The sequence below is a fragment of the Pelodiscus sinensis genome, chromosome 12 (genome assembly GCF_049634645.1).
Source record: "Pelodiscus sinensis isolate JC-2024 chromosome 12, ASM4963464v1, whole genome shotgun sequence".
Lineage (NCBI taxonomy): Eukaryota > Metazoa > Chordata > Testudines > Trionychidae > Pelodiscus > Pelodiscus sinensis.
Window position 1 is genome coordinate 36,834,335 of NC_134722.1, and position 52,088 is coordinate 36,886,422.

Genomic DNA, 52,088 nt, shown 5'->3' on the forward strand with positions numbered 1-52,088 from the left:
CTTGATTTGTAACGCTGAGACTGGCAATACTGCAGTTAGAGCTGGGTGAAATATTTTAGTGGAATGGTTTTAAAGTGCCTATTTTTAGGAACATTTCTTGAACATTAAATTCCTCTTTTTACAAGTTTAAGATTTTTTGCAAAATGTAATGCAAATTCTATTTTCTCTGAGTCTATTGTGGCAAGAATGGCCTGGTTCCCCACTGGATAGTTCAGTTAAGCATGACCAGCTCAGGTTGCATCAAAACACAATCGTCCCCAAAGCCTCACTTCAAGCAATGATCCCAACCCTGACCAGCTTATGGAACTAGGAGAGCTTGAAACTGCAGGATGCAATACAGATCCTTATACTACTGCTGGGAGTGGATCCTGAGTTGACATATCCCTGGCATTTCCATGCCTATCTTATCTAGGACAGTCGGTCTGTGGAATCCAACTTTCCTGGTCCTCTCATGACTGCAGGATACAGTGGTGATGAATAAGGCACATTTTTGGTTACTTATTTAAACAAGAAATAACTTCCAAAGTAATCAAGTATTGATGCTGAACCCTTCATGTCTTTCATATTAATCCCTGTGTAATGCCGAATAGGCGGAACCAAGCCTGGGACTGCTGTAGTTTAGTGCATGAACCTATACCACTTGAGCTAAAAGCCAGTTAGCTCTCAGCCAAGGTTGTAGAGCTATCTTATTCTTTCTCTCTGTAAATGGTCTAAGTTCCACTAAATGGGACAGTGAACCACACTCAAGAGGTGTGCGGGTTACACCTGCACCTGACTCCTGTCTGTCACGCTACAGCAGGGGTGTCCAAACTTTTTTCAAAGAGGGCCAGATTTGATGAAGTGAACATGCGTGAGGGCCGACCATTTTGCCTGACATTCTTTGAACCATTAAAATTAAATGCAAATTAACTATTTTATGCAAAGTTTATTGCAAACGGCATACTTTTATTTCGTCACATGGATGACAAATCTAAACAGGTGTTAAATCGCTCTGCCTTTCATATCTGAAGGCCAGATGAAAAAAAATCCAGGAAGCTGAAATATGTGTCAGGAACATTGTAAAGTACATTACATATTATTGGTAATAAAGGTTGTCTGTCAACTTTTAAGTTCAAAAAATATGAACAGGAACATAACACCAAGTATACATGTTGTGTCCAAATATATTTATAACTGATTTAGACCAACTGACATTAACTGAGATTTTACAATGTATTCATCTCAATACATATGGATTCGTTGGGGGCCATAAAAGATAGATATTGCCAAATTACCTGGGGGGCCGTATTAAACCAGAACACAGGCCGCAATTGGCCCGCGGGCCGGACTTTGGACATGCCTGCGCTACAGCTACACTACAGCCAGACTGATGCTCTGAGATCAATGCACTGATAGTCAATTTAGAGCAGGGCTGGGCAAAACACGGCTCGGGGCTGGATCCAGCCCACCAAGCCGCTGGATCCGGCCCTCGGATCACCCTACCTGAGACCCTCCTGCATGCAGCTGCCGCAGTGAAAATGCAGTGCATGCAGCTCTCTGCTCTGTAGGCAGGGAGAGGCTTTGTGTGATCTCCCCACCTCCAGCCCAATCCTCAGCTCCTATTGGGTGGAAGCAACCAGCCAATAGGAGCTGAGAGATTGGCCTGGGGGTTGGGGCAACGTGAGCCTCTTCCCCCTCCCAGAGCTGAGAGCCATGTGAAGGGAACAGCCTGCAATTTTAAGTGGTCTGGAGCTGCAGTAGGCAGGAGCCCAGCCCGCCTTCGGGGGGGCTGCAGGCCAGGAGACACGTAAGTAAGTGCCTCCCAGCCAAAGCCTATCTCTGGCACCCCTGACCCTCCTGCAGCCCAACTCCCTCCCCCAGGTCACCATCCAAACTCTCTGCATCCCCCTGTCCCAGGTCACAGCTCCCTCCCAGACTCTGAAACCCTCCCCTCCCCCACTCCTCCACCAGGCCAGAATCCTCTCCTGCACCCATACTCCCTCCCTGACCCTACACCACAATCCCTGACCCAGATCACAACCCCCCCCTCCACCCAAACTCCCTCTCAGACCTCACACTGTCTTCTGTGCCCCAGTCCCTTATCTCATGCACCCTTCTGCACCCAATCTCCATCGTAGACCCTGCATCTCCTCCACAGAAAAGTGTGGTCCTTGACCACTTTCCAAAATCTTGGAGTGGCCCCCCACCAAAAATTATAGCCCACCCTGATTTAGAGGGTCTAGTGAAGACCCACCATCTTGACCATGGATCCCTCACTAGTTGACCCCAGTACTTTACCATTGACGAGTAAGGTAAGCCAATTTTCTCCTGTCAACTATCCATGGTGTAGACCCCACAGTAACTCAACTTAAGGTATGTTAAGGTATGTTAACCCCAGCTACGTTATTTAGCTAGCTGGATTTGCACACCTTAGGTCAATTTACTGCAGTAGTGTAGACCTACTTCCAGTATCAACAAGAGGCGCAACACTGTAGTGTCTGGTAGGGTGAGGCAATTTCAGACTTCCTGCAGAAGTGTAATCCTTTTAGCACAACCACAAGCCAAAATAGCTGATGATGCAGCCAGGATGTTAACTATGTGCTAGAAGTGGGTCTTGAAAATTGAACTGCATACAAATTTAACAAGAAAATAACACTGACAATTGAAAACCACATGAAATTAATTGGCAAAAATATCAGACGCAATTTTCACAAGAAGTTTTTCAGCCAACCCTAATAATCATCTCCTCCAAGAATGCTCTATATTTTCCAGCTGTCCTCCATAGCATGGGGAAGTTCAAAACAACATCTGACAGCTTTATTATTAGTAACTAAGATTATGTTTCAGTCATGGGTATTTTTAGTAAAAATCATGGACAAGACATGGGCAGTAAACAAAAATTTGTGGCCCATGATCTGTCCATGATTTGTACTGTGTACTCCTGATTAAACCTTGGGAGAAAGTGGGCCAGAGGTTGCATGGATGCTCTAGAGGAAACAGCCCAAGTCCCTGACTGGTGCTGAGGGCATGGACAGAAGAATGTGGCCCAGATGGTACTGGGGATGGAGTATTAGCAGGCTCCCTGACTGGCTCTGTGCAGCCCCCTGGAAATGGTGACATCCCTCTGCTCCTAGGCAGAGGCACAGCCAGGGAGATCCACATATTGCCTTCATACCGAGCATTGGCTTCGCAGCTGGAAACAGCAGCCAATGAGAGTTGCAGGGCAGCATTTGTGGATGGAGGCAATGTGTGGAGGCCCCCTGGCTGTGGATACACCTAGGAGTTGAGGGTGATATGTCACTGCTTCTGGGGTGCTCCCAAGGTAAGCAATGCCCAGAGCCACAGACACGCCCCCCCCCCCCCCATAGCTTAGGTCCTGAGTACCCTCCCACACCCAAATGCCTGCTGCTGGGGGAGGAATCCCAGTGGCCCAAGACTATCCTAGGAGAGTCACAGAGATCCTGGAAAGTCATGGAACCCGTTTTTTCCATGAGCTCCATGACAAACTTGCAGCCTTACTAATAACTCATAAGACGTTCATTTACTAGCATCTGCAAAAACAAAAACCGGAACTGGGCAAAGAAACAGGGCTACGGAAAGGGAAACACCGGCATAATTCTGTGAAGTTCTTATAATGGAAGGCAGACTCTTGATTCTGACATATTTAGAAGAGATCTAAATTTCAATAAACAATTCAGATATTCAGCCCTTGTTGCCCTGAGGATGTCAAATTGATTCCTTCATGAACATGGAACAACTCCCACTGAAGTCAAAGAAGTTATGTCAGCTCACTCCAGGCTGAATTTGACCCATAGAGCTGGTGGGTAGAAACGCCCTGTCTTCTGACGATCTACTTTTTCTCAGGGCATCTAGATGTCATGCAACAATAGATGTCATGATCATAAATAATGGTCACCTGGGGTACTAGAGGAAGAAAGGACCCAATGGGACCCACAACAGATCATATAGGCTGTGTCAGGGTGGCCAACCCATTACAGATGAAGAGCCAAAATAGCGGTGGATATAGCGAAAAGAGCCAAGGGAAAAAAGTTGTTGAGAAAAAAAAAAAAGCCCTGGCCATGGTGTTTGGAAAGGGCCTGCCGCAGCCCTTTTAAGAACAGAGCAGACATTGCCCTTTTAAGGCCGGCCATTTTGAAGTCTGCACCGGCATCCTGTGCAGAAACACGCTGCTCTTTGAGAGCCCCGAGCTGCAGGTGCGGGTGCCACAATTTTTTCTTTGAAGAGCCGCATGTTGGTCACCCCTGGGATATGTCTACACTGCAGAGTTTTTGCGCAAAAGAGCGTCCACACTGCAAGCACGTTTTTGCACAAGAAAAAGTACAGTAGATCGTCAGAAGACAGGGCGTTTTGTGCAAGAATTAATCCTCTTTCTACAAGGAATAAGCCTTTTTGCGCAAAAGCTCTTGTGCAAAAAGGCATGTGTGGATGGGGAACAGGAGTTTCTTGCAAGAAACCCCTATGCGAAAAAAAGCTTTCTTGTCCAAGAATGTCAATGGCTATGCGGACACTCTCTTGAGCAAAAGCACATGGCAGTGTGGACGCGCTCTTGCACGAGAACTTTTTGCGGAAGATCTCTTCTGCAAAAAGTTGTTGTGCAAGAAGCCTGCAGTGTAGACGTAGCCACCTGTTATTTAGCATCCTCCAGCTCAAAGCAACAAACTGGAGATTCAAAATAAGATATTGCAGCATTTATAAACCATTCTGTCCATGGTGAACAGCATTCAAACACTTCATTCTGTCCATGGTGAACAGCATTCAAACACTTGTGGCAGATCCAGCCGCACCTAAAATCTTTTCCTCACCCAGAGACATAAGTGAAGGCAGTTACTGAAATGAGATTAAATAAAGGACAGAATGTAGCTTATCAAATAGCCTCCTGGTTATTTCATAGAATCCTTTAATTTCTGGCAAAAAAATAATCAAAAGAGGCCACATTCCCCTTCAAACAGTCCAAGTATTTTTCCTTCTCAGACTGATGTCACAATGTCACAAACTTAGCTGGCAGTTAATTCACACTTAAATTTAAAAAAAATCCATTTGGTTAGTACTTCTGGTACTTCCCAAGTTTTCCAAAAAGATATTATTCAGTTTTTACTGATTTTTCACTCAAATTTTGGACATCTCAAATATATAAAAATACTGATTACATTAAGCAAATCTACTAACATTCCATTAGGTGATATGTTTATATTAATAATAAGTTTGCATTTACACTTAGGTTAGGCTATTTGTTAAAGTAAGGCAAAGGTAGGGGAAGATACATGCATACATGTGCATGTGTGTAGAAATAAATCACAACACAAGCTGCTTTTACTTGAAATATTCCTATTTTGCTGTTTGTTCCTTTTTCTTACTAACCCAGAATACCATGACATTATTTTTCTGCACTCAATTTCATCCATTTTTAAAATTTTTATAATAAACCAGTGGTCACCAACCAGTAGATTCGGATCTACCAGTAGATCTTGGAGCCTCTGACAGGTGATCCTGACTAGTTTGGCTGGGAAGCTATCAAGTGCTGGCACTTCAGTTGCCCCTCCACCCACTGTCATGCTGTTCTTGCCTCTGCCTTTGAGCTGCCTCCTGGAAGCCTCCTTCTTACTGTGCAGGGTGTGGGAGGGAGAAGTGGGGGGCTGATGTCAGGGTGTCCCTCCTCCCCCCACTTGTGTACCTCATCTCCACACAAAAAGAAGGGGATGGAGGGAGCTTGGCAATGCTAATTTTTGTCACTCTCACAAAGTGTGTGTGCCTCTGTCATTCTCACAAACACACACTGTCCTTCACTCTTATCTCCTGACCCAACACGCACATGGGAGATTGTTACTACTGTCACTGCTTGCAAAGTGGGTTATTTTTGAGTTTTGACTGGTCTGTGCATTTCATAACTTTCATTTCTCTCTTATGCTTAAATGTAATTCTTTGAGTAGTGAGTTCTAAAATTCCTAACCTGTCATCTCTGGAGTAATTATTGCTGCGGCAGTTGTGCTCCTGGAAGTGGCCAGCATGTCCCTGCAGCCCCTGAGAAAGGCAGAGCAAGGGATCTCCACATGGTGTCCTTGCCTACAGCACCACTCCTGCAGCTCCCATTGATCAATAATGGAGAAGTGCCATTAGAACCTGTGGGGTTGGTGCCTGTAGATGAGGGCAGCACATGGAGCCACTTGCTGTACATGCCAGCTGCTTTCAGGAGTGGTACAGGGCCAGACTAGCTTACCTTAACTCTACTGCTCCATCTGTGGCACAGCTAGCTGTCTTCCTGCTCCCAGGGTGGGTGGGACTTGAGCATACAACCTTGCTGCTCTCCTCCTCAGGCAAATACCCTAGCCCCATGGATACTCCAGAGCCTACCTCAGAAGGGCCCTTACTCTGCTTTCCTAATGCGGAAGCCAGGTGCATCCCTGGGGCAGCCTGTATTGGCTGCCCAGCCACTGCCTGAGTGTGCGGAGGGGGGCGGGATGAAGCCCACAATCCTGTGCTCCAAAGGCTGATGCCCTATCCCTCAGTTCACTGGAGATCCCACCCCACCTCCAGCGGGTCCCTACTCCTTCCCAAATGCAGGAGCCAGCTCCAACACTGGGGCAGCCTGTCTTTGCTGTCCTGCTGCTCCCAGCATGGGTGGAACAGGGGCAGGACTCAAGCCCCCAACACTGCGCTCCCCCGGCAAATGCTGTATCCCCTAGTCCACTCCAGAACCCACCCCCACCTCCCTACCTTCAGGGCATTCCCGCCCCACTCCAAACCCCTTGGCCCAAGACCAGAGCCTGCACCCCAACCTCCTACCCCAGCCTGGTGAAAAGTGAGTGAGATTCAAGGAAGAAGGGGGATGGAGTGAGTAGGATGAAGCCTCGGAGAAGGGGTGGAGCGGGGGAAGAAGGAAGCTGGGCAAGGATCTTTGGGTTTGAGGTAGATCTTACATTGCACTTAAATTGAAAAAGCGATCTTGTGATTAAAAAGGTTAAAGACCACTGTAATAAACACTAAACTTTCCAGGGAATTTTAAACAAAATAAAAACTGTAAACCACGGGCCTTGCACATGGCATAGAATCCGACCTGAGGTACTGGGCATTACCAGCTTCCTTCAACATCAGTGGATCCAAGAGTATTCAGCACTAAGCAGAATCATGCCCTTAGAATGTCATACATTGCTATCTAAGCACTTAAGAAAAAGTAATCTTTACCATATGTAGGAGGTTCTTAGAAATTATGGCTAAAGGTTTAATATTATTAACACATCTTTGAGGTACAACTTTGTAGCTAAGCAGAAGACTTATCCACTTGCATTGCAGTTCACTCTACATGTAATGTTGTTTGGGTATGTGTATTCAATAACCCTTTTGAACCATCAGGTTTCAATGCATTGGAAATGCAATATTATTACAGTAATGAACATTAGACCGAATAGCTGTACCACAGAAGGAGATCCACAGGAAGTTGCAATAGGAGGTTTTCTGAGGTCTAAACGACAGGAATTTTGCACCTCTTCTTGTGGGATTTCATTCTCATTCTCACTCTCATTCATGATATTCCTCACCTGGAAAAATTCAAATAGTATTGCCCTAGAAATCAGACTTGTAACACATTTATTGAGAGTCTTATAACATAACTGTTAATTCAAGCAGGCCATTCTAGAACTGTATTGCAAAATATATTCAGGAAAGCAACTTAGGGTATGTCTACACTACCCTCCTATTTCGAAGTAGGAGGGTAATGTAGGCATACCGCACTTGCAAATGAAGCCCGGGATTTGAATTTCCCGGGCTTCATTTGCATAAACTGGGAGCCGCCATTTTTAAATCCTGGCTAGTTCGAACCCCGTGCCGCGCGGCTACACGCGGCACGGAGTAGCTAGTTCGGATTAGGCTTCCTAATCCGAACTAGCTGTACTCCTCATTCCATGAGGAGTACATTCCATGAGGAGTACAACTAGTTCAGATTAGGAAGCCTAATCCGAACTAGCTACTCCGTGCCGCGTGTAGCCGCGCGGCACGGGGTTCGAACTAGCCGGGATTTAAAAATGGCGGCTCCCGGTTTATGCAAATTAAGCCCGGGAAATTCAAATCCCAGGCTTCATTTGCAAGTGTGGTATGCCTACATTACCCTCCTACTTCGAAACAGGAGGGTAGTGTAGACATATCCTTAGTTATCTTAATCTAATCTACTGCACTCTCATGAGTTTCTTAAACAAAAGATTTCTCAGAGCCTGCTGTGCACACATCCGGGTAAAGTAATAGCATGTAAATCTTTTGGTAAATGTCTGTTGTGGATATCTACTGGAGACCTCCAACTAAACTGAATCAGTATCTCCACTTTAGTCAGTTAACAGTCTTTATTCAAAGACAAACTTCTCTAGCAATTTTTAACCCTTCCGAATTATTTAAGTCAGTGAAAGGTGGATTAGGTATCATGAAGACTTCCTGACATTGTGCCTGGCAACAGCCAGCTGCACACGTAAAATTCAGAATCAGACATGGACATCTTTAGAACTCAAGGGATAGTCCCAATGGTGGTACATTTGTAGCTAGCAAACTGAGAAGTAATTTAATTTAGAATTAAACAACCACTGCAGTTACTGGAGTCTTCTTTAAAAAGAAACTGGTTCTGTGTTTTCCCATCCGTGCTCTTCCCCTTGCCTCTTTTCTAACTTTTGCTTTCCAAGAGCCATTTTGAATCTTCACATTAACTCCCTGTCCTGTTTTTCATGTTCTTTCTTCACAACAAACAAACAAACAAAAGGGGAGGGGAGATTTTGGGCACACAGTCTCTTTTTCCCTGTGGCAACAACCAGAAATTCAGTGCTGGTCAAAATAATTTTGCAACTGCTTGTAATCTTACGTTTTCCACCTCCTTGAAAACACGGATTAAGTTTTCCCTTAAAACCCCTTTCAGTTCTTCTTCAGTCCAACCTCTTCTCAGAAGTTCCTCAATCAATCCAGGGTATTTTGAAACGTCTTCCAGTCCTTCTGGGAATCTGTAGGAACAACAACAGAATGATGAACCAAATAACCCATCCTTCTGGACGAATAATGTAGAGATGGGTTTTTTAATGATTATGGCAAGGGTTCAGTTACACTGACGAATAAGTCACCAGAGGACTCAATTCTCCTTCCATTATGTCAAAATAAAAAATCCAGCTGACTTCCTTGGGAAAAGTGTTGAGTCTCAGAGCCATCCAAACAAAATTCTTTCTGCATGAATTATCTTTTAGTGGGACTAAACTATGCAGTCTATATTCTGTTCAGACACCAAAGCAGCATGGACAGTATTAAAAACTTCCACTCCTTAATTAATAACTCATCATCCTCTATATACCATTTCTGATGGCCAGGAAAACGTCCATGCAACAGAAGGCTATAGTGCACAATACCTATGACATTTTATACTGTTAAAAAGAGTCTGTATGCATAAGATACAGGAACAATTGACCGTTTTTGTACTATAGTATTCACTTTAAGTCATTTATCAGAATGATATGAGGACAACATCCTAAGAGAAATACCAGTTTTGAGCTCAATGGGAGTTGGGGCAAAGAAAACTCCATTCAACCCTCCAATTTGAAGGGAATACAATAAACAATTTGATGTCTGTTGTGTAATTCCTGTCACCCAAAGGGAGCTAGAAGTAAGCAGATAAGCCTATGCATAACTGGTATTCATCAGTTCTCTCTGTGTATAAGACAATAATCTCCAAGGCTGTGTGTACACTGCACCCATAGCTCGAAATAAGCTATGCAATTTGAGCTACACACATTGCATAGCTTATTTTGAGTCCATTTCAAAATAGCTTATTTTGCAATTTGGCACTGTCTACACAGTACCAAATTTCAAAATAACCCTCTATTCCAAAACATCCCTTACTCCTCGTTGAATGAGATTTACAGGGATGTCGGAATAGCGAGCCCATTATATTTCAAAATAATGGACTTGCTGTTAAGACGTGGGAGAGCTATTTTGGGAGGATATCCTGAAGTAGCGCTGCAGTGTTAACTGTAGCCCAATTGTTAACTGTAGGAGATTCCACTGATAGTTACAGAAAGTCCCTGTGGGCGCAGGCTTTTTTGTGCTCTACACCATCTGAAGGTGCCCAAGTTTCTCTGAAACAAGCAAGGAAGATGGGCAAGATCAAGAGCGAACAGAAGAGGAAAGGAGAAAAACTTAACTGTAAGCAGGAAAGTGCCAAGCAGCCTAGACTGATGCTACAGCGCACGTATTATGATGGGCCACATAATACCCCAACTTCAGGCGTGAGCAGGGGGAGCCATGGTGCAGAGATCAGGTTGTTTGCTTTGAAGAGAAGAGAGGCCTGTTACACAACAGAGTGTTGCCCTCTAAGCCCCTACCTCTCAGGAACCAATGGAAGCCTTAGCCATGCTTCACGTGGTCCTTCCTTGCTTGCTTAGGCAAGGGGAAGAACCATTGTTCAGTACAAATGGGCTCACAAAAGAGCTCACAGTTTGAGGCGGCTTAGCTTTCCTGCCATTAATTGCTGGCACTTGCAAATCCATGACTTCAAAGAGGGCACCTGTCAGGTTAGGAAGACAGTAGGAGGATTGCTGTACGGGCAAGCTCATTTCCACCCCACACCAAATTAAACGTATCTGCCCACTGATCTAGAAGGGAACGATCAAGCCCTTGCTTTTCAAAGTGTGTTTCAAGACAATTTGCTCCAATTGCTGTAGTCTGCCTTTTTCAAAAGAATGGAAAGAAAACCCTCATGCTCGGAAGAGCACTTCAGTTTTGAATGTATAGATTGCTTTACTAACTGATCCACTCCATCGTAGTCACCACCAATTCCAATTGATTTTGAGCCTGCAACTTTCTTTATGTGGTCAAAATGATCTACAAGAAAATACCACAGAAAACAATGTCAAAGCACATGGCAAGAGGAAACTATTTCAGACCCATATTGTATTTCACACAATATTTAGACTTAGCACTAAGCTCACCTAAATATGTGACATCAGAAGATACATTTATAAGACTGGCTAAAAAACTGTGTTGCAAGTGACGGGCCATTGACACTTACTGGTGCTTAACTTGATATTTTGTATTCAGTGCAGTAGCTAGTCATCTTGAAACTAAAATAACTAGACTGATGAAAAGTGATTTGAGGAATATGATTGCCTCACATGCAGGACATTCACTCTCTAGAAACACCTTTATATAGTAATGAAAATTGCATGGCCCATAATATTCCAACATGTCTGGCTTTTTTCTACTCAGGACAGATATGTATTAGACCCAGAAGGATGGCTTAAGGTACATGACTCCAGCTATGTAAATAACGTAACTGGAGTCGACATGCTCCCATTGACTTCCCTTACCCCTCACAAGGAATTGGAGTACTGGAGCTGACTGGGGTGCCCTCGGCATTCGACTCAGTAGGTTCTTCCTAGACCCACTAAATCAAACACCAGAAGATTGATCTCCAGTGCGGCAAGTGGAGCCGTGGACTAGACTATTTACTGTCAGGATTTTTCCTAGAGTAACACCCAGTTAGGGGTTAGTTAACAAACCACTTATTAATGGCTTGTGACTCTCATTAATAGCCTGTGCTCAGTAAATGTAAACTCTAAAAACAATCAGATTTACATCTGCAGTCTAAAGAGATGTGTGGTACCAGTCAATACATGGCTGTTACGTACACAATGGGGGGTTGAGCAAAGGTTTACATTACAACAACAAAGAGTCATCCTTGAAATGTAGCTCAGACATGGAGAAATTTAAAGAAGGAATTATTATTCAGAACTGCAATGTATTAGATTCAAACCTGCAACAGTTGAAATATTCACAATCTCTCTTCCACAGGCCACCACCTTTGAATAGAAAGTCACCATCACAATTCCATTTTTTATTTTCTGAAAGACAGAGGGACATTTTGTGAGCAGGTATTCATGGGCTCTGTGTAATGGTCACTCTCAAGGGATGATCACAACTCCATCTAGAGTCCATCAATACATTTTACATGTGAAGGGCAGTTGAGAAAATAAGCTGCTGCCTTCCTACCCCTTATCCACTCCTAATTTGGTGTAAATCAGCATAACTCCATTTACTATAGTGATCATTTTAAATCAATTCAACGTCCTCTCATCTCAAGAATTTATTTTCAACGTACCAGCAATCATTGCAACTTTGCACTCGTACTGAATATAACCCAAAACCACAGCCTCGAGGAGCAAATGCTTAACTTATTGCTTAGAATCTGGAAAATCTTTAAAAAACAACAAATAGTCTAGCAGCACCTTAAAGACTAATAAAACACATAGATGGTATCATGAGCTTCTGTGTGCACAATCCACTGCATGTTTTGTTAGTCTTTAAGGTGCTGCTACACTATTCATTGTTTTTCAAGTTATTCCAGCTTACCCCCCTGATGCCTAGAATCTGCTTACGACTATTAGTGAATTGACTTCAGAGATGACTGGAAGAGAAGTACATATTGAATCCTCTATGCATGGGATTGTCTTGGGCCAGCCAGAGGAGTGAAATTTTTTCAAGTCACTCACCAAAGTCTGAAGAATATCATCAGGAACATTTCTTGAATGGTTACAAACAGAGAAGGATGAAGAATGACTAAAAATGACTGGTGCTCTGGAGATATTAAGAACCATTTTTGCTGTGGAGTCTGATGTATGGGATAAATCTATCATCATCCCCAATCGATTCATTTCCATCACCACTTCCTAACACAGATTTACAGACAGCAGTATTAGTATTGCATTCTTTTAGAAGAGAGGAGTTAAACAGCTATATGTGACTAAATACACTGTACATACATTCTGCAGCTGTCATAAAAGTGAGTATGAGTCTCTACTTGAGTATTTTTTGTGGCTAGCACAGGCTTCCTAATAGTTTCTCTAATGGGGATACATTCACACATCATGGAGTCTCCTTCTCAATGTTAACAGCAGCTATGAAGTTTTTAAAAGCTCAGACATATATAATATACACATCTTGAAAATTCACTATATATTGTGTACTTCACACTGCAAAAGCGCATCGGAAAAGCAATTTTTGTGCAAGAGAGTGTCCAGACTGTATGGACGCTCTCTCACAAGAAAGCTCTGATTGCCATTAAAAGAATGGCCACCAGGGCACCTGTGCTTCTGTTTTTGCACAAAAAATCCATTTCCCATCCACACTCATCTTTTTGCCCAGCTTTGCTAGGAAGCTGCTGCCTTGCACCAGGCAGTGTGTGGCTGGAAGAGGAGAGGTGCTGGCCTTGCCCTTTTCTCTTTCCACCAAGGCCAGGAGGAGCACTTGACCCTTTGTGCTCCTCCCACCTGTCTTGCAAGCTATAATCTCAGGTCCTGAGGAATCCTGCCCTCTGACCTTCTACATAGCCCATTCTGAGAAAGTGATACAGAAATCCTTTCTGTAGGATGGGGAAAAGTCTACAGAATTGTATAGTAAGAACACAGTTTTTATTACATGCAACAGGACTAGACAGAGTCACATTCTCTTCATATATTTTACTCTCTCACTACTATTAAGTTCTGAATCCCCTCTTCCAAGCCCATCTACAATTTATAGTAATTAAATCTCTTAAGACAAATTGCCTTTAAAAAAAATCAGAATCTCTGAGGTCGTTAATGATAGAAAAGTTTGCTTAGATTGCCATGGAGGAGCGATTCTTACTTTGCCAAATGAACTCAGCCCAGTCACATAAGGATAAAAGTTATGTACGCCCTTTGATGAAGATTCTGCCCTTCAAAAAGAAAAGATGTAGACACCGTTGCATTATTCTAGTGGACTAGATCCAAACAATCACATTTCACATGAACACAGTAAAAAGCCCTCTCCCTGAAGTCATATGAGAGCATGACGTCACTGTCATTCGTGCAATGACATTCTTGTGTCATGAATCTCACTTTTAGGCATTACTCGGCCCAGTCAGAACAGTTCCCATGGGCGAGGCAGTTGGAGGCAGTGCATGCTGTCTAATGCTGCATCACTTCTAGGGCTCACTAGCAGAAGTCAGGGCTATCAATTGGGTATCTTTCACTAAAACTAGGCTCGCTCTTAAAATTGCACTCACACCATCTGACAGGGCAATTTGGGTGAAAAGGAAAAGGAATTACAGCAAGGAATAGTGGGGTGATTCTTAGGTCTGGGTGAGGCATGGGAACAGGTTACTTTTTAAATGACTTATTTCTGGTGGTATTGCAGCAGAAAGCGGGTCTTTAGAATGAATCAGAGCGTAGTGGTCTTCCAGAGCAATTCAAGAAAGACAATCCATGGACCTGGAGACAGTGCAGAAAGATATGACAGTGGCTCTGTAAGAAGTGGACATGAGAAACTGGAGCGCAAGACTAGACAAGTAGTCAGGAACAGTTATGCAGGGCCATTTCCTACTGTTAGCTCTTCACCCCTGTGTGGGACTCAGCGATTAGCAGTATGATTTGCAGGCTTTGGGAGTAAGGTCATCAGTTTGAACCCAGCATAGAATGTTATTGCTCAAAAGCGGCTGGTGGAAAGAACTGGTACAGTGCAAGTCCCAGAGCTGGATGTCTACATCACAAATACCTCAGTTAAGAGTCCCTCTAAGACTAGATGGCTGTGTCTACATTGGCCCCTATTCCGTAATAGGGATGCAAATGTAGCACTTTGGAATAGGCAAATCCGCGGGGGATTTAAATATCCCCCGCGGCATTTTCATTTTCATGGCTGCCGCTTTTTTCCGGCTTGTAGATAAGCTGGAGAAAAGCGCCAGTCTGGGCGCAATCCTCTGGAAAATAAGCTCTTTTCCGGAGGATCTCTTATTCCTACTTTGAAGAGCTTATTTTCCGGAGGATCGCGTCCAGACTGGCGCTTTTCTCCGGCTTATCTACAAGCTGGAAAAAAGCGGCAGCCATGCAAATGCAAATGCCGCGGGGGATATTTAAATCCCCCGCGGATTTGCCTATTCCAAAGTGCTACATTTGCATCCCTATTACGGAATAGGGGCCAATGTAGACACAGCCGATGTGTGTGAACCCCTCTCACACCAAGACAAGTGCAGCAATCGGAAGGAGACTTGCAATGACATTTTCCCTGCTGCACAATTCTGTGGAGAGAGGCTGACCCTATAAAAATCTGCAGAAAGAGGAAGCAGGGTGTCATTTCAGATTTTGGTGGGGTGGGGGGGTGACTTGTGCATGCCACAATAGTAGGGAGCAAGTCAGGGCATCAAGAGATATGCAGGGGAAGATTGAGCAAAGAAGCTTCAGCAGTGGAATACTGAGTATGCTCAGTACAAGCCAAGCAGAACATTGGGATCAGGGGGCTGATCCTGTCCACCTTCCCAAACATCACATCTTTCCAGGACCTGCTAGGAAGTTTTAAGGCACTTGAAAACTCTAGGTTTTGGAAGATAATGTAGCCATTAGCTGGCAGGAGCACTGTATCTAATTCCTATGTAAAAGAAACAAAAATGAATAAATATTAGCTCCACTCAGTTCTAACATTAACATGTTTCGATACGTTGTGGCAGGTCACTTAAGGGACACAATTTAAGCTTAAAATGTTCATGTACATTCTTATTTTGTTACTAACTCCGCAGAGAGAGAGAGACTGTCAGGACTCCTGGGCTCTATCTCAGCTGTGGAAGTGGAGTGGGGTCTGGTGGGTTACAGCAGGGCACAGATACATCTGGATTCTAGATAAGAACATCAGGACGGCCATACTGAGTAAGACCAATGGTCCATTTAGCTCAGTATCCTGTCTTTCTATAGTAGCCAATGCCAGGTGCTTCAGAAGGAATACACAGAAGAGGCAATCATCAAGTGACCCATTCCTCTTTGCTCATTTCTAGCTTCTGGAGTTTCTGGCAAACAGAAGCAAGGGACACCATCCCTGCCCATCCTGAGCCACTGATGGACCTAGCCTCCCTGAACTTATTTCATTCTTATTGGGACCCTGTTATGGTTTGGGCCTTTCCACCATCTCCTGGCAAAGAGTTCTACAGGTTGACTGAGGAAATAACATCTGTTGTTTGTTTTAAATCTGCTGCCTATACATTTAATTGGGTCAGCATCTTGTGCTATATTAAAGGAGTAGATAACATTTTCTGATTCAATTTTTTCACTCCATTCATGATTTTCTAGAAGTCTACCGTATCTCCCCACCCAGGAGTCATTTCTTTTCCAAGGCATTGTAATTTCTCCTCACATGGAAGTTGTGCCTTACCCCTAATCATTTCTGTTGCCCTTCTCTGTATCTTTTCCAAATCTGTATCAGGGATCTCAAGCTCCTAGCCTATAGGCTCTCCCCAGTCAGAGCAGTGGCACAATCAGGCATGGGAATACCAGCAGGCTGTGAGGAGGGGGAGTCTATCTGTTCCTATCACTCCAGCCCCATCCTTATCCACCATTGCCCTGCCCTCTTCCCCCCACAGCACCCCAGCCTCTGAGGGACGTGGCCTAAGAGTTAACAGGGGAGGGCAGTGCTACGTGGCCTCCCGCACGAGCATGGGGAAGTGGAGTGGAGTGAAGTGGGGAGTGGGGGGAGGGGTGACCACTGCTGCCACACTGCACCAGGCCCCCCTGGTAATCCCAAAGGCCACATCCTTGGGGGACAGGGTGCTATGCGCGGAGAAGGTAGGGCAATGGTGGGAATGAGAGGCCTGTGCCATGGAATAGACAGGCCTTCCCCTCGTGGCCTGCCAGTACTTCTAGGCCAGTCTGCACAACTGTTTTGGCTGGGGATGGCCTGTAGGCTGGCAGACCCCCAGCTTTTATAGAGGGGATATAATATTTTCAGTCATATTATCTATTCCTTTGCTAATGATTCCCAGTGTTCTGTTAGCTTTTTAGATTGCTACTGCACTCATCATAATGCACTTTCACTGGGCAGATGTTTTCAGGTCACTATCCACAATGACTCCAAGAGCTCTTTCTTGAGTGGTAACAGCTACTTTAAACCCACTGTTTTGTATGTACAGTTGGGATTATAATTTTCCATGTGCATTACTTTGCATTTATTAACACTGAATTCCATCTGACATAGTTTTGACCAATCACACAGTTTTGTGAGATCCCTTTACAATTCTTTGCTGTCAGCTTTGGACTTTTGAATAATTTTGAATCATCTGCTAATTTTCCACTTCACTCTTTACCCCTTTTTCAATATTATTTATTAATAAGATGAACAATGCTGGTCTCAGTACAGACCCCGGGAGCACACCACTATTTATTCCTGCCTGGAAATGTTTATTTCTATTTATTCCTACATGGCAACGTTTTCATGATTATGTAATGATCCTTCAATTACTTAAATGACAAGCCTTTGGTTATCTTAATCACCTGCCTCTCTCTGCTTAAAAACAAACTAAGCCCTTGGTGGAGAAAGAACAGGGTAAGAACTATTTAGAAAAGCTAGACATACACAAATCCATGGGTCCAGATTTAATGCATCTGAGGGTACTGAGGGAGTTGGCAAATGTCTTTACAGAGCCTTTGGCCATTATCTTTGAAAATTCGTGGAGATTGGGACAGATCCCAGATGATTAGAAAAAGGCAAATGTAGTGGAAAAAGGACGATCCAGGGAACTACAGACCATTTAGTCTTAAATCAGTCCCCAGAAAAATAATGGAGGGGATTCTCAAGGAATCCAATTTGAAGCACTTGGAAGAGGGGAAAGTGATCAGGAATAGTCAACATGGATTCACCAAGGGCAAGTCATGCCTGACCAATCTGACCAGCTTCTATGATGAGGTAACTGTCTCTTTGGATATGGGAAAGTCAGTGGATGTGATATACCTTGACCTTAGCAAAGCTTTTGATACCGTCTCCCACAATATTCTTGCCAGCAAGTTAAGGGAATATGGATTGGATAAATGGATTGTAAGATGGATAAAAATCTGGCTAGACTGTCGGGGCCAACTGGTGGTGATTAACGGCTCGATGTTAGGTTGGTGGTCAGTTTCTAGAGGAGTGTCCCAAAGATCAGCTCTGGAGCCAGTTTTGTTCAACATCTTTATTAATTACCTGGATGAGGGGATGGATTGCACCCTCAGCAAATTTGCAGATGACATTAAGCTTGGGAGAGAGGTAGATATGCTGGAGGACAGGGATAGGGTCCAAAGTGACCTAGACAGATTAGAGGATTGGGCCAAAGGAAATCTGATGAGGTTCAACGAGGACAAGTGTAGAGACCTGCACTTGGGATGGAAGAATCCCAAACATTGTTACAGGCTGGGGACCAAATGGCTAAGTACAAGTTCAGCAGAAAAGGACCTGGGGATTACAGTGGATGAGAACCTGGATAGGAGTCAACAATTGCCCTTGTAGCCAAGAAGGCGAATGGATTATTAGGTTGCATTAGGAGGAGCATTGCCAGCAGATCTAGAGAAGTTATTATTCCCCTTTATTTGGCTTTGGTGAGGCCACATCTGGAGTATTGCATTAAGAGTTGTGTCTGTGGCTAGGGAATGTGCTTTAAGCAGACCTCAAGTATGAAATTCAGGGGGTCAAATTTCAGGGGGGAATACAGCCTCTCTAGCCCCCCATAATGGGCACCCCTGTGAGGAAGGGCTCTCTGAAAGACTTAAAGGCTGATGTATAACTAACTGTAATTTAGATAATGGCATAGCGAGGATGCTTATAAAGTTTGAGGATGAATCCAGCCCGGAGGGGTTACAAGTAATTTGAATGATAGGGTCATAATTCAAAATGATCTGCACAAACTGGAGAAATTGTCTAAGGTAAACAGGATGAAATTCAATAAGGACAAGTGCAAAGTATCACATTTAGGGAGGAATAATCAGTTTAACACATACAATATGGGAAGCTACTGTCTAGGAAGGAGTACTGCAGAAAGGGATCATAGTGAACCACAAGCTAAATATGAGTCAACAGTGTGACGCTGTTGCAAAAAAAAGTAGATATGATTCTGGGATGCATTAGCAGGAGTGTTGTGAGCAAGACATGAGAAGTTGCTCTTCCACTCTACTCTGTACCTATTAGGCCTCAGTTGGAGTATTTTGTCCAGTTCTGGACACCACAGTTCAAGAAAGAGGTGGAGAAACTGGAGAAGGTCCAGAGAAGAGCAATAAAAATGATTAAAGGTCTAGAAAACATGACCTATGAGGGAAGACTTGGGTTTGTATAGTTTGGAAAAGAGAAGACTGAGCTAGATAAATTCATGGAGATTAGGTCCATCAGTGGCTATTAGCCAGGTTGGGTAGGGGTAGGGGTGTTTGTCAGAGGCTGGAAATGGGTGACAACAGAGGGATCACTTGATAATTTCCTGTTCTGTTCACACCCTCTGGAGCATCTGGCATTGGCCAATGTTGGAAGACACGATACTGGACTCAATGGACCTTTAGTCTGACCCAATATGACCCTTCTTATGACTGAGAGGGGACATAATATTAGCTTTCAAGTACCTAAAAAGTTGTTATAAGGAGGAGGGAGAAAAATTATTCTCTTTAAGTTTTGATGATAGGACATGAAGCAATGGACTTAAATTGTAGCAAAGAAAGTTTAGGTTGGACATCAGGAAAATCTTCCTGTCAGGATAATTAAACATTGGAGTAAATTGCCCATGGAGGTTGCGGAATCTTTATTATTGGAGATGTTCAAGAGCAGGTTAGATAGACATCTGTCAGGGATGATCTAGATGGTGCTTAGTCCTGCCGTGAGGGCCGGGGACCAGACTTAATGACCTTTCCAGGTCCCTTCCAGTTCTAGTATTCTATGAGTCTATGGGATGAAAAAGCATTGCTCATCACCACTAGTGTGGCAGAGGGAAGCATGACAGCAAAGTCTTCAAGGAGGTGGATCAATCAGTGTCTTACAGGGAGTTTGGGATCCTTCCTTTGCTGGGTATGTAGAGGAGGGTGTGGTTGGTCAGCAGGGAGAGGCCATAGGTGTGTCACTGAGATGTCAAGTAGCAGAGAGATTCTCCTTCATTAATCCCCCATGTAACAAGCTGACCTGTCTAAAGGACCCAGCCACTCCTCCACCACTAGTCACACATAGCAGTATCCCCACATTTTTTCAAACCAACTTTGACCCATTTAAAGCTGTCATCCCTTTGCTCTGGAAAAGAGTTACGTAAACAAGTACACATCAGTTACCATGGAGTATTGCAGGTGTGTGTTAAAGACATGTACCGAACACCCAGGTCATAATAGATCCTTAGTGTTGCGAGACTGCTGTCAATGGAATGGCCACCTTCTATTCCAATCAAGCAGGCTATCTTTTTACTATCAGCAATACCTGGAGTGTAAAAGGAAGATAAATGCCACAGTAAATTGAAGCCAAAGACTTTGAGCTATCTGCATTGAGCAGCAATCATTCCACAACCATAAATGCCAATGCTCACATTTTTAATTATTTTGAATGTGTGATATGTCAAGTACTTCATCTCACATATATTCTCTCCTTCAATCTTATTAAAGAAACATTTTCATAATAAAAAGTTTCACCTTGAGAAGTAGTAACAAATTCAAATTCTTGATATCTTTGACACATCCTCTTGACAACATCGATCTGCTCTAGGGTCAGACGCACAGCATCCTTGTTCTGAGCATTACACAGAACATACACTGACCAAAACTGGAAAAGAGACATTGATAGATAGGCCAAACAACAAGTTCATGAACATCATTATCAGCAAAAAGATGAGAACCCTAAAAAAATCACTTCTTCCTTGTCAATTTGTTGGGAATTTTTCATCACTAGGATATCTCAAAGGAACATCTAATCTGACTAGGAACACACTGATAAAAGGCACCCTCAGTCACTGACACAATCTTTCAAGGACAGGAGGAGAAGACAACTTTTTAATTCAGTTGCTGTAAAAAAAATACATAACACTTTGGATGAGTGGAGCTGAATTCTACAAAGACATCTGAAGTGTAGTGAATCAAATTATATTAAAGTTTCTGTAGCTATGCAGTTTTCCCTTCTTTTTATTATGGGCTGAATCAAAATCCCAGATCTGAACCATCTCTTCTAAACTATGGCTTACCCAAAACCTGGACATGGATCTGGATTTTGCTCCACTCCATTTGTAGAACAAGAAGTATAAATACTCTCTCTAAGGGCATGCCTACACTAGGGAATTATTTTGAAACAGCTCCACTTATTTTGAAATAACAAGGTGAGCCTTCACACTACCAAGCCTTATTTTAAAATAATAACTCCCGCTTGTGAAGAGGAATAAGCTTATTTTGAAATAGTTATTTCAGGAGTTATTATGAAATAACCTGGTAGCGCAGACATAGCCTCAGAGATCCAGGTCATAGCACCAACACTACGTACCTGAGCTCCAACGTGGCCATTCTGAAGTTTCTGGATGTTTGTGACTGTGGTGTTGAGGGTTTTTAAGTTGATTTTACTTAGTCTGTTTTTGTACAATATCCTCAGTCGTAAGGGAAGGTCATTGTGCCTAAAAAATAAATAGCATTAATGATACAAAATTTGACCTTTCCTTTACAAAATGTTTATTCAGCTATTTTTACGTTCCCCTTGAACGTTAACTGTCAACATCCTTGCCACAGTTTTCTAGGGGGCAGAGAGGTTGCAAACCCAGCAAAAAAATTAATCAAGTTGGCTGGCTGAGAGATACACTTTAAGCACCCACTTTTCTCAAACCACTATAAGCGTGGCCTCACAGTGAGGTTTGCTTCAGAGCCTCACTCTCTGTAAAAATTTCATTCCTCACAGATCTTTTGTTCTGCTGTCCTGACGGATTTCCCCCTTTTACTCCTTGATGCTGAAGTCTCTCTCCTAAACTCCTCTTTTTACCCAATTCTTCTAGCTCTATTCTCATCTCTACTCTTTCTGTTCACATGTTGGAACTGCAAATAGCAGCCATACTAGCTTGGTCTTAGATTTTTTATTTTGATTAAGTTTGATTTTAGAATTTTACTTGAGTTACTGAGCAATAGTATTTGAGTGACCCCTTTCCTTTATGTTACATCATTCCTTGAGCTGCCTGAGCATCCTGTCATGTCATGCTGCCTGCTTACCAAACATAGGCAAAAGGAAGTGAAGTTACAGCTGAAGAAGGGTACTTTTAAAAGGAGACGGTAGAATTGCATAATGTGAAAGTAGATAAACACCGGACTGCCCCCTCAAGGCTAATACAACTTGGTCCAAAGAAGTTTATAATTAGCCTCTGAATTCATATTGAAAATGTCTTCAGGCTGACACGAGACAGAAATGCTATGCCACAGGTGTTGCTTATAGCTCTGGTCTTCAACATGTGTTTCTGCCTTCTCCTCAATTTCTAAGATCCACTGACATGTAAGAGTGGCCAGGCCTCTGCCTTCAGAGCCCAGTTTGAAATCAGAACTGGTTGGCCCTTGGTATGGTATATGGGAGGGGTGTGTGATGGGCTGGGTCACAGAAATCCTCTTGGGTTTGTGCCTGGTGTGCGGATCAAAACACCGATGCCCACCTTCCCACTCTCTGGGGCTCCCCACCACCCTGTCCTGCTGGACCAGAAGCTCTGGTCTCCCCCAGCCCAGGCACAGAGTTGGGGATACTGCCCCATAGCAGAGCAACACAGACATGGAACCAGCTTAGCTCTGAAAGGGCTCAACTATAAGGGCTCAGCACCCAGGAACACAGACTCCAAAGAGTACCAAAATCTCCAATAAATCTGTCTTACAAGACAAACCAAACTATTCACAAGTTGTTGGTTTGAGTACTGAGTTGTAAGTTCCTAAAGTATCACTAATGGCCCTCATTTGCATATTTAGAATTGAAACCAGATTCACATTTCATATATCTAATTTCACACACACATAGTAGACTTGTGGCACCTTGGAGCAGGGGTTGGCACTCACTTCAGAGCTCTCTTTGGCTCACTTAGGAGCTAAATATGGTTCATGGCTTGAGCTCAGTCTCCCCTCACTCCCCTTCTCCGGAACAAGGAGCCCATGCTTGGCGCTACAGCCTAATGCCCTTCTCAAGATTGGAGCCAGCGCTTGCTTGCTGCAGGGCTGGTGGGTGGAGAAATCCCTGAGCCTCATTGCGCGACTGGGGAAAAGCCAGAACTACAAACGGCCCTGTGCATGCGCGCTTCCCTTCCCCCTTTCCCGGCTGGAGGAACAAAGCAGCCACAGGCATACTGCCTGCAGGCTTTTCCCCCTGCTCCATTGCCCAGAATCTGACCAATAGAGTAGCGGGAAGCCATGCCTGGGACAGGAAGCCTGAGAGCGCAAAACCAGACCCAGCAGCCATCGTGGCCGTGAAGGACTTCCTCCTGCCATGGCCATGCTCCCGCTGCTCTGCGCACTGCTCCGCTCCTGCCTCAGGCCGCCTGCATGTGCCATGCTCTCACACCCAGCAGAGAACCCCATGGGGCCACTGGAGTCTGTTATTGGCCTGGGCACCTTCTTCCTGGTACCTGCAGGCTGGATCCTAGCCATCCTGCCCAGATCTACCCAGCTGGACTCCCTGCGCTTCTGGAAAGGCACGCCCTCCATTCCACACTCGGCCCGTGGCTGCTAACTTATTCCGTGACCTGCACGGAGCAGCAGCTGGTTGCCACGTGGGAGTGACTGTTACAATGAATAAGCACTGTTACAGACATCAGGGAAAAAAAGTAAGTGCTGCCCAGACGCTGCACCACAACCCTCTCCTACCCTGGCCAGACACCTGCCCACAGCCTGCTCCTGCACCTTCCCCCCTGGCCAGACACCTGCCCACAGCCTGCTCCTGCACCTTCCCCCCTGGCCAGACACCTGCACACAGCCTGCTCCTGCACCTTCCCCCCTGGCCAGACACCTGCCCACAGCCTGCTCCTGCACCTTACTTCTCACCCAGATCCAGCACCCCCATCCCTAGTCCACTCACTGGCTGCTATGTCCTGCACACTGGATGCCTCATTTTTAGCCCCATTCCGGAGCCTAGGGAGGCTCCACAAAATCCACTAACCCTTGAACCCCACAAGAGTTAATCTGGCCTGAGACCTTGAACCTTAGTCTTCCCTGCCCCTCCCCCTCCCATGGGGCTGGAGCACCAGGGGAGTGAGGTGTCTCAGTTGGGAGCGAGGGTTGGGGGTATTTGGAGTTGTTTTTTGGCTTCTCACTTGTGTGGTCCCTGACTGATTTTTCTGTGGGTCAATGGCCTGTGACCCAAAAAAGGTTCCCCACTCCACCATACATAAAGACAACGGCGAAACCTTTTGTGTTGGGCATAATATTTTACTTTATTTTAAAATGAAGCCTGGCCAACAAGCCCCCAATTGGGGCTCAGCCCCCATATGGTCACAGTGTCATAATACTCCCACACGGCAGCCCTGAGCCCATCGTACACCTAAACCCCCTGCCATGAGCCCCTCATACCTTCACATCCCCATATCCCCAGACTCCTGCACTCCCACTTCTCCAGCCAGCTGCCACAAAACTGACAGAAGACAGCCTGAAAGTGTGCATGAACCTCGATTTGACCAGTTAGGATGTAAACGTCAAAGAAATGTGCAAAAAGATGCAGCAGCAGAAGTCCCATTAAATAAAGTCTGTGAGTACAATGTTTCATTTATGCTATTACTAGTTGCTGTTACCTGCGTTGCTCGGGAAACTGGAAGAACAAAATGTAGAAAAACAGTAGTCCATTCTCTTTTTTGGAATGGGAGAAAAGTTGCACTGATTTCTATAGGGATTAAAATATAGGTCCGCGTCATCCCCGGGGGGGAGGGAGGTTACACACACAGGAGGGGCGCCCCAGCTTACTCCTGGGGCTGCAGGTGCAGCAGGGGTGCCTGAACTGTTGTGCACGTGGGGGTCAGGGCACTGCATGCTGGCATGGGGAGGGGAGAGGGAAAGAGGGTCGCTTATGTAACCTCGCAGGCGGGAGAGGGTGAGTCCCGGACAGCGCTGGGGGCTACAGGCGGCGGGCACGGGACCTAAGGTGGGTGGGAATGCCCATGCAGCACAGTGGGTTACTTTTTAATTTTTACAGCTTGAGCTTGGGCCCGATCGGGTCCAAAAGTACCTTAAAACCTTCTCCTGGATGAAAGGTTATCCTATGCAAAGTTTGGTTGCAGTAGCTCTTATAGTGTCCAAGTTATTAGTGCACAAACTTACAAACATTCTCCTTTGTATATTAGATGAATCATTATGTCAATTATCAATATATTAATTTGTATATTTTTAGACATTCTTATACAGCTTTTTCTTGACCACTTGTTCTGAATTTTAATGTAGTCTGGCACCTTGGTTTGAAAAGGTTGCTGACCAACAGCATCTCACCTGTAAATGTGGGTTTTGCCTACAAAAGCTTTTACCATCATATATGTGTGTGTGTGTATATATATATATATATATATATATATATATATATATATATAGTGGTAGGTCAGTCCTACTCCTGGGTCCCTGACCTGTTCTGTCCACTATCCCAGGGTATGTCTACACTACCCCGCTAGTTCGAACTAGCGGGGTAATGTATGCATACCGCACTTGCTAATGAAGCCCGGGATTTGAATTTGGCCTACCTCCCCGTGTAGCCTTTAGCAGGGCTGGTGGTTCCTCCTGATCCACTCCTCTTCATCTCCTTATCACCTGGTTGCTTGTTACTCTCCACACTCACACTCTCTCCCCCAGTCTTGCCCCCTAGAGAAAGCTTTTAAAGAGGCCCTGTGGCAGCCTGCTTCAGCTCACCTGGCTCTTAATTAATTTGTAGCCACCCTGTCTCAGCTGCCCCTAATTAGCTAAGGCCATTGCTGTTCCTCTTGTAATGGCTGCCTCTTTCCCCTTTAACAAGCCTTTTAACCTTCCCTGTCACTATATATGTTGTAGAAAGGGCCCCTCTCACCCAGGACACCACTGGGGCCAGCCTCTCGCTGCCAACCCCAGAGATTGGGGTTTTCAGCAGGTCTCTGTGGTAGGGAGCTCGGTCACACCTCCTGGGACTCCCTCCCTGGCTGTTTCTGTTCTAATGTTGGCATGAATTGCTCTCTAACTTTTTTTTTGTCTCTCCTTTACCTCTCTTCCATCCTCTCACTCTCCCATCTCCAGCTTTCAACTGCTGAGGCTTTTAAAGGCCTTCAGCCAGCTAGCAGAGGAGTCAGCTGGCCCCAATCTGCCTGAGCCAGCTCCCTCCCAGCTGCATCTAATTGTCCTGAAACCCTCTGCTTCTAATTATAGGTTTTTTACCTTTTTTGGGCTGCCTCTTCCCACCTTTGCAACAGCTCTTTAGCCTGACCCTGCCACACATCCCCCTCCCCTGCTCAACACCACAGAGTTGGGCTACTTGGGTCGGGAAACTCTGCACCCTCGACAACCCATCTGCGTTCCCATGGTGGGTTCCCGATCTGTGTTGCACCCGGAAGTGGAAGGGCTACAGGAACAGAAACAACTAGGTTATCCTCACATTCTTGTCCTTGTTTCAGTGCATCCATTGCAGGGGTGCGTGATCGGTGACAAGAAATAACTTGGTATTGTGGACACACCACTTGTTATTTCAACCTAAGGGGGGTTATTTTGAAATAACTCCCTAGTGTACACCATGACTAAGGTGCCACAGAACTACTCATTTTAAAAGTTACAGACTGACACGTCTACCCAATGACACTTTTTTCACATATTCTTATACATGCGTAAAATAGAACATGTAGATTCAGCAGATTGTGCCTTTAAAAGTCATGTTACGTAACAGGCTTTTGTAAAAAGCATCTTCAAGTTATGCATATTCATAAGCCAATTTTCATAAAGCATGGCAGGAGGTAAAGGGTGACAGGGTGAATTAAAGGTTTTTGGCCAGTTTCAGGTCTCTGATATAATTAATCTCTAAACAAAATATATTACGTATAATTTAGCATTTCCCCCTAAGCCCTACCCTTAGTCTACTAGCTACATAACTTAGGCTTGATCACTCTATCTAAGTACATTGAGTATATTGAGTACATAAGGATTCCTTGGCTGCATCTAGACTGGCATGATTTTGCGCAAATACTTTTAACAGAAAAGTTTTTCCGTTAAAAGTATTTGCGCAAGAGAGCTTCTATACTGGCATGTGCCTTTGTGCAAAAGATTTGCTTTTGCACAAAAACATCCATGCTAGTGTACACGCTCTCTTGCGCAAGAAAGCTCCGATGGCCATTTTAGCCATCGGGATTTCTTGCGCAAGAAATGAACATTCCTGTCTACACTGGCCCTTTTGCACAAGAATTCTTGAGCAAGAGGGCTTATGCCTGAGCGGGAGCATCAAAGTATTTGCGCATGATGCACTGATTTTGTACATTACAAGTCAGTGTTCTTGCCAAATTCTCGCAACCAGTGTAGACAGGCGGCAAGTTTTTGCACAAAAGTGGCTGCTTTTGCGCAAAATCTTGCCAGTCTAGACGCACCCCCTTATGTTTAAGCAACTGGGTTAGAAATGTTAACACTGTTAATGAAAGTTACCAGGATATACTGAAAACCAAGACATTCTACATACCCATCAATTAGAGGGGCTTGCTTCATCAGCTTAACAGCCCTTTCTCTTTCTGGTTTATCAGTTCCGAAAACCAAACCATCAGCAATGAGCAGCAAGAGCCAAAGGAATAGCTTGAGAGGATCACTCTTCATTTCCACAAGGATGTTAACTGGAGAAGAAGGTTGCCACCATGGAACGTTGGTTATGAAGAAGAGAAAACAAATTTCCGGTCTGCAAAGGTTTGAGCTGCTGTAACTCTGTTGTTGGTCAGGCACAGGAGAAGAAAGTTCTGGAGAAAACAAAAGTAATGAACAAAGCAAGAAAGGAGAGTAGAGGTGGATGATGTCCTGGTAACCAATTCCCTTTTTTTCTAAGCAAGAGATTAAGACTTCTGAAGGCTGTTCAAAAGTTGAGCAGTAGATATTTGCATTTATACCTCCTGTCTGAACATTGTTATTGCCAGTTGAAGTTAAACTTGTTTACCCATTTTGCAGGTGGAGGAAATAGGCCTCATTTTGCATCGACTAGTAATGACATGTTCAAAGTGTGTAACTAAAGCTATGTATCTAGTTATCCATTTGAATGTGAAATTAACTGATCTACAGGTACAAATAGGCTGGTTTCCTCAATTTTGAAACTTTCAATGACATTGTTGACAAAAATTCCAAGTCTCAAATTTCAAATTTCACTTGAAAGCAGGCTCTTTATTGTATACAAATAAAGCTGCTGCAATAACTGAAGCAATAAACCCATTGTATGGAGTGGATTTTCAATCTGGATGCAACACTTCCATTATGAAATAATTTGAGTAATCAGAGCACAATCTGAAATGATTAATTTGTTCTTTTCAATTGATTTCCATTCAGAAGAGTTTAGCAAGAAATTCTTTTATGAAATAAAGTGAGCATTCTTCCCTGCCTTCTTTAGAGCAGTAATAGAGATGTAGACATGTTAGTCTGGTCTTGCTGAAACAAAAGACAGGACTATGCAGCACTTTAAAGACTAACAAAATGGTTTATTAGTTTAGGACCATCATTGGACCTACTCATTTCAGTCACAAGATCAAGAATACATATTCCTGCTCATCCAGAAATATAATTTATGCCATTATGCGCCAACAGTGTCCGTCTGCTATATATATTGGACAAACTTCTCAGGGTATGTCTACACTACCACCCTACTTCAAACTAGGGTGGTAATGTAGGCAACCGGAGTTGCAAATGAAGCCCGGGATTTGAATTTCCCGGGCTTCATTTGCATAAAGCCGGGCGCCGCCATTTTTAAATGTCCGCTAGTGCGGACTCCGTGCCGCGCAGCTACACGCAGCACGGACTAGGTAGTTCGGACTAGGAAGTCTAGTCCGAACTACCGTTACTCCTCGTTTCACGTTTCACGTGGCACGGAGTCCGCACTAGCGGACATTTAAAAATGGTGGCTTTATGCAAATGAAGCCCGGGAAATTCAAATCCCGGGTTTCATTTGCAACTCCGGTTGCCTACATTACCACCCTAGTTCGAACTAGGGTGGTAGTGTAGACATACCCTCAGACACTTCGCCAAAAAATCAATGCACACAAAACAGACATCAGACAGCTTCACACTGAAAAAACAGTTTCTTGCCATTTCAACCAGACTGGGCATTGTCTCAATTACCTCACTACATGCATCCTGCTTTAAATAGACTTTAACAAAAGACTACAAAGGGAAGCCTCTAAACTGTCATTCATGCTTAAATTTGACACTTTACGAATGGGCCTTAACAAAGATGCTAATTATCTTACCCATTACAAAGATAGCTTCCCCAATTATCACCCCTAATATCATTATCTCATAGACACTAACCTCTCCCCTCATCCCCCCTCTGTTCTAAAATCTGATTTGTCAATTTTATACGTGTTCATTTTTTTTATTGTATCCCTTTGGTATACATGGTCATGACAAATTTCTTCCACAATTTGATCTGAGGGGTGAGTCTGGCCCACGAAAGCTCATCATGTAATAAACCATCTTGTTAGTCTTTAAAGTACTGCATAGTCCTGTCTTTTGTTTCTGTAGAGCAGTCTAGATAACTGTTATACGTAAGCACTTCTATGGCATCTTTTAAAAGCATTTTACAACCATTAATGATACCTGACAGTATGATGTAAATATTAAACTGGGTAGCAGATGAAGATGACATCCTAAGGAGAAACTGATTTTTTCCAGAATTAAAGTCAATGGCGGAGCTATGAATAAAAACCAAAAGGTTCCTCCTGACTACTATTCCCTGTTCCAACAATACCTCCTGTAGGGATTCAGATACTAGTAATGACACAGCTGTGTAATTTTAACCTCATATGCCTGCATTGATAACCATGGGCATTCCAATAAATTATGAGTCAAACCCCAAAAGAGTATGAATTTAAAAAAAAACACACAGTTTTTATTTGCCTTCCGGTCTGTGAGCCTTTATTTTTTTCGTATTCTCATTCCTTTCTCCATAACCAAGAAAGTTAGAAACAGCTCTCACTAACAGTGTTTTCATGTAATCTCATGATTAAGGCACCTGTGGCTCTAAAACAAGGCTACTCAACACACGGCCTGCCTGCGGCCCATTTGTTTGCGGCCCGTTGTGTGATTTGGGTTTACAGTGCGGTTGAGGTTGATATGTGTTTCAGTAGTTAAATTCCTGGACTGTTGTGAAGCCAAAACAAAAAAGCAGTCAATTTAATGGTCTTCTGTTAATACACATTTTAGTAGTTAAATTCCTGGACTGTCATTGCTCATTAAAAGTGCTGTTATATGGGTGGAAATCGGGTAAATATTGCATTTTATTAATATCAGCAGAACTGACTTAAATGGGGCCTGTGTGTTGTGTAGTCTTTGTATTCATGTCTGTTAGTGTGAAAGAAACTATTTGCATATATATTTGCATATATATTTGCATGTACATGCAGCCACACTTAAGTTGCAGCCCTCAGCATATGCTGTGAGTATCATTGTGGCCCCCAGGCTTCCAAAGTTGGGTAGCCCTGCTCTAAAAGAAACCCAGCCACTTGTTGGGGGACATATGATAAAATCATCTGGATTGATAACAGATTTGGGCTTGATGTAGGAATTACCAGACGGGCTGTAAATTGTGCAGAGAAACACACAACGTAAGAGCTGTCTTACTAGGTCAGAACAATGGTCCATCTAACCTAATTAGTGACCAATCCCAGAGCTGCAGGGGGAGCACACTGAAGAGAGAAGTTTTTGAGACGTCCACCTGATTTTACCCTCCTAGTTTCTGGCAGTCAGAGGTATAGGGCAAGGTTCCCTCTAAGCTGTGCAGTAGCAACTGCCCCGCAGCTGCTTAATATGCCCCAGCCAGCCCTGCCCAGGGTTCCGCACATGGAACTCCCTGACTGGGGAAGGGGCACTTCTCCCTCAGTGAAAGCAGCAGCTCCCTGCTAAGGACAGAGCAGTGTGTCTCTCTTAGCCAGTAGGAACACGTCCATCCCTGGCCCTCTTTGCCCACAGCCAATTATGGACCTGTCTTCCAGGAACTTATCTAGTTCTTTTTTTTTTTAATCGTTTTACTTTTGGCTATCACAATGACTTCCACAAGTTAATTGTGGATTATGAGAAAAAGCATTTCCTTTTGTTTTTATTTAACCCACTGCACTATTAATTATATTGAGTTTCCTCTGGGTTTTGTGTTGTGGGAAAGAGTAAACAACACTTCTCTATTCACTGATGATTTCATAGATATCTATCACATCCCCTTAATCATCTCGTTTCTAAGATAAACAGCCCTAATCCTTTTAGTCTTGCCTCATCTACTCAAACTAGTTAGTGATCTCTCCTGGTCTGAAAATGTCAGTTATTGTAATCGAAAAGTTAAATAAAAAAATTGTACTTGATGCATTTGATGGTATTATGTGACTGTCTAAACCACTCTCCCCTGCACAGTCTGTTTACCCTTTATGTAGGCCTCCCATAACAATGGGGGAGAGACACTCTTATTAACAAATTAACAATGATAAAACCACAGAAACCGGAGACCAGAGACAGCTGCAGACCCTGACATGAGCCCCTATTCCACGTCTACACAGCGCCTATTTTGAAATAGCAATTTGAAATAGGCGGTATTCCTTGTGGAATGAGGTTTACCAAGTTTGAAATAAGCCGAATTAATTTCAAAATAGCAGTTGGCTTGTGTAGATGCTAGTACAGTTATTTCAAAATAACGGCTGTTATTTTGAAATAATTTTGCGGTGTAGACATACCCTAACTTGATAGTAGCTTAGTTAGAACTTTTAAAATCTCTAAGTTAACCCAGCACTATCTCTTAAAATATGTCTTCTCTCCTTAAATCAAAAGAATTATACAGATATTAAAATAAAAATCCTTTTGAAAGCACATTGTGGGAGTCACATTTTATTCTTTCCACATTCTTTCACTAGATTTCTACAGAACATAGAGCAATATTATGATAGTTCAGCACCAACTTTTCCAGAACAACAACTGGTAGTCTCCCCTGAACTTCCAAAACCAAATTCCATGCAGAAAAAGATTATGCGTGGAAACTATTCTGAATATTACCTTTAGGTCCACTAGTCCTTTGGGCTTTCTTGGAAAGATGCCAGTTTCTGTTCTGATAATTTTCTTTGGCAGTTTTCAAGTGTGTTTTTCCTTTGGAGGACTAGCACAGTTCTTATTCATACTAGAACTGTACAGCAAAGACAAACTTGCAGGCACTTGGAAAGCTGCCAAACATGTTGATGTGACGATACTACAATATGTGCAACTGAAAAACATGCTTATTGGAAACAGAATGCCGGGTGAAGAACATTTTAACCCTCAACTCCCAGCAGATCAATCTTACCATGACCGCCTGGTCCAGGATAGCAGCTATGGGACTCTGTCAAGTGACATTAGCTCCCAGACCAACCAAACGCAACCTGGTTGCTGCCCAGAAAAAAACCAAGCCAATCTGTGTTTAACAACCTGTATATAATGCCACCACGTTTCTATTGATTAAAACCCAGGCACTGTTCCTTCTGTGAGCACCCAACTCTGTTCACGTTACTCACAGGAGTAGCTCCCGCTGTTCTCTTCTCTGCATTCCAGTTTTAAAGAACTCCCACTGGCAGATTCTGAGCAGGGCTGTCAGCGATCAATCAACATGGGTGGTTGGTGAAGGCAGGATTCGGGAAGGCAAGCCCCCAGTCCTGCCTCCAGCCTGCCCCTTTTGCTGAGACCCCGCCCCTTTCCTGCCTTCCACAGGGAGGTGGGGCGGCGTGCGCATGCTCCCCCTTCTTCCAAGCACAGGGAGGGGAGGAGAGCGGGCAGGCATATGCTCACCCCAGCCTCCTTAGCCCCAGAGGGTGCGACGTGCGACCCAGCTTCTCCAGCCCTGGAGCACTGGGGATGGGAGGAGGGCGCGCCGCACAGCCAGGCCCAGACTCTTCAGCAGCAGGAGGGCGGAAACTGGGGGCAGCAACACTTCACCCCCTGAACGCCTACAGTTAGCGTTCTGGGAGTGGAGGTTTGTGAAGGCACAGCCTTCCCCCAGCTTACATACTGGACGACCATGTTAACAGATAAGCATGGGCAGCAAGGGGGGAGGGAGGGAGCTGGTGCCTGTGAGGAGCTGGCTTTTAATCTGGCTCCCCACAAGCACTGAATCCCGTAAAGCCAACTGTCCTCCCTCTACCTACACGCTGGTGCCTCTGATAGAGAAGCAGCAGTGCAGTGGGCGGGGCCGGCCTGAGCCATTTTGGTGCCCCAGGCGTGCAGCACTCCCCCCCGGATGCACGGCACATGCACTGCCCAGCCCTGCCCGGCCACCGCTGCTTGCGCGCGCGCTGGGCAGTGCAGGGCCCCGCAGCTGTGGGGGGAAGGGCGCTGCTGGCCAGTGCCGTGGGGCCAGCGCTGCAGGAGCCAGCGCACCCCTACCAGCTGCTATCAGGGCCCACTATTGGTTGGCGCACCGGGCAGCTGCCCGGCTCACCCACCCCTCAGTGCGGCCCTGGCAGTGGGTGAGAGTGAGTGGGTGGGAGCCAGTACATGTGGGAAATGGCTTTCAAGCCAGCTCCCCAGGCGTATCTGCTCAGGCAGAGCCACCTGGCTACCTCCCACAGAGGCCGTGGGATGGGACAGGCAGGAGCCAGTGCTCAGGGGGAGCTGGCTTAAAAGCTGGCTCCTCCTAACTGTTTCTTACTAGCCCTGTGCTCTTGGGGAGCCAGGGAGTGACATTCATGGAAAATCACCCCCCCCCCCCCCTTTCCCCTTGGACTCTGCTAGAATCAGACAAAGCAAGGAAAAGGCCGGGGGAAGACACGCCTAAACTAATTAAGGAAACACCCCAGCCTCTTCTGCATTGAAGAAAGAACAGAGGCACGTCTCATTAGCATACAAAATGGAAACCAGCTCTTCCAAAGCAGGAACCGCACTAAGCTATGGTACACCGAAAGCAAAGAAGCACTGCCTGATGGGAAATTTCTGCTCCAGATGCTAATGAACCCAGGCCTGCTCACACCCAAATTAGTCATTATCAGACCAATTCTAGTAAAGATCCTATTGACATCCAAAATACTGAAATTGCCTGGTTGCATTGTGAGCTTGTTCAAGGAACAGCACCCATAACCAAGGGTGATCAGTCTCTATTGTCTCGCCTCTGTTTACCCATAAACAAATCCAGTGTCTCTTCGAACTATTGCCCTATCCCTATAAAAACTCTTATCCTTGCCCAAGAAAAACTGTTCTGATACCTGGATTTAAACTGCATCAGTTCCATTGAGACTTCTTCATCTCCTGTCTGATCGTGCTGGGGGCTCTGCTCTGCCTGTCTCCTGCCCTGTGGACCACTGGCTACCATCACCATCTGGGAACCCCGATCAGTGGAAGCTCCATGGAGTGGTGAGCTCTCTCTCTCTTCCTCCCCCTGCCCTCCAGCATAGCCTCCTGACTCTGCCCTATGTAAACTGTTATATGGTTAGCTAGCCGTAACATTTGTAATCAGTTTCAATTTAGATTTAATTTTGTAACTGTTATATGTGTTTAGCTTCCTAACACTACCCAGAAATAAATAACTTTCATTGTTAAGCTGGTTTCTTCTCTCTCTTTCTTTCTCTTTTGCTCACTCTTCCTCAAGGGGTGTTGTTTTGGCTTCCCCATTTGCTCTGCAACAACGCTTCTTGTACCCAAGCTAAAGATCCCCGTAGTGCCCAAAGTCCTATGGGGTTTGCTCATCGTGTGGTTTACCCGTGAATGACTGTGGTGTGAAGGTGGGGATAGGGAAGTGCTGAACCTGGGGGCTTATGAGGATGGCAGCTTAAAGTGCTGTTTAATCCAGCCCACGGAGTCCAAAGGCTCATGAGGGTGCAGTGTGGCATTGCTGTTAACCCAGCCTGCTGAATCCAGGGACATATGAGGGGGTCAGCTTGTGAGTGCTGATTACCTAGTCCTTTCAGGCGTGCTCTGTTAGTCGGTGTGAGTGTCTGTGTGTGTTGCTAACATGGGAAGAACCCCATCCTGAGGAACCTAGTTCCTGCAGGAGAGCTCCAGTGGGAGGGGGAATTGGCAGCAGGGAGAATTCAGCTCCATATGAGAGCACAAGTAAGCACAAGCAGCACACCGATAGAATTGTTAACCTCCCCCGTCCCATAAGGGTAACCCTAATAAATGAGCATACCCCAGAGTATTGGGCAAATCTGGTAACACTAACCTAGCCGCTCCCCCACCTCTGGTAGAGGTAGGGACGCGGGGCAGGGGAGGAAGGAGCCAGGAGAGGCTGCGGCGGAGCAGCTTCTGTCCACGGCAGACCTGGACTTGTCTTGGAGAGAGGCTGCTACATGGATGCCGTGCAGCCTCTGTCCATGGAGCACTCAGGTTCCCCGCACAAAGGACCTGCTGCCACCTCTGTATCAGAGGCGGAAGCACAGGGCAGCAGGCAGAAGCCAGTTTTTAAAATGGCTCCTCTCATAGACTGGCTCCCACCTGCCACTCCTCACTGCTGTCTCTGACCCCCGAGGACTATTGAATAGTTGTGTAACTGCTAAAATGTGATGCGGTTACATGACTATTCAGTTACACGCTATCTAATGTCCCTAGTTCAGAAGTTGACTAACCGTTCTCCAACACTGTCCAGTCGGTCCCCAGAAATCCTATGGACTTTCACAGGGTTTGTGCCACTTCTGACAGAAGAAGCAATCTTTTCCCCCATCTGAGCTACAGCCACAGAAATCTTCCACGCGTCTCCTATGTTAACTGGCCTTTCTACACTGTGACTCGGGATCCTCTTGGTGCCAACTGACAAGAGGCTCAGGGGACATAAGGACTACAAAGATCTCCTGTGTTTGGTGCATAAATTATAGCTCACGATGAGTATTGTGAAGTTTCAAATGAAAGTTGGTGCCACACCGATCACTAGTATCATCATGAAATGTATTTATGGATGTAGTGTAAGGCGTTATGTGTATACACTGCAAATTAGATTCTTAAGGTCTGTGTCTAGGCACTTGTCAACAGAAAAAGGTGAAAACCACAGTTTCAGTCAGACAAGAAATCTTTATCTAGTTGACTATTTAAATGCAAATTTAGTACTGTATGGACATGGTTCACCTTTACTAGTCTGAACTGAATGTTAATGAAGTTTTTAATGTGAAAACTTCAAAGAAAGAAAAAGTAACAGGAGCAGGTAAGCAGCAACGTCCACAAGGAAACGGAGGCAGGGAAAATGAGACTTCTGTTCAGTGTAGACCAAGAACCCTCAACTCCCACTGACTTCAATAGCAACAGCAGTTATGAGTAGTCAGGCTGTAGGTATCCAGTTAGACTCCCAAACGAAAGAGACATTCAAAATTAGCAGTCAGAAGTATAAGCATAACTAGCTTTCTCAGTGCTACAGAAGCCAGGAGGGCTGAGATCAAAAGTCATTTTGTGGATCAGACCATTAAAACATGCCTCTCTCCAGTGAATTCAAAGCTAGATTTGATCAAAAGAAAAACGGTGCTGATGAGAAGAATAGTTACAAATCCTATTATGAAGTGAAATGGTTTTGCAAAAGATGTTCTTGTTCTTCTTTGGGCAGTTCCAGGAAGCAGCAAAAACTCGGAGTGTTTGTGGTTCAGCTGGGTGTGAATGGCAATACAAAAATGACTACAAAATTAAGCCAATGGTCTCCAATCTTTTTAAACACAAGATCACTTTTTCAATTTAAGTGCAATTTAAGATCTACCTCAAATCCAAATACCCGTGCCCCACTTCCTTCTCATCCCTTCTTCAAGGCTCCGATGCTGATACACCCCTTCTCTGAGGCCTCACCCTGCTCACTTCATCCACCCTCCTCCGACTCACTTTCACAAGGCTGGGGTAGGGGGTTGGGATGCAGACTCTGGTCTTGAGCCAAGGAGTTTGGAGTGTGGGAGGGGCTCCTGGCTTAGCCCAGGGTGGGAGATTGGGGTCCAGGAGGAGTTTCAGGGTGCAAGCCCTGGGAAGGAGTTAGCATGCAGGGGGACTCATGTAAGGGGCAGGAGGCTGGGTGTAGGAGGAGATTCAGGGCAGGGACAGTCAACACCCAAAAAATAACACCCTTTGCAAGCAGTAAAAGTAGTAACAACAACCCCCCACGTATGTGTTGGGTCAGGAGATAAGAGTGAAGGACAGTGTGTGTTTGTGAGAATGACAGAGACACACACAGTGTGACAGTGACAGAGATTTGCATTGCCAAGATTCCTCCATCCTCTTCCCTATGTGTGGAGATAGGGTGCAGAAGTGGGGGGAGAAGGGATACCCCAACTTCAGTTTCCCTTGCTCTTCTTCCTCCCACACCGTGCACATTAAGCAGGAGGCTGCCAGGGGGGCCGCTCCAAGACAGAGGGCAGGAGCAGCATGACAGTAGGTGGAAAGGCACCTGAAGTGCCAGCGCTTAATAGCTTCCTGGCCAAACCAGTCAGGATCACCTGTCAGAGTCTCCAAGATCTACTGGTGGCCACTGAATTAAGCCAATGATCCATATAATTCTATTTCTCAAACTGAGCGAAGCACCAAAAGGAAGCAAAGCAGTGGAAAAAATAAATCTATTTTACAATTTTCATCTCAGGTTTAACTAGTAAGAAAAAAACAAGAAAAAGGAAACCTTGTTTAAGTGTCCCTTAAGGGTCCTCACCTTTTTATTGTGTATTTAACCACTGAACACTGTTCATTACTTGCTGTTGGCTGTAATATGCACACCTCTATTACTCTGGCTTTGCTACTTTTTCAGAGTAGTCACCTCTCGTACTGCAATCCTGTTTATTATACCATTTCCTTCCTGTGCCTGCTGTACCTCCCCCACTGCTGACTCAGTCAGTGCATGGGCTAACTTTAGAGATTAGTATGCATCGGATGAAGAGGGTTTTACCCACGAAAGCTTATACCCAAATAAACCTGTTAGTTTTTAAGGTGTCACTGAACTCCTTTTCAGAGATGATGTGAGGCAGCCTAGCTCACAGTACTACATGCCCACTTCATAAATCTATTGTATCCATTTATCAATGTTCAGATGATCACAAGGCAGTCCTTACTGGTTGAAAGGAGCCAAAAGGAAATTAGAAGTTGCAGTGAAGTTGGTATTATAGCTGGCTTAATGTAAACTCCTTATTCTTTCACTACAAACGCTCCCATCAGCTTCCCTTATCCTTGTGAGGAGCAGGAGTACCAGCGTCAATGGGGGCATACTCTGTGTTTCATTTAGCAGGTCTGTACTACACCTGGAGATCAACTGTGGCAGAGTCAACCTTCCACATAGTATAGACATGGCTTTTGTGTCCTGCCAGAGAGTTAGTACCATACCTTAAATTCTTCTGCACTGTAGTTTCCAGCTGGCTAAATTCAGAGTTGATACCATAACAGCTGCTGTCTTGACAGAGCCAGGGATTGAACCAGGGACCTACAGAGTTAAGCCGATAATAGGCCATAACTCGAGCTAAGTCAAGCAAGCTGCATTATGAACTAGGACATAGCTTGAGCTAGAGCCAGCCTCTGGAGAAGGCTGTAAGAGTTGTGTCTACACTGCAGCTGGCAGTGTGCTTCCCAGCCCAGGTAGACAGATACACACTAGCTGGGCTTGAACTAGCAAGCTGAGTATTGCAAAGTGGATGTGGTGGCACAGACAGCAGCACACACTAGTCACCCAAATGCAGTCCTACCTCACCCGGGGTCCATACTGGGGCAAGGAGCCTGTGCCAGCCATGTCCACTCTACTGTTTTTAGCACACTAGCTCAAGCACACTAGCTCAAGCATGTATCTGTCTCCCCAAACTGAGAGGATGCCCCCAGATGTAGTGTAGACATTCTCTAACAGACTCATGTTCTCTGTGTAGTGTGGACTGGGCGCACGTAATGACCACTGGTCATAGGTAGCATATGTAGTTACACACTGGTAATGCAAGTTGCTGTAGTGGTATGCCTTCCTCTACCACTGTCAAATGCAAGTTACACCAAATTACACTCCTCACAGAACTGCCTGTGAATTTGGACCTGAAACACAGGAGAATCCACTCACCAAGGGTATGTCTACACTACAAAGTTAGTTCGAACTAACAGACGTTAGTTCGAACTAACTTTAATAGGCGAACTAGGTAAACCTCATTTTACGAGGATTAAGCCTAGTTCGAACTAGCTAGTTCGAATTAAGGGCTGTGTAGCCCCTTAATTCGAACTAGTGGGAGGCTAGCCCTCTCCAGGTTTCCCTGGTGGCCACTCTGGGAAACTCTATGCCCCCCTCCCGGCCCCGGACCCCTTAAAGGGGCAAGGGCTGGCTACGGTGCCCGTGCCAGGTGCGAGCCTGCCAGCACCCAGCCAGCAGACCCTGCACCTGGCACGGATCGAGCCACCCACCCGATGCCCCTCAGCCCTCCCCCTCTTCCCGGGACCAGGCTGGCGGCTCCCGGGAGCTTGCCCGGGACCGCAAGAGGCGGGCACCCGCCTGGGCTAGTGCGGACATCGTGGACCTTGTCCACAATCTCCGCACTAGGCACAGGAAAGTGGCCGGCTTGGGCAGGAGAGCTGCCAGCCTGGCCACCCAGGAGCAGGTGTGCATGAAAATCAAGGGGGTCCACTGAGACCCCCGACCCTGAGCCCTGAGCTTACAATGGCCGTCCTGGGTCAGACCAAAGGTCCATCTAGCCCAGTAGCCTGTCTGCCGACAGCGGCCAACCCTAGGGACCCTGGAGGGGATGGACCGAAGACAGTGACCAAGCCATTTGTCTCGTGCCATCCCTCTCCAGCCTTCCACAAACCTTGGGCAGGGACACCACTCCTACCCCCTGGCTAATGCCACTCCATGGACCCAACCTCCATCACTAGATCTCACTTCCCTTTAAACTCTGTTCTAGTTGTAGCCTTCACAGCCTCCTGCAGCAAGGAGTTCCACAGGTTGACTCTTTGCTTTGTGAAGAACAACTTTCTGTTACTAGTTTGAAGCCTGCTATCCATTCCTTTCCTTTGGTGTCCTCTAGTCCTTCTTTATGGGAACTAATGAAGAACTTTTCTGTATGCACCCTCTCTACCCCACTCCTGCTTTTAGAGACCTCTATCCTGTCCCCCCTCCGTCTCCTCTTTTCTAAGCTGAGAAGTCCCAGTCTCTTTAGCCTCTCTTCATATGGGACCTGTTCCCAACCCCTGATCATTTTAGTTGCCCTCCCCTCTCCCAGCCTCTCTCTTCCCCTCTCCCACCTCCTTTTCCCAGTCTCCCCCAGTTTTGTTCAATAAAGACAGATTCCATTTTTGAACACAATTGTCCTTTATTTTGTACATCAAGAAAAGGGGCAAGGGAAGGGTAAGTGAAAGGAGGTGAGGGAGGAATGGGGCACGAGCCCCCGATGGGGAGGGCTGGGCTGGCTCTGTGGGCTTCTGGGGGTGGAAGCTCTCCTGCAGCCCCCCAATTGCCCCCTCTCCCCAGATGGCAGCCTGCGGCAAGTGCAGCCGGACTGATGGCCGAGTGGTGTGATGTGCCCAGTGTGGGCACTCAGGGCACTCCAAGCCAGGACTGCTTTGCAAGCGGGGCACCCCTGAGAAATGTCTGTCCGGGGTGGGGGTCGGGTCCCTTTAAGCACAGCCCTCGGCTAGCCTGAGGCAGCATCTCCACGCTCTAAGTCCTCCTCTGATGCCCTGCCGGCACTGCTTCCGGGCATCCTTAAGCCCTGTTCAGGGTCCACTTAATGTGGACATGCTAGTTCGAATTAGCAAAACGCTAATTCGAACTAGTTTTTAGTTCTAGACGCGTTAGTTCGAATTAGCTTAGTTTGAATTAACTAATTCGAACTAAGTTAGTTCAAACTAACTCTGTAGTGTAGACATACCCCAAGCCTGTCTGTCTATAGCAGGCTTTTTATTGATTATACGCCACAGACCGGGGCATAAGAGCAGGGGTGAATGACAGAAGCAGCCAAGTCACAAACATTGATAGATTAACCATGTTCTGTCCAGATCAGTGTGGACCTTTCTATATGTACTGCGTTTTAATGAAATATCCATTTCTGACCCTCCTGGGAAGCTGTAGTACAAAAAGTGGTGCGTCCTCTTTAAAAATGTAGGTTGCACGTATCAGCTTGCGACCAAGTACACAGGCCTCTGGAACCAACAGGGGATCGTACTAGACTGAAATAACCCTGCCTTGCTTGCTGCAAGGTACTGCCACCCCAAGAAGTGTTTATGGCATTTCTTCCTGTTTTAGAAAGCACACTGGCAGTTTCCCACGTAATGAGTTTCCCTGTGGAGAAGGTTTTGTTTTTAGAAACTTTGCTCTGAGCTCTAACTAAACCCCGATTCTCAGGAGATTACATAAGGTTGTCAACATGAGGATTGCCAACATGTTTTCTTTGCGCACACATACACACACCCCACGCCATATTATCATTAGTAAGCAGTACTCACTTGCATTCGCTAGGTGTGTTCTTGCTATTTTTTACAGCACTCAGCAATTCCAAATCTTGTATCGAGATGAAAAAATAAGGGACTGTTGGCAGCCTTAGGCGGTACTGAGCACCCTCACCTCCCACTGAAGTCAGCACTTATCCAGAGCATTCAGCACCTCCCCCAAATCAGACCCCAGCTCTATAGATCCCTAAGAGGCCAACTTTTCCTATCCCTGCTACTCTGGGCTGAAAGGAAGCATTTATGCCTTGTGCCTATTTTAGTTAGTCAAAACAAGGGATCTTGTTAATCTTAAATAGGCTCCTATGTAAGAGTTCCCTCTCCATGAAGCACGAGGTCTGAATTGAAAAGTTCTTGCCAGAGCAGTGAGATTTGGGTAAATAAGTTGATCTATTTATATTGCTAGACTGAGAAGATGGATATTTTTAAGCCCTGAGAGAAAACAGGGATTCTGAATACTGTTTTGTCAATTGTCACAATACGTCTGAAACCTAGAGAGCATCTCTGCTGTTACCTCCATGCATGCCTCTTAGCCCAGTGGTCCCCGAACTTTTCATGATTGCATTCCCTGCTCCTCCTGGAGCCAGGGCTGAGTAGGGCCATGGCTCCTGAGGAAATGGGATAGAAAGCAGACGGGGTTAAGGAGCTGAGGCTGGATCCAAAGCTGTGGGAGGGTCTGGGGCCAGAATGGAACTGAAGCCAGGGGCAGGACTAAGGCAGCTGGGACCAGGAGCAGAGCCGTAGCTGGGACTTGGGTTGAGGCTGGAGCTGCTGAGCCAAGAACTGAATCCGCAGCCGGATCACAGTTGGGGGCCAAGGCTGAGGCTATGAGCAGAGCCACAACCGAGAGACAGTCTATGGCCATGGCCAGAAAAGAGCTGAGGACAGGGCAAGGCTAGATAGTGCTCCTCTCCTGCCCCCCTGGTGGCTGGGCTGGCCTCCACCATACACCCCAAATGTTCTTCGGCACCTCTCTCCCCACCCCCCATGTCTTAGTCCTTTAAAGAGATTAATCACTTCTGCAACCAGGCACATTTCAGTACTGAAGGCTTCAATAGCAGCCACAGCATGGTACACAGAGCTTCACAAGGAAGGACTCTGCAGATTGCGCTGATACAAGGCAGAATGCACAAGCACAAAATGGCACAACAGAGTCCCAGTGTCCAGTGTGGTGCAAATGTATTAGAATCCATGTTTATATTTTAACAAAGGAAATGCTTGGAAAAAGTAACACAAATGCATCCCAGCTGATCGGATCAGCACTGGGAGGCCACCTGATGCGAGAAGGAAGAAAGATCTCTGCCGCCCCATGTGGGGAGGAGCCCCTTGCTGCAGCTCTTTAGGTAGATTGGGGCCTTCTGCCATCTCGTTTCCTAGTATAGGCTGGGTAACTGTGTGGGGAGGAATTGGGGGGATGGGGATTGCCTGACCTACCCAATCCCATACAGGCAGCTGTTTTAGGAACATTACAACTCCATGCACAAGATCCTGGGAGATTTGGTGTGCCCAGTAATTAAGGCCGCACGTCTGCCAGGGAAATCACAAAAGTCATGAGTCTGGAGACTTTCCATGACCTTTATGACTTCTGCTCGCCCCAGGAAAATCAAAACTTGCTTTCTTCTGCTTTTCAGCTGTTATAAACAGGGAGAGAGGCAGTAGTGCTCCTCCGCTGCTTATCAGCTGGAAGGCGGCTCCTACGCTCCTACGACGACAGAATGTGAAGTTGTGAGCGAGCCCTAAAAGAAGTGCATAAAGTTTCCTCCTCCCTGCCAGGAGTGCGCGGTTCCTGGCCGGGCGGGAGGAGACTTTGCGCACTCCCCTGCCACCAAGTGCTGATTGGCCTGGGGGCGGAGGGAGCATGTGAAGTTCCCTCTGCCCTGCCCCCGCGCTGCAAGGAGAGCACAGCACTTAGAAGTGCCACATGCTCCTGGCAGGATGGGAGGAGACTTCGTACGCTCCCCTGCCCACAAGCCCTGACTGGCCTTGGGGGCAAAAGGGGGAGCACATGAAGTCTCCTCCCACTGCCAGGGGCATGGGTGCCTAGGAGGAACCTCGGGTGGGGGGGGGGCAAAGGCACTCCCCCACCCCCAGACCAATCATGGTCTGTGGGTGGGGAAGCAGGAAAGCATCCTGGCCCCGCCCCTTCCACTTGATGCCCCACCCCTTAAACAATTTCTGAAGTGGCCCCTGGCAAAAAAATATTGCCCACCCCTAAATTAGATGGAGGACTGTAGAATTCAGGCTAGCCTCCAAAAGAGGCTGATGGTCACCTGGAAGAGGTGTCGAGTGAGCGTATCTCCCATTGGCCTGGCCATTCCTTTTCCCACTCCCAGGCCAGCCTCAGCCTCCCTAGCAGAGTAGAAACTGTGGATGATTTATGCCTTGGGCCCCGACCCAGGTCCATTTAATGCCTCTAGGAGTGTTGGGTTTTGCTGGAAGTACTCCCCAGTAAGTCACACCTTACCTTTGTAATGCTAGCAGACTCTGTGTGGTTAGAACTAATGCTCAGAAGTCTGCCCAGAGTCCACTAGCCTTAAACTGCCAGTTACACTTCTGGAAAAATAATTTTGTTTTCTCTTTTTAAACTTATCTTGTTAACCCCCTGTCTGTAATGGGAATAAACTTTCAATCTTTTGTGCAATTAAAGCTCTCATAGACTCTCCACCCGGTTCCTGTGCTTCGTTGCCAGCGTTACCATGGAGTTCTTGTTGCTCTGTTCCATGTTGCCTCAGATTTAATTTTGCAGCTCACCATACTCTAAAGTTGGTTCATTTGTCTGCTATCACATCCACCCACGCACATGCAGAAATATCATAGTCATGGGTCATATTTCCTTTAACAAACGAAGCTCAGAAAAGAGTCTATCGCTCCCACGACAGCAAAGAGAAACACAAAGTCTTAATGTCAGAGAAGAGGACAAAGTAGAAATATTAACTCCAAATTTCTCAGGTTTTCTCCTTTATAGAGAGATCTACTTTTTCATTTGCTGTTTCCTTATGAATTGCATCTTCAGTGAGTAAATGTATCACAACAGTCTGATGGCTACCCACAAAGTACATATCAAGGGGTAAAGCTATCCCTGATTTAACACCACTGACTTCAGAAGAGATACATCAAGCCATGGGTAAATCTGGTCCTACCTGTAAAATATAGGGAGGGCTGCTCCTTTGTTCACAGGTCTTCTCTTTTAGCATTTAGTTACCATCTCTTTCCTGGAACACAAACCAAAATGCTTTGAACAAGAACATGAGTCTTCAGTAAAAAACAAAGGCTGAAAACACTTAGAGTTCCTCACACACTTCCAGTTCCGCAAACTTTGTTGCTTCTTTTGGTCAAATGCATTACATATACCATGGATGCTTTGCATTCTTTCATTTCACATATCACTCACACCCCAAGGAGCTAGCCTCCCTGTGTGCCACTCTACTTCCTGGTACTTCCCATTCACTTCCCATCCACCTCTACTTCCTGGTACTTCCCATTCTTCCGTCCTCCCCATGCCCTGTCAACCATATGATAGCAGCTAAGATGCCTTGTCCCCTCCTCTCCTCCAACCATACCATTCCCCTCCCTCATGACAGGCACTCTGGGTATGTCTACACATCAGCGTTATTTCAGACTAACTGATGTTATTCTGAAATAATACAGTGTGCATCTACACTACAAGCCTTTATTTGGAAATAATATCGAGCTAGAAGACTTCTTACTCCAACTCATGGCAACCCTCATTTCACAAGGAGTAAGGGAAGTCGAAGGAAGAGTGTTCTTCCTTTGACTTCCTGTTGTGTAGACAGTACCAAAAGCCGAATTAAGCTATTTTGCAATTTCACAATTGATGTAGCTGAAGTTGCGTAGCTTAATTTGACTTCAGCCCTGCTGTGTAAACGTACCCTCTGTGTCTGTGTCCCTCTTATGTCTGCACATGCCAAGATCTGTGGGTGCTCCACATTTCCCTTATGTCATGGGCACTATGTGGCCTCCTTTCCTCCACTTTCCCTTCATTCCATCCCACTCTCCACGTTCTCATTTCTTTTGCATCTCTCTGGCAGTCTAGAGGGTGAGCAGAACTAAAATGGGGGCCATTATTACGCTGAAATATCCCCCGTCAACTGGTTCTTTGGTCTACGGTCAACCACAATTGCTAACTCTGCTAACCAGATGTCATGGGCTCTATCTGTCCCCCATTTCCATGTTTTTGTTTTTCTCATTGTCATGAAAAAAAAAGGAACAAGGTTTTGGCCAATGATCCCTAGAACAGTTCCTTGAAATTTTAAATTGATAAGATGCTGCATTCAAAGCTTATCACATTACAGACAAAGAAATGTCACAGAGGTGTCAGACAAGGTGGGCAAGGTAATATCTTTCATTGGGCCAACTTCTGTTGGTTAGAAAGACAAGCTTTCAAGTCAAAAAGTCTAGAGGATATTCACTCACCTACTTTGTCTACTATCTCATTAACCTATTTAAAAGACAGAAGTAAAAACAAAAAACACCCCCAAGTTTCAAAACCCATTTAAGATTGTTAACTGAATGACAATGCACCCATTATCATAACAAAGTACTTTAAAGGAAAATAACATCTCACTGTCCATCTTATGCATTACTAGAAAAATATCTAAGATAGCTTTAACAGCAATTTTAAATATTTAACCAAACAATTCTAATGTCATTTGATACAAGGTTTTCCCATATAATACTATCATTTGAAAGAAAATATTTTGACACTGAAATAAGGCTGTCCAAAATACATGGAATATCATTTTTAGGCTTAGTATGACCATTATTATGTAGTGGAAGAAACTCAGTTTTCTGAACACCAATCCTATGAAGGACAAGTTATAAAAAACGTGTCTCCCCACTCTGGACAATAGTCACATAATGAAATGGATCTCACTGAAGAACAAGCTGACAGTTCTTCACATCCCAATATTTTCACACATTGGAAATAACTTGGAAGCACAGGAAGCGAGGCAGTGTGCCCTGGTGCAATTTATGCACCAGACCTGCCATCATTCTGAGAAGTTCAATTGCCTTAACTTTTTGATTTTATGAACTGCTCCAGCCCCAATGAGTTCACCAAACAGAGGTTCGACTGTACTTGAAAACAATGCACTTTGTTGACGTGTTGCTCTTCCGATGTCCTGCAAATGGGCTGTCAGTGAACAGGATCATTTAGCACTTTTAAATGGCTTTTTGCAATTACTCTAGGAATGCTGCAGACTGCACCGTTAAGCTAAAACCGGGCGCAGCAAAGCACGCGTGTGTAACTGGCACCGACTGCACGCAAGTGCAACATCCCCGCTGCCGTTTTCCCTGCTGAATGAACAAAGCTCGCCAGGGAGCAGGACAGAGCGTTGCCGCTATTTCTTGCTTATGGTAATGCTCCTTGGTGTCAGTTACCTTCTTTGGGCAATGACAAAGAAGCGAGATCCACATTCCGCTGGGCTGCACGCAGCAGCAAGAGTCTGGCACCGCTTGCTTGTGGCTTCACATGGAGCGCACAGAGCTCTGCCTCTGCGAGGGCTCGCGCACTGGCATCGCGCGCTTCACAGTCCGTCCGAGGAGCCGCCGCCCGCCCGCGGATAAGCCACTGGAGCTGCGCAGCCAGTCACTCCCCGCTTGTCATCGCTCTGCGGCAGAGGGCAAAGCGCTGGCTTTGCAGGCCGCTCGGCGTCTCTCTCAGCGCCCCCTTGTGCGCAAAGCTCTTCGCACATCTTCCGCGCCACCGCCCTGCACACGCAGAGGAGAGTGTGTTTTGCCTTGGCTTCCAAACAGCAGCTTATCTGGAAGAACTAGATTTAGGGGAATGAAACTAAGCCCCTTTATGGAAATATAACTCTGTCTGCACCAGGGGTTGCTCTAACCGGATTGGTTTCTCAGCCAATATAGTTAATGCTGTGCAAAAGCCATGTAAACCGAGCCCTAGAAGTGTTACATGAGAGCAGTGCAAATCTATATAGGCATGCTTATTTGAGCCTAGAAGTGTCTTAAATTGGTTAAACCCTAAACCTGTTTGCAGTGGTTCTAAGCTAAAACAAAAATAGGTACCATATTACCTTTTTTGTGGGTTTAACTGTATCAATTTAAAAACACCAAGTTACTCCATTGCAACTGTGTGTAGACAAAGCATCAAACCGTTTCAAAAAATGTACTGTATCTAACAGGCTAGTCAGTGTTATTTCTAGGAAGGCATCATTATTTCTTAGGATTTTGTTGTGGTGGTTTTACAAATGAAGTATACTCTGAAGTACAGGCAGTCCCCGGGTTATGTACAAGATAGGGACTGTAGGTTTGTTCTTAAGTTGGATTTGTATGTAAGTCGGAACTGGTACATATTGTAGGGGAAACTAGCCAAACATTTCTCCAGAGCTCAGTTTTATTCTCCCACACCTCACTTCCCTCAGTCCTTTATTTTCAAGCTGAGGTGTCTGCTGAGAAAAGCCGCTCCGCATCTCCCTGGTCTGCTGGGGGGGGGGGGGGGGGGGGCTAGCTTCGCGTCTCCCTGGTCTGCTGGGGGGGGCGCAGCTAGTGCGGGGTTTCCTTACCCCATTTGTAAGTAGGGATCCAATGTAAGTCGGATCCATGTAACCCGGGGACTGCCTGTACAAGAAAGTAGCCTCCATAAAAAAGGATTTGCTCAATGGTCATAAAGCAGCTTGTGTCACCCTGTAATTTTGTTACTGCAGATAACTCTTGATGGAAAAAAAAATCAGATCAGGTAGAGAATGTCCAGTTTTCCAGTCAGAATCTCAAAAGGAGCTGTAGATGTCTGGCACCTTCTGGGACTGGATATTTTATCAGAAATGTATAGATATGCATTAAAGGTCAGTCTGCATTCAATGTAAGTATATATTCTGTGGTTCACAGTAGCATAATAGCACTTAATGTGAGGAGCAAACAGAGAAATGTATTAATAGGATAGTGTCAGCAATCCAAAATGATTACATTTGAGAGATTAGGGTTTAAAAATTGATAGGAAAATACAATGAACCAACTCATCACTCTGACCCTGATCCCACTTAGAATCTTGTGTTTGCTACTGAAATTTTTCATTTAAAATGAATAGAAAGTCTTATAGTACAATACATATTTTTAAATCAACTGATTAATCTGTGGTGTCAGCTTTCATGACCTAATTTGCTTTCAGATTGAAATGAGATATGTAGCCAAAGGGTGTCACCATATTACTCTGAAAGCATTCAGGATACATTTTACTCTACCCTACTAGAAATATTTTCAAGCAAAATTGGGCTCTTTGGGCAACCTTCAGCAATTCTTTAGGACAGGGCCTTGTATCTAGTTGCGCAAAGCCTGTGGTACAATGTTGTAGTCTGTCATGTTAATTTAGCATTTGAAGCAACTTTTCAATGTTGGCATAGAAAAAGTGCTTGTTACTATATTTATCAGTCTGTCTGTCTGTCTGTCAATTAGAATGTTTCTGTCTATTTGTCCGTTTGTTCAAGAAGTCCTCCTAAACTATAAGACTTAGGACCACCAAATTTGGTATGCCAGCTTCCTCTTACCCTAAGTTAAACGAAGGTCAGGGTTTGATTGTTCCTGGAAAATGTGAAGTGGTGGGAATGGACTATTTCCCATAACAAGGAAAGGGAGGAGGCAAGGAGAGGAGGAAAATGAAAGGGAGGGGCACAGAGATGGGAGAGATTTGATATTGAGAGTGGCTGCTGGGGGCAGCTCCAGCACCAAGAGTGTGGCCAGCACGGCTGGGGCTCTGCCATCCTGTCTGACAACACAGTAGTAAGGAGTCCCTCTGCCCCAAACCTTGGTGACTCCCCCACCCCGTGGAGAGCCTGCAAGCCATGCTGCGGGGGAGGGGGAAACATCCCAGAGTCTGGCCCCTCCCCAGACAGCCTGCAGGTCACAGGAGGGCTCAGGAAGGGGCAGCAGCCTCCAGAGCTTCGCCTCCCTGATAGCATGCAGCCACCTCCAGAGCCTGGTCCCCCCCCCAGATGTGCTGCAGGCCATGGGAGAGGGCAACTGGGGGGTGCTGACAGGGGAGCACTGCCCCAGCTCTCTGAGGGAGTCACTGCCAGAGCAGCACCAATCTCTCCACCACAGGTGGCCCTGGTAAGCCCCAGCCCACCTCCCAGCCCCCTGCTCGGAGTCCTGCACCTTCCACTTGCCTTGACTTTAGCACCCCCTCCCCTGAGCCTCCCACCACACGCCCCTGCTCTGAGCCCCCCCACATCTTCCAGCCCTCTTCCCTAAGCCACCAACCCCCTGCCCCTCTTCACCCCCGAACTCTCACTCCAGCCTTCATTTTCCTTCATTTTTGAAAAATGCAATCATTGAAACAACACAAGTATATTTTTATTTATTTTTCCAAAAAAAGAAATCCCTTCAGTTCCAGACTGGAGTAATGCTGCCTACATCTGGTAGTGTGTATATATAGAGATATAGATTTTACAGTGCATCTGTTTGTCCGTTTGTTCAAGAACGCCTAAACCGTAAGAGCTAGGACCACCAAATTTGGTATGCAGTTTCCTCTTACCCTAAGTTAAATCAAGGTCAGGGTTTGGTTGTGGCTGGAAAACGTGAAGTGCTGGGAATAGGACTATTTCTCATAACATGGAAAGGGAGGGGGCAGAGAGAGGAGGAATACAAAAGGGAGGGGCACAGGGATGGGAGAGATGTGATACTGAGAGTGGCTTCAGAGGACAGCCTCAGCACCAAGAGAATGGCCAGCCCCTTGCCCCAAACTTGGAGCCTGCCCTCCCTGGTGGAGACCCTGCAGGCCATGGGGGGCATGCTGGAGAGTTGACAGCTAGAGGGGGAAGCTGTCATTGCCTCGCCCTCCCACCCAGTAGCCTGCAGGCCGTGGGAAGGCAATCGAGGGGGTCCTGCTGGCAGGAGTTGCCACCCTCGCAGCGCCACCCTCGCTGTCATGAGTGCCCCCAGTAAGCCCCCTCCAAACTCCCAGCAACTTGTCCTGAGCCCCATGCCCTGAGTCCTGTACATCCCATTTTCCTTGACTTCAGGACCCCCTCCCCCTGCCCTGAGTCCCTCCATCTCCCTCCCTCTGCTCCGAGCCCCCCGCATACTTCCCAACTCTTCACCCTAGATCACCTACCCCTGCCCCTCCTCACTCCAAAACTCTCTCTCCAGCCTTCATTTTCCTTCATTTTTGAAAAATACAATCACTGAAACAATAGATGTATATTTTTTATTTATATTTCAAAAAAAGAAATTCCTTCAGTTACAGTTACAATGTCTGGTACATCTGCTAGTGTACTATATTTTTAAGCCAAATGTACAGCAGATGTTGATAACTATCAAAATCCTTAAACTAAATGGCTGGATTTTTAACAGTGTTTGGGTATGCAAAGATAAAAGAACTAACACCCAAGTGGTATTTTTAAAAGTTCCTAGGCACTTAACTTTCATTTTGAAAAGTTAAGTATCTTGGTGCTTCTAAAAATCTTACTAGGCACCATCTGCATCTTTTTTCACCTAAATTCCTTTAAAAACTGCCCTTTAAACCTCCTTGAAAGTCAATGTTTCAAAGCAGACGTGGGCAATAATTTTTAAAAGGGGGTCACTTCATAAATTTCTGAAGTGGCCCCAAGCAGCTCCAGATGGGACAGGGCCAGGAGATTTCTCATGCTCTCCCACCCACCGACCCTGATTGGCCTGGAGGTGGGAGGTGTGTGAAGTCTTTGCCCCCCACCTCAGCACAGCTGGCGGTTCCCTCTAGGCGACATAGTGGGAGGAGACTTCATGTGCTCCTCCAGCCCCCCAGGCCAATCGGGGGGGGGATTGTGCAAAATCCCTCAACCCCTGCTTCATCAGGGGTGCACGGTGGCTAGAAAGAATCACTGGCTATTTTAAAACAGTTCCCACTGGTGCCATGTGCCCCTGACGGGGAAAGAGACTTTGTGTGATCCCCTGTCCCCAGGTCTTGATTGGGTGGCCGCAGGATGGATCCACCAGCTTGGCAGACCGGATCCAGCATGTGGAGGCTGTCTTGCCTACCCCTTGTTCAAAGGTTTCAGTGACACAGGCTCCTACATGCCTACATCACTTTTTAGAGGGGAAGAATTTTGCCAGCAGTCAGGACGATGTCTTTGCTAAATTACAAATGAGTAATAGCCCTATTTTTGCAAAACACTCAGGATCTTGAATGTCTCATCTAAAAACAGAATCATACAAAAACTGGAAGAATCTGTATAAAAAGCTATACCCTGTTGCTTTAGTACTGGTCAAGGTTCTTAACTGGATTGTTTGTATGTCATCAACAGAAATAGAACTCTATGGGTATGTCTACACTACAGAGGTTTTAAAAAAAAAACACAACTGTTTTTCCAAAAAAATTTCACTTACATCCACACTGCAATCGCGTTCTTTCGGAAAAAAATTGAAAGAACAGAGGGGTTTTCCCGTCATTGGTAAACCTCTTTCTATGAAGACGAAGCCTTTTTCCGAAAGAGCTCATCCATAGTAATCACAGCTGAAATGCGAGATAGCGTCCCATTCAGTGTGGACGCTATCTTTCAAAAAAAGCAGATTGCTTTTTTGATGCGCTTTTGCTGTGTGGACGCTCTCTTTCAGAGGAAGTTTTTTCAGAAGATCTTACAGAAAAGCTTCTTCCAAAAGAAGCCTGCAGTCCAGACATAGCCTAGGATGCAAACAGAGAGAAATCCATTGTCCATCAGAATTGTTGCTGGATATTGTTGATGCAGTAAGCATAAGTTATAAATGTTTTCTGTCGAGTCACATGAACTACAGCATCCTAAGCAAAAGAGATTGAAGGCTGGGACAAATCCTCTCTTTTGTCTAGTGTTCTCCCCTCTGAACCTTGTGGCAAAGAAAGGCTTTGTGGTCAAGAGCCATCTT

At 45.5% G+C, this 52,088-nt stretch overlaps 1 protein-coding gene across 3 annotated transcripts; it reads right to left on the reverse strand.

Annotated features, from left to right (window-relative positions):
* Positions 1-7,188: 7,188 nt before the first annotated feature.
* Positions 7,189-46,950, reverse strand: LOC102461639 (dipeptidase 2). 3 transcript variants are annotated; one of them, XM_014572551.3, is made up of 12 exons: positions 46,638-46,950; positions 44,378-44,449; positions 27,376-27,643; positions 21,247-21,373; positions 20,409-20,538; positions 20,058-20,199; positions 13,636-13,705; positions 12,504-12,680; positions 11,768-11,855; positions 10,761-10,836; positions 8,834-8,969; positions 7,189-7,532 (listed from the first exon to the last, which is right to left on the reverse strand). In XM_014572551.3, exons 3-12 carry the CDS (start codon positions 27,504-27,506, stop codon positions 7,344-7,346), a joined length of 1,266 nt encoding a protein of 421 aa, XP_014428037.1. In that variant the 5' UTR covers positions 27,507-27,643; positions 44,378-44,449; positions 46,638-46,950; the 3' UTR covers positions 7,189-7,343. The 3 variants fall into 3 exon arrangements, with proteins under 3 accessions (XP_014428037.1, XP_014428038.1, XP_006121166.1); XM_014572552.3 differs by lacking the exons at positions 44,378-44,449; positions 46,638-46,950 and adding an exon at positions 32,411-32,571; XM_006121104.4 differs by lacking the exons at positions 44,378-44,449; positions 46,638-46,950 and adding an exon at positions 31,920-32,317.
* Between the last annotated feature and the right edge of the window lie 5,138 nt (positions 46,951-52,088).

Excerpts from the sequence above, each read along its gene's own strand:
- LOC102461639 (XM_014572551.3), bottom strand. The coding sequence starts at position 27,506 with ATGAAGAGTGATCCTCTCAAGCTATTCCTTTGGCTCTTGCTGCTCATT. Across the intron at positions 13,706-20,057 it reads CACACCTGCAATACTCCATG|GGCAGAATCTTCATCAAAGG; the intron begins GTAACTGATGTG and ends TTCTTTTTGAAG. Across the intron at positions 8,970-10,760 it reads GACTACGATGGAGTGGATCA|ATTCCCAGAAGGACTGGAAG; the intron begins GTTAGTAAAGCA and ends TTGTTCCTACAG.